Source organism: Xiphophorus maculatus, chromosome 6, assembly GCF_002775205.1.
Source record: "Xiphophorus maculatus strain JP 163 A chromosome 6, X_maculatus-5.0-male, whole genome shotgun sequence".
In the NCBI taxonomy this organism is placed as follows: Eukaryota; Metazoa; Chordata; class Actinopteri; order Cyprinodontiformes; family Poeciliidae; genus Xiphophorus; species Xiphophorus maculatus.
In genome coordinates, this window is record NC_036448.1 from 5850939 (window position 1) to 5907438 (window position 56500).

At 40.6% G+C, this 56500-nt stretch overlaps 2 protein-coding genes across 5 annotated transcripts; one reads left to right on the forward strand and one right to left on the reverse strand.

Moving 5' to 3' along the window:
* Positions 1 to 16343: 16343 nt before the first annotated feature.
* On the reverse strand, positions 16344 to 26330 carry LOC102227990 (WW domain-containing adapter protein with coiled-coil-like). 2 transcript variants are annotated; one of them, XM_005813493.2, is made up of 13 exons: positions 25972 to 26329; positions 25512 to 25545; positions 24890 to 25082; positions 23972 to 24063; positions 22333 to 22442; positions 22104 to 22201; positions 20817 to 21092; positions 19181 to 19297; positions 18898 to 19046; positions 18736 to 18824; positions 17943 to 18072; positions 17730 to 17857; positions 16344 to 17641 (listed from the first exon to the last, which is right to left on the reverse strand). In XM_005813493.2, exons 1-13 carry the CDS (start codon positions 26010 to 26012, stop codon positions 17572 to 17574), a joined length of 1527 nt encoding a protein of 508 aa, XP_005813550.1. In that variant the 5' UTR covers positions 26013 to 26329; the 3' UTR covers positions 16344 to 17571. The 2 variants fall into 2 exon arrangements, with proteins under 2 accessions (XP_005813550.1, XP_023191571.1); XM_023335803.1 differs by having other exon boundaries at positions 17549 to 17641; positions 17943 to 18069; positions 25972 to 26330.
* A 1368-nt stretch (positions 26331 to 27698) lies between these two features.
* LOC102229025 (MAGUK p55 subfamily member 7-like) lies at positions 27699 to 56271 on the forward strand. Of its 3 annotated transcripts, XM_023334920.1 has the most exons (19): positions 27699 to 27799; positions 28228 to 28259; positions 28960 to 29078; positions 29424 to 29501; positions 31680 to 31760; positions 36619 to 36753; positions 39369 to 39450; positions 40994 to 41079; positions 42532 to 42609; positions 43571 to 43767; positions 43862 to 43920; positions 44449 to 44469; positions 44841 to 44894; positions 48130 to 48303; positions 50029 to 50109; positions 50223 to 50316; positions 50422 to 50530; positions 52084 to 52224; positions 55909 to 56271. In XM_023334920.1, exons 2-19 carry the CDS (start codon positions 28232 to 28234, stop codon positions 56137 to 56139), a joined length of 1848 nt encoding a protein of 615 aa, XP_023190688.1. In that variant the 5' UTR covers positions 27699 to 27799; positions 28228 to 28231; the 3' UTR covers positions 56140 to 56271. The 3 variants fall into 3 exon arrangements, with proteins under 3 accessions (XP_023190688.1, XP_023190686.1, XP_023190687.1); XM_023334918.1 differs by lacking the exons at positions 27699 to 27799; positions 28228 to 28259; positions 28960 to 29078; positions 29424 to 29501; positions 31680 to 31760 and adding an exon at positions 34624 to 34719; XM_023334919.1 differs by lacking the exons at positions 27699 to 27799; positions 28228 to 28259; positions 28960 to 29078; ... (1 more) ...; positions 31680 to 31760; positions 44449 to 44469 and adding an exon at positions 34624 to 34719.
* Positions 56272 to 56500: the final 229 nt, after the last annotated feature.

Here is a 56500-nt window from a genome sequence, read left to right on the forward strand (position 1 = left end):
TAAATATGTTTATCTGGTTTCAAAAGCGTATGCAATATGCATCGATGTCAGAAACCTTCCATTCTCTGCCCAAAAACAGGAGGCAGTGATGTAACGTTAGCATTGTTTGCCGTTATCTGTAACCAGTTCACCCAGTGAAAACAAACCTGGAGCCTCTTTCATCTGACCCTGAGAAAGGTGGGGAGCTTAGCCGCCTACGGTGGAGAAATGCTATTAAAATGTCAAGGTATTTCTCTTCAAAGTGAAGTCTTTCTCGCAATACGCTATCCAGCTAGCATGTGATTTTACCTAGTGAAAAAAGTAAACTAAGGTCTTATGAGCCTACATGAAGGCGACTGCATGGTGTTTTTTTAAGTGTTTTTTATATATATTTATCCTCTATTTTTGCTTGAGACTCTTTGAGGTCAAATGTAAAAGAAAAAAAAAAAAGGCGCTTCTGTTGTTTCGACAAAGTGGACCAATATGGCCAACAACGGTCAGTTACTTAAACGTTGAAGGTTTCGTCGCCTTAAAACCTGCCAGGATTTTGGGTCACTCTGTAGCTTCTAGATAAAATGACATGTATGTAACAGGTAGATTGTTGGCCACTATGTTCATCCTATTCATCCAAATTAAAGAGCTACGGCGCCCTCTAGGGGAAATGGGGAATTTTCTTTTCCTTTTGCATTCCCTCGCAAGAATTATGCCGCAGTTCATGCGGCATAATTGAATACTGTAAGCTTTTCTTACGGTGGCCATCGTACTTTTTACTATTATATAAGGTTTTCATGAGGTTTTTCCGTGTATCTTAATACCTTGTTGTGAAATATCTTAAGTTTTAAATATTTTTTCTTTAGGATAGAAAAGCACCACAAACCAGGGATACGAATGGAAACTTTCCGTAAGTAGGAAAGAGAAAAAAAATACATCCAAACTATTTGACTTGTTATCACGCGTTTTCTGAATGGTTTAAAGGGATGTTTCCATGTGCATTTCCATCTCAACCATATGCAGACATAATCATGCAGTGAATAAATCGATCTTCAACTTCCCTGTTTTGCAGAAGGCAATCTACCTATATAAGACTATCGCAGATAAAAAGAAAAAAAAAAAAAAAAAAAAAGAGTAGATTTCCGGCAAAAAAAACTCAGAAATGTTTAGCTTAATCTCAGAAGGTTTGGGGGAACAAAACAGTTTGAAAAGTGTAAAATCAATAAATATTTAAATTACAAAAACGTTTGTAATTTAAATATTTATTTAAATTACAAATAATTTAAATAAAGTCAAAGGTTAAAAAAAAAAAAACTTGAAACGTGTTTTTTGTGACGAAAGTATCGCATCGTTATCTGCCAGGCACTTCGTCTTTCCGGAGGTGTTGCTATTTGCCATGTCTATTACTATTTATATAGAACACATTGCGTTGAATGCATTTCCATTTTAATGCATTAATATCAACCAGCTTGGAAAATGTGGTGGGGCGGAGGGGATTGTTTGTCAATTTCAAGTCAGACAAAGTCTGTGGGGTTTCTCTTGCCAGACAAGTGGAAAACCAAGGTGCTTACCAACCTTTAAGTATCTAACTTTAACAACGAGCAATAAAATCCCACTTCCTCAGTGTTTCAGAGTTTATTAGGAACATCATTGGGAGACACTTTATAACACTCGCTCTTAATGGTTTCAGCCCCCCTCGTAGGGCTGTTAAAGCATTAGTTTTAAAAAAAATAACGACCAGGCAATCTGGCAGCAAGCTGAAGAGCTACTAAAACTGTGAAAGCAAATCATTATCATTTATCATTACTCTTTGATTTTGTGCTTCTCAGTCACTTTTAGTGATGACTTAAATTGCTATATTTTTTTTAAATCCTGGAAATTAAAACCGAATTTTTTTTTTCCCCTCGTGTCCGCATCATGGGTGTCACCATAAATAAACTGTAGAACATAAAGGTTGAAGTATTGCTCACAATTCAGATTTATTGGTGAGGTGTCATTTTGAAACAGATTCCATCCCAAGGTGCTTTACAAAGATAGCAATAGAGCTCAATGGAAAACGGGGTCGTTTGATTAATGCGCTGCAGTTAAATCGAGCCGAGCGCAACGCAGACCGTTTGTCCAGCGGCCTGGATGAAAGCAGCAGCTGACGATACATTGAATATTTGCTGCGATTTAATGCTGAGCATGCGTGAGGCGACATGCATCAGTGAACTGCAAGAGACGTAAGCGGAGTCAAAATTAACGAACCGTTTCCTGTTGGAGGGGGGAGAGGGCCAAAGTCTTTCAAAAAAAAAAAAAAAATCTGCAACAAACCAGAGGAAAATAAAAGGATAAAAGGATAAAATGATTCAAATCATGGCTTAGACAGAGAGGAAGAAAAGCAGAGAGAGGCGTGTACGTTGTTTTATTTCTGTAGCGTCAAAAACTACATTTATTACTTGTGAGGAAAGCTGGAAAAATTCATATGCAGTTCATTCAAACACATCCAATAATATTGGATTGATATTTAATTGGACACATGCAATTCAACACAAAATAATCTCAGATACAGTGAAATTCAATAAAAAATTTAGTGCTAAAATGGTAAAAAGTTACTAGCCATTTGTCCAGCCTGGGCCTTCCTGTGCAATACCGCTCAGAAACGTTCTCTCGTATAGCTCAGGTTGGGCTTTCTACCGTTCACTGTACAATTTCTACCGAGCCAATAAGCGAACAGAAGGAGAAGTTGTGAACCATGACGTCAATTTTCTGCTCTGTTTTAGAACTGCAGTCTGCCTGTAGTTTGTCGCTTGGGTATAGTAGTTGTAGTTTGTGGTAGTGAAGGAAGTGAACGAAGCCGTTGAGTCGGTTTTGGTCACGCCTACAAATACTGAATTGACATTAACAGCCGCCTCGTTTGGATCGGTGCCTCTCGTCTCTCTTCACAGTGGATGATGGTTGTTTACATCACAGGAAATTTCTGGTAAGCTTCATAGCATTGGACTGACGCATTTTACGTCACAGGCAAATGTCAGCGATCGGGTAAGATTGAAAACGTCAGCGTCCGGTCTGTATTGATAATGTGCTGAAATATTATGTGTTTATGCATGACATGCTAACTCTTACTTAGCAGGCTTAGCAAGTGGGACACTCCTCTATATGAAGCTCAGTAAAATGAATATTAGTTTAGAAAATTGATATTCTAGAAAACCGTTAAGTAAAAAAATAAAAATGTGCACCTTTGTTTACACTTTATTTAAAACTGCGTGTCAAATATTAACGATTCTCTTCTCAATAAGCAGTGGGAAAAACCAGAAACCTGGAAGTCTCTCTACAATTCATCCTGGGGGGTAAAAAGAGCCACCAAGCATAAATGAATTGCCAGCTACCATAAATTAAAGGAGAGCGTTGCAGATGAGAGGAAAGGAATTAAGAAGAACATGGAGCCTGGTTCTCCATTATAAAGGTCCCAAGTTTCTCTTAAAACAGTTTCTAGGATGAAAACATATCATCAGCTTCTTGCACATCTCTGCATTTAACCCCCCAATGATTCCCCTTTGCACAATATGGACGCCTCCTGCTGTCCAGGCTATCACTTCTACAGCATTTTAGTTTTCATTTTCTCTGCAGCATGCTACAAAGTTATTAAATGTGGCTTTTAATAACCGATCATTTGAAATGACAAAACCAATATTGAGCTTCATCTCCTGTAATAGTGGGGATGGCATGTTGATGTTAATTTTCCTCCAAGCAAGAGACAAAAAAAATAAAATATTTTTTGGTCTGATTTGTTCAAAGTATCTTTATCCGTTTATGTTAAACTGTCTATCTGGGCTCTGTGGGCGGTTGCCCAGGGTGGCATAAAGGTGAGGGGCGCCCAAGAACTAGAAAGTAAAATATATCTTATGTCAGTTGTGCCCTGAACAAGTTTGTTTTTATTTATACACAGAGTAAGTTTCCTTTACTTGCAGCTGAGTACTTAGTACTTAGAACGACATCTATTGACAAACTAATTTTTGTCAACATTAAAGAATTATTGACTTAAAACAATAAGTCTATATCTTAATGAAAAGTTTCTTTAAAGTTAGTTTTATTATTTAAATTGTGCTTCATGTATGCACAACCTAGAAACTAGATCAAAAATCCTTGGTAAGATTTTGGGGACCAAAAATAGAAAACAATTTTTCTCCTACTTAACCATTTGCGTTGGTTTATTTAAAAAAAAAAACAACATCCCAATTAAATAAGGCTTGAGCTGACAAAATCTAAACAAGGTCAAAGGTCGAATGCATTTGCAAGTCTGCAATACAAGCTGAGCTTTTGTTGCAGTAACTTTAAAAGGACATGGATCTTGCTGCAGGTCCGCCTTAAGTCACAAGCCATTCTGGCTTGTTGCCATGTTTGCCTAACATCCCCAACAATATGGAGGGGAGTCTGGAGAGCTACACAGGCTTTACTCTGGCAACCCTCCAAATACACTCAAGATAATCCTGAAACCACAGCGAGGACCCAAGGCACTATTCATCACTGCCAGGTGGGAAGCCACAAGCCATTAGTTTGAGAAGCTGGCGCCGTCCACACCGACGCTCGCCGCTGAGATCATCACAAGCAAATGAGCGCAGCGGATGAACGGCCGAGTCGGAGGCCGAGCGACCCGCAAACAACTGGGGGGAAAAAAAGAAAACAGGCAGAGGTTACACGCTGCGCTATCACTTATCGCCTCAATTAGAGCGGTTCGTAGGTTCTCATCGTCAAAAAAACCCCCTCAAAACTTTAATCTTTGTTTTCCGGACCTCGCTGTGCAGCCGGCTTCCAAGCTACATCACCACTGGCACGAGAAACAATGGACTATCGATCGAGCAGCGCGCTTTAGTATAATTAAAAACCCAACATAATTAGTAAACAGGGAGGTTAGGGATAAATCTTGGCCGGTGAATCTCTCCCTGCATTTGTACATTTGCTACTGAAGGGATTCTGGCACGCAGCCTCATTTAAGCAGCCAAGTAAATGAGCCCAAGCTGCATCTTTACAGCTTTTTAAAAAATTTTTTTATTTGTTTTGCTGTTGAGGTGGAAAGAAAAATGCTGGAGCAGAAACAATGAAGATGTATGTTGTTGTTAGCCGTTGTGATTGGGAGTAATGCGTCAAGAAAAGTGTGTCGCTTCAAATTAAATCAGGTCAATGGTGGCGTGTTGCAATTACAAGCAATTGGTAAATGAGAGAAGATGGGGGAGTTTTTTCCTCCCTCTAATATTCTTTTTTTTTTATGTCTGATGGCGTATTGTGGCCATTCTAGATCAAAAAAAGGAGAACATTTTGGTCAGAAAACTCAGAAATGTTTTCATAAATGTCAGAAATTTTCTACGAAAATTCCCCAAAACTTTGGAGTTTGAAAAGTTAAACGTTGAAGAGTAAAAAAAAAAAAAAAATGCAAGAAAAAACTCAGGGATTTTCAAGAAGAAGAAAAAAAACGTTTCGGAATTTTTGACTTCCGCTATTTGGAAAAAAAAACAAAACATTTTTTTCTGAAACACTTCTGTATTTTTCAAGCTGTTTTTTTACTTTTCATACTTAAAAAAAAAGTTGACAAATTGCTGGTCAAATCAGTATAGAGGGGGGGGGGGCAAGAGAAACAATAATTTTAAAAATATTTTGAAAAAATGCACATTTTTTTCCAAGCAAATTCTCAACTTCTCAAACTCACAATTCAAAAAGGCATCGAAAGAAGACAAGACGTCGAATGAAGGTAGAGGTAGGTAAGGTGTCAAAAAGAAAATTCTAAATATTTTTGTAGCAAAATGTTTATTTCTCAAACTTGAAATGAACATTTCAAGTTTGTTCACTTGAAATGTTCAAGTGAACAAACTTTGTTTGGACAAAATGTTTTGTCCAAACAAAACATTTTTTTCCAAAAAGGCGTTGATAGAAAGAAGTGGGCGCTTAGGCGTTGAAAGATTGTAAGGGTCGGTGGGGTAAGAGTCAACTTTTTTTCAGTTTTTTTCTAAAAAAAAAATGTCTGCGCTAACAGATATAGCCTAGCAACTGCTGCAGGGTGCAGGGAAGCGTCGCCTGTTTTGTGTCTGTAAAACAAAACCAGTACAGTCTGACTGGTGGTGAGATCCAGCTTCCACTTCCACACCACATTATGACCAGTTGCCTTTTTATTTGACGCTTCACTTTTAAGTGCAAAAGGAAGACCTGCTAAAGCGGCACGCCACTCGGGGTTCACATTAATGGCCGATGACGAAGCGCATCTTCTCCTTCCAACAGATTCATCTTCCATCCAATTCTGCCGTTTCCTCAGCCTGTTGTGTTTCATTTTGTCCGTCCACGCTGGCGCCAGCAGGCAACAAGCAGGCGCTGCTCTCCACTGTGAGAAACTTTTTGCCACGTTGACTAAAATCATCAAGCGGAAAGAACCGGTTTTTTGTTGTTTTTTTTTGCCTTTTGTTTTGTCATTGAATTAAAAACAGAAAACTGATTTTGCAGGTTTCAAAAATGAAACAATTTTTCTTTTGCCTTTTATTTTTTTTGTCTATTCCTAATGATAATCGCAGGATTTCGGTCACTAACTTTAAAAACAAAAAAAAATAATTCAGATCTAATCTCACTGACTTTGTTTCTCCGGATTTTGGTGTAACACGACACACACGCGCACACACACACACATACACCGATCATCTTGTTATGTCTACAAAACCATTGGCCAATTAACTCATCTTCAGAAAAATCAATCTGGAAAAAGCAGGTGCAGAAAACGTGCGCGTTCAGGTTCCATGTGGGACACACCGAGCAGGAAACCTGGAAATTCTGATCGCGGATTCTTTACATCACAGTTTTATGTTTTGAAATATATAGTATATAATATATATATAGTATATATATAGTAATATAAGAGCTGCAATATCTCATAAAATCCAGGCAAAATGCTTTGCCATCCGGATACAATTCAGATATTTCTGCACAAATCAATCAGCTTTGCACTACTTGGGGAGGAAAAAAAGGAAAAAGGAGGAACACATTTAAAGTGCAGCTGCCCCCGAAGCCTCAAAGCGCAGTGAAACTTTAAATCCTGAGCCACAAGCGCAGGTGTTAATGAAATCTCTAGGACGGTCTCTTGTTTCTGGTGGTTCTGCTGAGCCGGATCAAGGGCTTCCATCAAAACACAGGGAGCGTTTGTGGAGGGCTGATGGGATTTCAATCATCCGTGCATATACTTGTAATCACCGGGCGCAAGACGTTCTCTCGTCTGTGTGCAAGTCGCGCAAGCCGGCAGACATTTGTTTACGTGAAGGCATAAAGACTGAGCGGGAAAAAATCATTTTGTGAAACGAGAAAGTTTAAAGAGAAAAATAAGACGACCTTCATGGGGGGAAAAAGGAGAATCTGACTGTCTTTAAACCCGCTGTGGCGTCTTCAAACTTTTATGTACATATTTTTGATAACACACTGTTGTGCCATTTTGTCCCAAATACCCGGTTTAAGTAACGGTCTGCTCATTCACCGTGTCGCTTCTTCCAGATTAAAACCTGAAGGCTTCATTACCTCTACACTTATGCCTGGCTTGCAGGTGAAAAACAATCTGATCCTGCAGTTCTGCAGCCCATGAATACATTTCCTGTTAATTTTTCATCAAGCATTAGCATTTAAAGTGTAGCAGTAGGTTACAGCGCTGTGGCGTTTTCAGCTGTGTACATGTACCTCCCCTTGAAAGTTGTCTGCTTCAGACATCTTAAAATGACCCAGGGCCAATTTATTGGCCAATGGAAAGTATTCACCCGCTTGGACATTTTACCCCTTCTTTTTTTTTTTTTTTAGCGCTTTTCCAAATTAGTCAACAAAATATGGCTTTCTTTGACCAAACAATTACAACAAAATTCTCTAAGGTGAAAGTGAAAACTGATTTTTACAGCATACTTACAAATAAAAACATGTAACAGTGACCTGCCACTAGTCCTAGTCATCTAACAATAGCTGCGTTTCCATCGTAATTGCTGTATTTCGCCAAACTGCAACGAAAACACTTTTTTTCTTTGAGCCACACAGGTCAAGTGATCAACAACCGAATATTACTACTGCCAGAAACGACAAATAAGAAGACAGGAAGTGGCAGGAGGAAGATGGCATTCAGGAATTCAGCTTCTGTGCACCTCAGATCTGGAACAAACTTCCAGAAAACTGCTTAGAGTTGCCTTTGATTTGCCTTCGTAAATGGAACATTGATCAACATACCTGATGTCTATTGATTGATTTTGATGGTGGAATTTGACAAAACGTGACGTTTGTTGCTCGTTTCACACAATTGGTGATGGTATGTTTTTATGACGTGAAGAATTTTTCAACTGCCTTGTTGCAGAAATGTGCTACACCAATAAGCTTGAACTTTCAGGGCAACACACGCGCAAACTGTAAAGGAAAATGATTATTTGTTGGCGTTTAATACAGCTAATATACGACATGTGTAATAGTTATATACAATACTCTTATTTGGAACAGGTCTCGTCTGAGATGCGGTAAGCAGACAGAGCAGGGCCCTTTTTTCCTCCCCCTTTTGACAGACACAGCAATAAAATTTACATTCCGATAGAGCAGAAGAGACTTCTTGGCGCCAGGGATCTTCCGTATCAGGCAGAGATGACCACGGGGTAGTCCGCCCTTTGCTTAGATAAAAAACAGACACCTTTGCTATAAATCAGGGAGTCCCGGCTTTCTTTGGGGGCCTGAGGGAGTTCTAATTGGTCGAAGAGCAGAACGCCTTCTTTGCATATATTAAATAGGGAAACACCCTTTTAGTTTATAATTTCAGGTCCGTACCCGAGAGTTCGAGAGGTTTTTTCCATCTTTTCCTCCACATTTTGGGCGCCTTTGTCTGTCTTATGTGTTTTGTGTTCGTCTGTCTTCCCCCTTGTGTGTTTTTTCATTTTTATGAGAAAATGCATATCTCTGTATCTCTGCAGCTTTGTTGTCGATTGCTCTGTATGAATTAAACTCTGTGATCTGTGACGTCATTCTGCTTCGCCGTAGTTTTGCCGGCCGTGATGACATCCGCTCGCGACCCGGGGTAACAGGAGGAAAGCAGAGCCATGCTTTTTTCCAAAACTTAAGCTAACCAAATAACTTTCTTCCTTAACAATTCACAGACAGTGAGAGTCTTTGGTCTGTTCGTTCATGTTTGGCTAAGATCAGATCTGACTGGCAGTTTGACCCTGCCAGACCGCAATCACTCCGAGCTGATACACAGCGCCGACTCAGCACTGGTGGGACAGATCCCTTTTATTAAACTGATATAACCCGGAGGTCCAGAAGGAGTGCTACCAAGTCACTCAGCAGCAAAACTACGAAGTAAACAAACCATATAATGGAGACGATTAAAAAATGTGGGGAACTGCTTGGGACCCAGTAGGAAGAAAACAAAAATCTTTCCCATCAAACCCTCTGACGGCGCCTTTGGTGACGTCTTTTTATTCTCAACGGCTGCGTTTTTCACGGGAGGCCTGCGCAGTCCGGGGCGCCATTAGACGTAATTCACAACCCCAGAAGCTCCTCCTGGGAACTCCACACTTTATAGTTTCATCTGGTCTGTTCACACATAAGTAAAAATAAAAAAATATATAACATTTGGAAGTTCCTTTGAAATCTACCATAGGGGCTAACTGCACCCTCCTGTGGTGAAAATGTGTAGTTACAACTTTAAGGTAACAGCCGTGTGTCAACCCACTGTTACCTAAGATGACGACTTGTTAGGATAGAAAAACAAAGTATATTCCTGCCAAAGAAAATACTCAAATTTTGAGATTAATCCCAGAAAATTGGACATTTCTGTTTGAAAATTCAAAAATGTCCACCATAAGGTTACTTTTAGGTCACATCTCATTGATATGTGCCTTTAAAGATATTTTTTGCGCAGGATTATGCATCCGGATTGTTGGTTTTGTGGTGAAAAGTCACCTTGCCTTTTCATTGTAAATGAATGTTTGTCTTGCATTCTGAGCGTGAAGTTTTGAACAGATGAGCCTTCGGTGTATGGAGAGCCGGGAAAACACAAATTTGTGTTGAGGGAACAAACAAGAACAAGCCAAAAGATTTTAGATGCTCGTGTGCTCTCTTATGGTGAGAAATTCCAAACCGTGAGTGTGTTCATTGTGATTTTAAGGGACTTTTATTGCCACAGAAACAATGAACAGTGACTTGAATAATTCATGCATGCTTTGATTGCTAGGCGATAAATCACGGCACTGCATGGGATTTTGAAATGGGATTACGGCTTTCCCCCCCCCGTGTTGGAGCAAATTTGACATTAACATTGAAGGCCAGCACAGGAACACATTCTCATGTTGCTTTATGAGTTAATGCAACGTGGTGTTTAATTTGTACTTTGATTTCCTGGTAGGACTCTAGATCGAATCGACAGTCATTAATGTTAAACCCACAGTAAGGAATTTTATATATCCAACTGTGAGTTGAATAACAACTGTACAGCGTGTTCTTCCTTCATGTGGCAACTTTAGCTGATACATCTGCCTCCGTCGCTCCTATTCCTATTCTTCCCAGTCACACAAACCCTCTGCCTATAATCCGTAAACCTCTTGGCTGTTTTTTCTCTTTTCCTCCCCCTTGTTAGCTCTATATTTGACAGCCTTCACACAGTAAATCCACCATCACTCCTCTGCAGGTCTTCTCAGCATCTCCAAACCAGTGTTGTGAAAATGCATTTGCCCATTTTAACCTCAACTTTGACTGTTTAATCAATTAATCTTAGAAATAGAACCCGTCTGACAGCATGAAATACCATGCAACATACCATGCAACATACCATGCCCTGCAACCTTCACTTGCCTCTTTTAAGGTCAGTTTTCATGATACAACGAGAGAGTGTTGTCCAAAGACAGGGTCTTTGTAGCAACAGAGGGGTCAGAAGAGAAAACTACAGTTGACCAAACTAAACACATTTCCGACTCCCCCCACACACACATATATAAATGAGCGACTTCGTGTGCGCTTTATGAGCGCACACGAAGTCAGTGTGACCCTACCAGACCGCGCACAGAGGAGAAAACCTGTTTTCTAGATGAACCCAGAGGGTAAAGGCACAACCAGTTTTTAGGTCTAGGGTTGTAGTGCCAGGTTGCTTTATTGAATGTGTCTCCCTTGGTAAATAATATCATCATTTGAAAACTATGCTTTGTATTTGCTCAGGTTGTTTTTCTCTGTTCTCCTTTGTCTTTCTGCTGATCTCTTTTCAGGGGTCGCCACAACAAGTCATCCTCCTCCACATAACTGTCGTCTACGTCTTCATCTCTCACTCCTACCACCTCCATGTCCTCTCTAACGGCATTCATATGTCTCTTGTATGGCCTTCCTCATTGTCTTTTTTCTGGCAGGTGCATCTCTAACATCCTTCTCCCAATATACCCGCTGTCCCTCCTCTGCATGTCAAATCATCTCGGTCCAGCCTCTCCGACTTTATCAACCAGGCCTTCAACCTGTGCTAAGGTCCTCATCATTCATCCCGTTCATTCTCGTCACTCCCAAGGAGAACTTTCAACATCTTCAGCTCTGCCACTTTCTAGTTCTCTCTCCTGTCTCTCTGTCAGTACCACAGTCTCCAAGCCATATAATATTGCTGCTTTGGAGAAATTTTAGACCGTCTTGTAAAATCTCCTATTGACCTCTGTTGCCACTCTTTAGTCACAAGTTCACTCCTGAACCTTTTCTCCATCCTGGACTCTCTTCTTTACCACACTCCATGTTTTCCTGGGCAGTGGACACCAAGTACTCAAAGTCCTGCACCTTTCCTCTCCTCGTATCCTCACTAGCCACGTTTCCATTAACCATAGCATTGCGCAAATTGAGATTACAAAAATAAAATTGCTAAACGGAAACGCGCCAATTTCGAACAGAAAGTTTTTTTTCGATAAAAAGCTGCTGCACTGGGATGAGGTGGGTTTTCAGCCACATCGAAATGCATGCACTTCACAGAATGCTTTTCTCGCATCACACGGGTCATGTGATCAACAACCACAAAGATGACAGGAAGTAGGATGAGGATGACGGTTCTCATACAGACTTTGTGTCAATCTAGCACATATACAAAAAGAAACAAAACCATAAAAGTCTACGGTTGCAAATTGACAACACCTGAAGAAGTTCGAGGGGTATGAATACTTTCGCAAAGCCCTTTTATCACAGTTCACCAGCCTGTAATTCTGGCACCGCCATCCACAACATCCTTCACCTGCAGCCATGAATTCATTATCACTTCTCCACTAATGCGGGGTCTGCTGCATGTACAGAAAAATCCTCCCGGCACATACAGAGACGACTAAAAGTGATGACAACATGTCCCGTCAGTGACACTCTAAACGACGTGAGCTTTTTAAAAGCCTCTGTGCCACGGGCTCTTCTCGTTCATCAAAAGTTTGTCTTTTTTTTCCAAAGTCAACCGGAGCCAACATGTCGGGCTCAGTGTGAGCGGGGGGTCGGTCACTCCGGGAGCAACTCCTCCTCTGGCTGCGGCAACGGGAGCGGGACGCTGAGGAGTCGGCAAAGTCAGGATTGTAAACGCATCAGGGAGGGGCGTCCGGAGAGTTCGACTCCCGCTAAAGCCGAAAAAAAGAAATACTCATCAAGGAGAGGAATAAATAGAAACAGGTGAAATGGGATGGAAAGTCAAAGTTTTAGATAGCAGGGGGGTAAAGGTAGAGTTGAGAGGGAGAGGGGCTAATGGGAGTCTAGAGAAAGGTGAACGAGAAACGGGGCTAATGGTCGCTCCACCACAGCTGGCTCCCTTATAAATGGGTGACGGCTAAAAATATATTATGACAGGCAATCAGCGCAGTTACCCATGTCCCCCCAAGGATGTTCTGGGTTGAAAGGCCCAGGCTCCCACACATACACACACTCGCGCATCGTGACAGATGATCTGTTGACGAATACTCAGAGTGTGAGAAGATGTCACAAAAATCTAACCTCTAGAGATAAACCTGACTCCTGAGCAGGTGAGAGAGGCTGAGGACCACCTTTAGCCCTGGACACGTGGGGCCAACACAAACCGCGATGGGATCTATAAATCACGGGGGCTAAAAGACGTTCAGAGGACATGAGGACAGACGGTTCAGGCCTGTCACATTTGGGAGGGGGGAGGGAATGATCTTTTTAAATCTGAAAAACTAAGCACAACATTCTGTCAAAAGTTTCTTTGATGGGAGCTTTTATCAAAGTGAGTGGTGTAATGTAAAAAAGAAAATTGAGAAAAAAAACATCACGCCCTTAATCTTCTAAAATAACATTACAATCTTGAACAAAAAAAACAACATTTTTAGCTCTAAAAGGTCAACGTTGTGAACGCTGAGCCGCTCGTTCTGCTAGAAAAAAAAAGAAAGAAAAGAGTTTGGATCGTGCCACACGCCTGAATTGCCTAACAGAATCAAAACAAGGGGGTTGCTCTAAAAATGGTGAGGAAACCTAAGGCAGCTCTGCTCGCAGCTGTAGAAAAACAACCGTTTATTCCTCTGCGGGGTTCTGAGTCCAGCGACCAAGTCCAAGTCGGTGTACCGCCGAGTCCAAGCGGTACACAGGCGTCGGTCTCATTCCTGCAAGTTTACTGAAATATCAAAACACTTGTTCTCCTAAAATGGCGAGGAAAGCCCTGTTGTACGCCACTTACAGCAACAGCTGTACTCACATCAGCAGCACTCTTGTGTTGATTTTTTTAAAATGTATTATTATTTCTGTAAAACGATAGAGATGCTTCACACAGTCGAACTAAACCAAGGGATTCTTATTACTCACGTTCACATGCGTGCTACACAAACGCATTGCTTAACATTTTTAAGCAATCATAGTAAAGCCCCGTTTTCTATGTTCCTTGACAGATGTGTTGTGCACTGCCAATATGCTGTTGAAATTAGATTCAGGTTCGTAAAGATGAACCCTGTCTTGGTTGGCATTCCTTTTGAAAAGTAGAGCACCTGGGTTTTTTTTTGTTTGTTTGTTTGTTTGTTTTTTGTTCAGTAAAAAGACATAAAGCTTTGTGTTTAATGTTGACGACAGAAAGGATAGATTTGACAAAATTAGACAGAAGTAAACGAGAACACTGAGTAAAGTAAACCTCAACACATTACGCTCTGCAACATTGAGATCAGCACCAAGCATATTAGGTAGGAGCTGGAATTGACGTCAGGTAGGCTTACAAAAACTTTGTATTTTCTGTCCTGGAGGGTATACTAAGAAGCTGGTTCAGTTGTAAAGCAGGTTAAGTTAACCTTGTGCTATAGGTAAAGCACATAATTTCCTTAACTAAATGATGCCTGCAGGTATATCTATTAGCAGGTTTAATTTTGCCTGCACTTGGTTGGGTACATTATTTTAAGTGTATTTGACAAGTTTACCAAAATATAAAAAATGTCATTCAAACTGCATTTGCCTTGTTTTACTTTTTACTTGTACTTTTCATTACATTACTTGAGTACATCCATTTTTACAGTACTTTCCATACTTAAGTACAAGAAGTTTCAGATACTTTAAGACTTTTACTCAAGTAACATTTCAGTCAGTGACTTCGACTTTTACCAAAGTCATATTTTGGAGAGGTACTTGTACTTTTACTTGACTCTGAGATTTCAGTACTTTATACAACACTGCTACCAACTGCATTAGAAATGAACTAATTCTATCCAAAATAATAATAATAAATTCCCTCCACTTTTTTTTTTATTCACTGCAAATGGGTTCCTGTGACAAAGTTGTTGTGAGGACGATTTAAAACGGACAGTTTATGATATTATATCAATTGTGGAACAGGAGACACTCTTGAAGCGATTCGACAATGTGGACAAATGTGCAAAATAGACATATTTATGTTAAAGATGGTAATTACAGATACAAGAAGAATATTTGAATTATTATTGTACTCGTTACTCGGTAAATTACTTGAAGTACACCCTGGACGGGTCACCAGTCCACAAAAGGGCAACATGGAGAAACACTCGATTTAGAGAGACCAATCAATCTGTCAGTCATGTTGTTTGGACTGTGAAAGAGAGGACAAAAGCATGCAGGACAACATGCCAACCCTTTGCAAAATGATAATAATAACAAATCCTAGGGCCTTCTTGCTGCAAGGCAACAATGCTGCAAACTTTGATAACTTTTTATACCACGTTGTCATTGTGGTGAAGCACAACTGCATGCTCCAAACCAGCAAATTGCCAGAACTCCTGTTTTTGTAGATGTGTTCACAGTTGCAGAACACTTAAAAACGCTTCATCAGCAGCAACTCATTTCAACTTTTCCTCCTAAATCCCTATGGAAGCAGCAAGGATTATTATTCCCCCCTCCCTTTCTTTCTAGGCACAAGTTGTGTATCGTCATTGATCATTGGCGCTGGTGCAGAATTGCATCAGGCCTCAACTCAGTTTGATTTTATCCAACAGCCTGGCTGCTGTTTCAACCACATTTCACATGTGACATATGAGGTAATGGGTTTTCTAATCTGATGGAAGTCAACTGTGGAATAACCGTGTAGATAAGCATGAGGTTCAAGAAAGAAAGTGCTCGATGCTGCTATCTGGTGGTCTGGGGAAAACATTGCAAGTGGATGATTTCACATCTTTTGCTTATGAAAGGTGAAGAGTCTAGAGCAGCAAACTGGATTATAAAACGAAATACATCAAGAAGCTAATTATTTAGTGATTCAATTCAAAAAGTTAAACATATGTGTGTACATTTGAAGAAATGCATAAAATACTCTAATATTAAACACAAAAAGCTTTCTGACACAGAAATGTTGGCCTAGTGAACTATGTGCCCAGGTGCTGCACAGTATATGTACACACTTGGTTGGAGGTCCTTTTTGCATGATTTACTGCATCAGTGCGGCATGGCATGGAGGCAATCGACCTTTGGCACTGCTGAGGTGTAATGGAAGCCCAGGTTGGCTTTAGCTTGTCTACAATGTTTGCTCCGCTGTCTCATGACATCACCATGAGGTTAGATCAGCCTGGTTTGCCGTTTCCTAAATGTGTCCTTCTCAGTTCTTTCTTCCCAATGTTGAATCTTTTCTACCTCACCTACACCCTTTAATACATCATTGGAAAGGAAATAATTTATTGAACAGCTGCTCTCAATCTTTGTATATTTGTAGTCAATTGTTTTTGATAATTAAATCATGTGAAATGTGTACGCTCAATCATATTTGCTGACACACAGAGAGCTGCTAAAGTGTTTTTCCATTGTTCCTGTGATGACAAAAGATCCGTTCTATCAAAGTAAAGAATTTAAGCACATTAAAATATGTCACAAAATTCAACTTTTTAAAGTGAATCATTGCCATAAATTAAGTTTTCGGTGACTTGCAAAACAATCAAGAAGAAACTGAGAAGTCAAGCATTAGGTGCAGTATAGTATTTATTCACATGTTTTATGGAATACAAATACCCTAAACACCCCAACCTCCCTTTACCCTGCCCCTCCCTCTCATCCCACCCGCAAAAAAATGTGCACATCAGACCTGACGGAATCTATTGAAAGAGAAGAGAGACAAAGAAATATGTTTTATAGGCGATAAAAGGGAATGACTGCAGTTAATTGTGATGTTGGTATAAAAAGTTTTCCCTATTGTAAAGAGTTAATCCTTTAAAAAAAAAAAAAGGAAAAAAAGAAAAAGTAGCCAGATCAGTCTAGTCAGGTAACAAAAAGGGTGTGCAGCAACAACTGCATCACAAAAAAAAAACACTGTCCTTACAGAAACCAAAAAAGTACTTCCCACTTTACCTTTTTCCATTTCACTACAAAGGACGGTAATCATCATGTGCAACAATAATTTAGCTTTGCGTGACTGTAAATCCAATCACTTTTGTAATGCGTCACAAAATCTCTCTCCAAGATAAAGTCGAAAGGAATGCAGAACTTTCCGGGACTGGAAGCGAAACGTCGGCCGATTGAGTCAAAACTACAGACGGAATGAGAGCGCTGGCGGCTGAGAGACGATAATGTACAGAAGCCCAGTTTCACAAGCGGTCACTGCGTGTGTCCTTTAATCAGAATGGTTCCAACTGAGAAAACGGATGTCGTACGATGTTATCCTCTCAAATCACAACAGGATGGCAAAACAATTTCTAAGTATAGTGAGTTTAAAAAAAAAAAAAGAAAAGAAAAGAAACGCTATCAGTGAGAATCTGTAAGTTTTAAATGTATGAGAAGGTCTGTTTTAAAAGTGCGACGAACGACACCGTTCGTCGACCCAAACAGGTGTTGCGGAAATGTTTACGATGTCTATTTTTAAATCTCGTCCTCAACACTACACGTCAAAAAAAAGCACGCCGGAAAACAACTTCACCCAATATGATACACACGATCCGTGGTCCGAGAAGGTGCCGTCTGCCAGTAATCACAGATCCTCTGTGTCCACGTGTCTGAACCAGGAGGCCTGGCCTTTTCAGACCAACCAGTCAATGTGGCGGGACACTGAAAATTTTTTTTTGTTAAAACTAAAAGAGGAAGAAAAAAAAAGGGGGGGGGGGGGGGGGTGCGGGGGGACTCGGCTGTAGCCTTTTGAAAACATTCCGGAGCGGCTTGCTGTCCATATTTCAGCCGTTTCCGCTCGTAGACTCTCTCAGGTCCTCACACCATGTAGGAGTTCTGGTTCTTCAGTTTGTCCAGCTCTTTGCTCTGCTGCCTCAGAAACAGGACTCTACACAAAGGAGAAGACGACACAAATCCTCAGTTGGAGGCTTGAGTTTGTCCAGTTTGTTCATGCAAACCTCACTTCCAGTTCCTACCTCTGTTCCCTCAGCGTAGCCTGGATTTCACACACTCTGACCAGAGAGCGGAGGTTCTTCATCTCCGTGCAGATTTCAGACATGTACAGGCTGCCCATGTTGTGGAAGTCCTCTCGCAACCGAGCCGCCTGTTGAAACGGAACCGCGGCGTCTCGTCACGAAGGCCGCTCGTCAGAAAGATGCTGAGTCATTCGGTGGTCTGACGGCACCTACCTGTTTCTCTGTGTTCTCTGAAGGCCACCCTTGGATGTGTCGGATGAGGGTTTCATCGAAATGAGTCGCCAAGGTGGGAGTGAAGTAGCCGGGGGGGTCCAATTGGGTTTGGCCGCTTCCACTGCTGCTGCTGGAGGATGCACGGGGCAAAACAGACATGATTGGTCCGGTGCACAGAATCTCCTGACTGCTGGAGTGAGACGACTCCACAGCCTCGTCACACTCTCAGCATTTCAAGCTGACAAAGTTAAAGCGCAGTGATTCATCACAGCGGTGGAGAATAATTTTTTTTTTTTTCCTAAATCAATTGACAGTCCATGAATTAAAGACATTTTAAGGCCTTAATTTTAGATTCTGGGATTTGTGCCTTTATAAAGCCTTATTTTTAGATCAGTGGATTTAAGACCTTTTAAAGATGTGCAAATACCCTGTACCATAGAATGGTTCATATCAAAGGTTATTTACATGCTCAAACTACATCCAATAGTTTAATGGCAAGGCTGGAAAAATGATGTTCACCATCTCCATCCAATTTGATGGAGTTTGACTTAGTCAGCGAAAGAAAACGGACGAAAAATTCTGTCTCCAAATGTGGAGCGCTGGTATGTTTTCCCTTTAGTTTCTCTGTAACGTAAGCACCAGGTTTGTGAAGAAGATGGTGTGGATACCACTTTACAGAGAATGGCTCAATCTTCACAAAAAGTGTATTTCTAAAGAATAAGAAGTTGGGTTACAAAACCTTTTCTGGATAACGTAGATCACAAGTAAAGTTTTGAGCAGCTGGGGCTTATACCTTCTCTGAAGAGTCCTCGGGTCCTCTGGACGCTTTTCTGTCGTCTGACACAAAGACGCTGATCCCTGCTTTCCTGACGGCATGCCACCCTGAAGAGGGAAGTGGAGAGAAAATAAGCGGCAGGTGGAACAGGAAGTGGCGGCGACTCCTGAAGCCACGTACTCTAGCTTGTGAGGGTGTGACACTGCCGATATGCATGCCCAGAAGGGGCTTCTGGCTGTTCTGGGGCGTGCCGTTCCGCGGCGAGACGTATGGGTGTGGGGATGACGAATCTGTCGTCACTGAGACCGGGGACTGACTGGAGTGCTGGGCTGAAATCAGAAACGACACAGTAGAAGGGTGTTGAACAGGGGCGATCCTCTCACTTTTACGCAAACTTTTTGTTTCTGAAAGCGTATTCTGAGGCGGCGAGGAGGACGGGAAACGGCGGCAAAAGACGCCATACCTTGATTGGAGTGCTGCGCAGCTGAGAGCAGAGCAGAGACGTTGAAAGCGGGTCCAGCAGCGAGGAGCTTATGAAGCACAGACCGCAAGGAAGCCTGGGTGACAGCAGCCGCCAGGACTGGAGGGAGGAAAGAAGGAATGAACACACACAGGAACACACGTGACAGCACAGACACACAAGACAAGGGAGAACTTTGTTGGGTTTTTTTCTTTTTACTGTGTCACGACAGGCGGCTAATGTACATACGATACTAGGGAAGGAACTGGGTTCATGACATAAATGTGAAAAAGAAATTTATAGTTGTGGGTTGGCAACATAAGTGAGCCGGTACAAATTTATGGGTAAGTAAATTTGTACTTACCCATAACGGGTACAAAAAAGCTAGCTACCTAGCAAGGGTATATTAACAGCTAGTTAGCAGTAGCTGCAACCAACTCAAGTCACAAAATGCAATGAAAACATGTGAGTGACTCAAACGTTTCTGACAAAAAAAAAATCCCACAGGAAAAATAAACTGCATTGTATATATGAGATTAACAAAATTTATGACCTGTGATTAAGGTATTTAAAGCCAACTTACTTTTCCCCGCAATTAATTTAAGACAACAAGGTCTTAATTTACGATACTTTAATTTAAGACTTTAAGGATGTGCGGATACTCTGGCCCTTTGAACATAGCACGTCACAGAAATACACTTTTAAGTAGAGCTTAAGACAAAACAGCACAAATATCTGAACGCATCATTGGATGTGACAAAAATGGCTTAGCAAAGTGCTACGCCCACAAAATTAGGGGACAAAACTCTCCCGTTAGATCCGCCACATACAGAAAGACAGGAAGTTGGAGGTGCTGATGGTCTGTTTCAACCTGACAGTCAAAAGGAACAAAACATGACACGTCACAGCTCAATAGGGTGGCATATTATATATCAGAAATCACTGGGATCAGATCGGGAGGATTCCTTAAAGTTAATAATAAATAGTTAGTCGACATGCAAAGCTTGTGGTTTCAGTCTGCAGCTGTACTGAAGTATAGGAAACCTGCATCGGAAGCATTTCATAAAATAAAGGAAACAATTACTGATACAAAGTTTCCCCCAGAAAACTTGCTAACTGCGGTAGGGCAGTCATTCATCCAGCGGCCCGTCGTCTTTTTGAGTTAAAAGAAAAATGTGAAAATATCATTTGATAATTATGTGCTAGTTTTAAAATATGCAAAATTTAAAAAAAACTTAAATAAATGAGCAATGCTTAGCCTGGCTGGGGCACAATTAAAACCTGGTGGCCCGCCAGGCTTATAATATTCTGGGGTAAACCCTGCGATACGATTAGACACTTAAAGTTTGAACATTTACAATGCTAATTCAGATTCAGGCATGTTGAAGAAGCTGGTTTCTGATTTCACAGAAGCAAAAAGCTTTTTCAGAGTCAACAAAAGATAAGCATTGTGACGTAGTTACTGATTTCATCACCGTAGACAGAGGAGGGCCAGCCACCTGAGGATATAGATATGAATTATCCGTTCTGTTTTAGAGTTGTAACGCTCAGGTAAGTCACTCAGCGACCCCACACATCCAAAACAGCGCTAACTAAACTACGGACAAGCAGTTTTTCTTTTTCTTTTCAAGTCCATCACCTTCGTTGAGCTTGGCCATGTCCATGCTGCCGTTGTTCATCTGCAGAGTCGCCTGCAGAGCCGGTAGGAGCTGATGCAAGAGGGCCGGGTCCTGAAGCAACGCCGACGACTGCGACTGCGCGCTCTGAGCCGCCGGAGGCGCTGCCGACGAGGAAGACGACATGCCGGAGGGGGCGGAGCCTAACGGGCCGGCTGCAGAGTTTGGGTTCTGAGAAGAAGAGAGGGAGGAGGAATGGCCGCTGTTTGATGGCGTGGATTGGTCCGCTGATGTTGCCTCTGCGTGTGACAAACAGAAAAGGAAGCTGAGCAGCCACTTCGGTGAATTTAAGCACTTTTCTAGCACCACAAATTCACCATTACTACTGTTATTAATAATATAGTATTCTACATTGTACAGCAGGAGCAAGGTCAACTAAAATATAGCAAAAATGATTTATTTTTAAAGGTAAAGGTAGTTTTATTTATGTAGCACATTTTCAGCAATAGTTCAATAACTTAGCCATTAGGAATAATAAGCATTCGAAAACTTTACAGAAAAATAATGTTCTTACTAAGCTTTTTGGAGTTTGCAAATAGGATTAAACTACAACAAGAGAAGTTTAGTCTGATGTAACTCAGGATGGTGAAGAAAACAAAAAGCATGAAAATTAAAATGTGGCTTTGACTGTAAATATTGCCAAAAATATTTAGGCTTTCAGTCAAACGTTCCTTTGCTCTTCATTACAAAACTATGCAGTTTGGATATCAAGCACTCTTAAATAGGTCTATTGTTTTTCTCTTTCTACCAACAACTGGGTGATGAAAGTCTTCAGTCTGGTGTTTTGGTCTCAACTAGCTGTGTTTTTTTTTTCTTTTTTTTTGCTGACAGAGACTTCATAATTCATTTCATTTGTCGTTTTGTTTATTTATTTTGCATATTCAAAATATCTCCCAGTTCCAGCGTTAAATGTTCCTTAGAATTGAAAGTTTATTGATCTTTAACAATGTTTTATGTCATTACAATTATATTACCGGAAAAATGATCTCGAAACATCGACGTTATTGGTTATCGCGATAACTTCTGGTGACAATTTATCGCCCAGCAAAATTTGTTCAGGTGGCAGGCCTACGTTCAAGGACCTGGTACAGAAATCGAAACACTTTCTGAACCTTGAAAACACCTGATTGAAATTCAAGATTTTCAAGCAGCCACACAAACCCTGCAAACCGGTGAACAGACGATGCTTCGCAAGAGAGAACATGTAGACAACCAAAGATTGTTAACAGAGTTTCACAGTTGATTCTTACTAGTCGTGGCTTTGTCCTGCAAGGCCTCTTGTCTGTAGTCCATATCCTTGGGGAAACTGTTTGCCGCCATCTTGGCCGAGTCTTTCTGTCGTTGTTCCCTGGAGCAAAAGCAAGCACAATCTATGAATCCACTGCGACCGAGCACATAGCCGCTCTATGTGAAGTGCGTAACACTCCAAGCAGTATAAGGAATATTTCTGGTTGAACATGAAGCGGTACTGGGCCTTGCCTCTCCAGCAGGTCCTTGGGCTTCTCCCACTGGGAGACTTCAGTTCTACAGTTGTAGTAGTACTTCTTGCCGGAGGAGCTAATGTGTTCTGTCCAGTCGTCGGCAGGGTCCTGGAGCAGAGACGGTTGCCATAGGGATAAAGATCAAGACACACGAAGGACAGGACGGCGTTTGTAGGGAAAGGGGGAAATGTAGCACAGTGGGACCTCCTTCCACAAAACCGAAAACATCAAGTTCACGTATAATCGTCTGGAGGGGCTTTCATGCCATCTTTTGGCTGATAGATGACGTTACAATTGATGTCAAATGTTCATAACGTCTTGTAGTTTTAGTTGTGTTTTTTTTTTATATATTTAGAAAGAGCAGCTTTCGGATAAAGCCTAAATGATGTCATAAAATAGGAAATACATTTTTAATCCTTTCAAGTCTTTGCCAGCATTTTATGAACACATACAAAGTTAAATGACCATAAGTTGAAATATATGGCCTTGCAAAAGTATTCAAAGTTTCTCACAAGCTCATATTTATTAGACTTGTATGACCAAAACAAGTAAAGCTTAGTGGTGAAAGTAAAAGCAAAGCAACACCTGATTTAACACTACACAGGTCAAAATCTGAATAGTGTCGACTATCCTGGTGATTAATCAGATTTTTTTTTTTTTTTAAAGCCATATTCTGTAGATTTTTTTGTTTAAGCACTTAAGCGTATTTTATACAATATTTCTAATATTGTATAAAATACGCTAATACGTAAGAAAACAAACAATTCAGTTCCTTCTTTAAATAAGAAAATAAACATTTTCTCACCTAAAATGCAACAAAGATTTTCTCTAGTGAACTTTTGATTATGTGCAGCAAAAGATACATCTAGAGTTGATCTACTGACAATTTGTTTTGATTGATCGTTTTTGTACAGTTTGGCTTCATTATTGCTCTGAGAATGTTGCTCTTTCAGCAGATGTTTTTTTTTTTGAGTCTGTATATTTCAGTCAACGATTAATTGGTTAGTAATTCAGCTGATTCCAATAGTCGATTAATCACAATTAACAGGTTTAGTACCCGAGTTTAATATGGCAGGCTAAGCAATATTACACACCACCAATATGTGCAATATTCTTAATTTTCATATCACAAAGGATTGTTTGGAGCGCAATAGATGCTGGATTACAGATACCAGATGTTGTGAACTCGCATTTTTTCATGCTAATGCAATAATTCACTGCAGCAGATGCTCCTAAATACAGCTTAAAAATCTTCACGTGACAGGCGACGAGACGAGAACAACAGGAAAGAAGACAATAGTAACATGTTGCAAACATATTTAATGTTATCGGCATCGCAAGACTTTCTAAAAATGAGCGAACGAAACTTTTATGGCCTACAAGAAAGACGCGTAAAACCGACAACCGGATGGACAAAAAGACACGATCCTAACAGGCTGACAAGTGATGAAAGTGGAGACGATCAGTTAGCAGTGTGTGCGCGTGAGAATATGTGTGAGCGTTGCTGTGGAGTTTGCTTTGATGAGCACCGGCGCACACGACGGCCCGTGTGTCGCTTCTGAGCGAGGTGAAGAAACTTTTGAGCAGCAAAAAGGGAAAGGAAGGCAGAGAAGCAGACAACAGGAACAGTAACTCACTCGTTCTGCAGGCTTGCTCTGGCTCGCGTGAGTTTCAGCGCCTTGGTGGGAGCTGTTGTTGTGAGAGGCCTCCTGAGGCGAGCCGCTGGTCTCTGGAACAAATTCTTTCTTTAGTCAAACAAACACGACTTGCACCACCAGAGTATTTTTGCGTTCGAGGCATTGTGTTGTGCTGCTATTAAATCGCAAAGAGAGGAAGGATTCAACCACCTCCATCTACAGTTGACATCATGAACAGGTGCATGGATTTGTTCATTGGATTGTCTCTAAACCCACAAAAAAAATCAAACCTTCAGCTCAAACTGCGTGTATTCCTCCACCAATTTGGTGAAATGTCCGTTTAGAAATTCCAACTCAACTACATGCATTTTGGAGATATTAATGACCTTGTTATTCAACCACCGTTAATCTTGGAGTTCGTCTGAATTAATCAATTTCCTTTAACAGACCTGAATCCACTTTTTTTTTCTAATCTTTTTAAAACAGCAAGCAAGCTTAAGGATATGAAGCGTAAGGTTGCAGCCCGTATATTCATATATATAATTTTGATCATGTCAAAATTTCCATTTTAATAAATGCACAATATTCTTGTTTTTGTTTAAACCCTGCAGTCGGATCCCGTTTGCTCTCATTCCACCCTAGAAGAACGACTAAAACCTGATATTAATATGAAATTCCTGCCAGAGATGAGCGTACGTAAACTTTTAACCACAAAATTAAGCACTCGCAACTTGTCAGGTAAACAACAACAACAAAAAATGCTACAGAATAAAATGAAAACAAACATTATTTACTTTATCTACGATAGTTTCAAACTTACATAAAAAGAAGCAACTATTTTTACCTCATTTGAAACATTAGCAGAATTGTTTCAATGTTTCAAATGAAACATCAGCAGGATGCAACACCGACACTTACCGTTTTTCCCTCTAACAGGGAAGGAGGTTTTGGCCTTGCCATGCTGCCCGATAGCATCCCCTTGTCTGCTGACGGGACTCTCGTCGGAGCGTCGCAGCACCTTGTACGGGGGTATGGGATCTGACGAACCGTCGCGCACCTTGGTGTAGCGGTGAAGGCTGCTGGACTGGCTCTTTGGCTGAGATTTATGGGCCTGGAAACAAAAACAGTGGACAGCAGATAAAGCTGGTGAGTTCGAGTTCAATGTACAGTCTTGGATACCTCTAGTCGCCTTCGATCTCTATTCTGAAGAGTTTGTGTAACTAACAGTATATCCAGCTGGTTTTCCTTCAAATCAGTCAACACACCATTGAACGTAAGTATTAGATTCAAGTTGGAAAAGAAGGTCTAATGGACACTTTTGGCTACAGTGGCTTGCTTCAACTTTTTGTACACCGTGTACAAAATACACAGTGTATTTTGTGTTACTAGGAAATACATTGATGTAAAGTGACAAAAATGTGTTTAAATTCACACAATAGGAAGTCATTTGCAAGGCACTGAGCATGAATTACAATAAATTAATAACATTAACACATTAACATTAATAACAATAAAAAAAATAATAACAGTGAAAGTGTACCTGATAGGACTGAGAATCCCTTCTGTCGTTGCACCTGTGGAAACACACGGAACAAAAGTCAGCTCAATTTATTTTCTTCCCAGTCACTTTGTGGACGACTTTAAGTTAGCTAACGTTAGCAAAGTTAGCACAATTTCCATTTGGCTCCCAGTAGTTCGTCATTTTTTTTCCCCCATGAAAAATAAAAAGTAGCATAAATTTCTCAGTGACTTAAAAAGAAGTATATATGTTTTTACTAGTTTTAGATTACTACGTTAGTAGTTAACGTCATGCTAACGTATGTAGCCTAGCTAAAGAAGGGAAAAAAAAAATTAACCGGAACCTCTAGCTAACCAACTGCAGTTAGCTGGTAGCCATGACAGCTAACAGCTAAAAGAAAGCTACCACTCCTGAGGCTAAAGCAGCTACACGTCTGCGCCTTATTTACACATGACAATGCAATGACCCGCGTTTCATTTACCCATCGCTGACTCTTGTTGGTTTCCTTGCATACATCACCATCAAGGCCCCGGTGATGTGTGTGTGTGTTTGAGGGGGAAACCGTGGCCTCCTGTCTGTCTGCTCTCACAGTTCTTTTTTTTTTTTTTCTTCCTTCCTGGAGTCTGATCTCGGGCCTTCCTCACCAGACAAACGGCTACAAGTGGAGCGCCGAGCACCTGCACTGCATAGCGGGTGGTACAATTAAAACCCACCCTCAATGCATCATCTGGCATGTAGTTACGGTATGCGGTGAGACTCGGCCGATGTAGCTCAGCGGAGAGCAGCAGAGGCAGGCAGAAGGAAGCGGAGGAGACCGACTTATGGTTGAACGTCCGGTTGGGGGGGGAAACTGGCTCCGGGACGACCTGTCAAAATAAAAGAGGATGTTGGTGCGAAACTGTAAGACTCGGTTTTCAGTTTAAAAATCAGATGTTGTAATTCCGCTGTACACTAAATGGAATTCAACAGAACAAGACGGAGTTTCTCAAGGACTTTAATTCTTTTTCTGCTTTCCAAACTGAAGTAAAACAGTTCGGTAAAAGGTAATGATATATATATTTTTACTTGCCTGTCTTGTAGCATCTCATACAGACAACTGAAACCAGACATCTTTTTTTTTCTTCTCACTGTCTGACTTTCTCTGTCTTTGCCCAGTTAGATTATCAACATAATATTGTGTATTGACTAAATCAAGAGTAATGAAAGAAAAAACTTTTTTTTTAAAAAAATCAAATGTATATATGTTCATATATCTCTCTTAGTGTTTAATAAAATTGCTTTTAAGCTGTATGAGAGACATTCATCCATAAGTTTCTCATAATACTTTACAGAAATTTTGATTAAGTTCTCCGGAAGGAGATGAAGTTTTTTGTGATGGCCAATCTAACTTCGTTCGTACGTCTGGTGGTGGTTTCTGATATGGGCCACATGGGCAACCGCCCAGGGCAGCATCTCGTGGAGGGAGACGTGCGACATAAAAGGGTTGATCACCTGCTAAATTGGATTAGCAAGTAATCCATCCTTCCGTTGAAGGTTAGAATCATCTTTCAAATCCCTATGAAAGATGATTATTGTTTTCTCGAGAAAACCAAGAGGAAATTAACTCTTCGCCTTGAGAAAACCATTGGGAAAAAGTATAAATGGAAAACAGGAAGTTAACTCATTGCCTCGAGAAAACAGTCGGCGCATTTAACTTGTCTTGAGAAATTCATCAAAAACTCCCTATTTCGCAAAAACCATCGGAAAAAAAGTACATTTCGGAAAACGGGAAATGAACTCACTATCTTGGGAAAACCTTTTGGGAAAAAGTAGAAAGTGCAAGATGAACTTGTTACCTTGAGAAAACCACCCAAAAATGTACTTATTTCGAGAAAACCATTGACAAGAAATATAAGCGGAAAACGGAAAACTAACTCATTATCTTGAGAAAACCGTTGGAGGAAAAAGTATATGAGGAAAAAAGGCCCCTCTCTGCTCCCGTGGGAATGGGGTTCTCAAACAACTGTCCTGGAAATACTGTCTGGATTTAATCTAATTTAAGTCCAGACAGTAGGGAAAGAAAGGGTTGACATGCTTGTATACAATTCATGCTGCAGACGCTGCTCTAATTTTGCCGTATTGATTGACCTGCTCAATGTAGGTCAGACCTGATGGATATCGATGGAATGGGAGTGAGCCTCTTTTCCAGTCCGCCCGGCCAACCACGTCAAACCCTCTGTTTGCGACGTGAATGTTCAAATGTCGCTTGTTCTTTTAAGATATGCAGCAAACGACTCTGCCTAAACCAGGCCTAACGGAGAGAGTCCATGGTGAGTAAAGATTATGTTGTCATTTGCACTGATTTAATGTAAATATACAACGTTGGAGCTTAAAGAAAGAGAAAAAAGCCCTTCTGATTAGACTTAAAGATTTACTTTTCATTTCGTTTGTAGGTCTTTTTTAGGCCTTTTTTCTATTGCTGTTAATTTTCAATGTAATAAAAACAAATACTGTATTCAAACTTACAAAGTAAGAAAATATTGTGCCTTTTATGATAAGACTGCTTCTATTTTATTTTTGTTTTGTTATGAAACTGTGAATGTCTGTTGTGAAGCAAGTTGTTCTTGTTTGAAGAGGTCTGAACTGATGAAATGGAAGTATTTCATGCCACCAATAGGGGGCAGCAATATCTCAAAAGAAAGAATCTGTTCTAAGTAAAAATGAGATTCATATACTATATATATATTTCTGTTCTCAGACTGATGATGCAGAGGAGAACTGAGGACAGAGGTATGTTCAGGTTTGATCTTTTTTCATCTTTAATTGAAATCTTACAGCAGTCTGAGGAGAGCACATTTTATTTCTGTTTAAAGAGCTACTTTTGCTGAACAATATGTTGATCTCTATAGTTGTACCTTAAATTGAAGTTAAAATCTAGTTTAAAATGAAATATCAAGTAAAAAAAAAAAAGAGAAGAAGAAGTTAGAGTTCTTCCCATGTACCTGTTTTCCTTTATTCGGTGAATTTAGCACTCTGTGCTGTAAATAAGATTAAACTCAACTGAATTTTATTCATCTGAGCTGAAATAACTTAAACTCAGTCACATGTAAATGAACCAAAGTGAGTTAAAGTAAACTGGAAATTTTATTCAATCAAACTGATCCGAACTAAATTTTTCCCGAACTGAATCACTTTGTACTGAATTGAAATAAACTGAATGAAATTCAATTTAAACAAACTGATTTTATTTTATTATTTTTTTTGAATAAACTGAACTGAAGTAAACCAAACCGAACTATAATCATGTGAACGGAGCAGCAGCCAAACCGAACCGAACCGAACCGAACTCTACTAAATCATGTTGACATCAACTATTCTGAAGTGAATGACATGAACCGTATCTAAAAATGGAATTGATCCACTACACCGAGCTGAATGAGACCGAACAGAACTGATGTGGACTCCGTTCATGTGAACTGGACTCCTCCAGGCGTGTGTAAGCGGTTGTCCGCGGCGATGTCTGCGACAGAGTTTCACACCGACAGAGAGGAGGACTACAGGTTCCTGCACAGCATGCTGATGGAGAAGAAGGTTCACCTGCTGTTTAAGGTAAACATTCCTCACACACACACACCCTTGGACTGCGCCTTTTCTAAGTCGAAAAATAGATGACACTCTCTCTCTCTCTCTCTCGATCTCTCACTCTCTCGATCTCTCTCTCTCTCGATCTCTCTCTCGATCTCTCTCACTCTCTCGATCTCTCTCTCTCGATTTCTCTCTCGATCTCTCACTCTCTCGATCTCTCGATCTCTCTCTCTCGATTTCTCTCTCGATCTCTCACTCTCTCGATCTCTCTCTCTCTCTCGATCTCTCGCTCGATCTCTCTCTCTCTCTCTCTCGATCTCTCTCTCTCGATTTCTCTCTCGATCTCTCACTCTCTCGATCTCTCGACAGATTCACGAACGGCTGAAGCGCTTTGAGAAGTGGAGGCCCGTTCCCGTCCAGGAGCACGCGACAACTCTGGCCTCGCAAGTGTGTGACTCACCGCTAACATCTTCAGCAGACAGATGCGCCGCTGCGGGGTGACACTTTTGACAGCCGAGGGAAACGAGGCGTCTTTCCTCTCCCCTGTTATAGAAAAGACTTCCCCGTCAGACACACAGCGCGACCGGAATTTGTTTCCCCCGCTTATTTGTCCCGAATTGTTTCCGTAAATCGCAGTTAGATTGACTGGTCGAGAGATAAAGGGGGGAGGGGGAACTTTTACGATCTAGGATGGTAGCTGCATGTGGGACAGGGGAGTGAAGGATGGGCTGCTTGAGCTATGTATAGTCGGAAAATAAGATTTTAAATTCAAGATAAAGTTACAAAACACTTTCCCCCCCAGTGAAAAGCAAAACGGCACGTGGTGGTGATCTTTTTTTAAATTATTTTATTTTCTCTCTCCTTTCAGTCTTTTGTTGTTAATCTCTCTATTGGACTGACGTTTTGGGTCATCATTCATCTCCAGCGTCCAAAAATTCCCCCGTTGGGGAACTTAAACCGCCAGAAACCTGAGGCCCGGGGGCCAAATCCTGCCCACCACAGGCTTTTATGTGGCCCTCCAGACTCTAAAACAACCTTCACAACCCAGAGGGCCAATTTTGTCCACAGTCTGGTGAAATAAAACTTGCTTACAAGCCGTAAAATTTGTGTGGCCTTTTGGAAAAATAAAGATAAAGAGCTGATAGAGGAATGTTATTGTCATTCTTACAGAATCGTCCTTTTTTTTCTTCTATTTTTGGATTTTACAATCAAAGAAAAATTTGAACCTTTGTATAAAAAAAGATGGTAGTTACGTTATTTTCTGTGGAAAATTATGTAACTCCTCCCAACTCACATATTTTAAAACCTAGAGATCAAAAAACTGATTTAACAAATGTCATGTGTTGTTGAAAATCATCCCAGTTATTCAAAACAATCTGAATTTGTGATTACAATTATGTCTTAAAGGCATTTTCCAGGCAAAATACTGCCTGATTATTGGCATTTTAGAGCATAATCAAGTAATGATGTTACCTTCAGTTGTCATAAAAAAAATGTATATAACAAATGTGACTTAAAAGAAATTTGACTTTGTAATTTAACATCTTGAAATTGGCTCTCTGTGTCTTTAAGAAGCTCCTACTCTAACTGAAACCCCGCCTTCAGGAAGTCATCACAACATGGCACCTCTACTAACCCTTTAAAAATTATTTTACCAGTGTAAAACATTGAAGTTGAAAATTTTCGATTTTTTAAACGTGAAGATTTCCTTTCTTTTTCTAAAAAAAACCCGATTGATCTCAAACTTTCAGAGTTTTTTTGATGGAAATTTGCTCCTTTTCCCCTCCATCTACGGCGGCTTCTAACACGTCGTCACAACAGAGACATTTTGTCGTGAAACTCAGAAAATTTCCACGTTTTTTCTAGGAAATGTTCAACTTTTCAGACTCTGAAACTTCCACGTTTTTTTGTTTTGGTTTTTTTTAGTTTAATGTCAAAGTTTCCCAGATTGGTGCCGGAGATTTACTCTTCCTTTTTCATTCTGTCTACTATGGCTCTGATACGCCGCCTCGCTTTTTTGAAATCCAATTCACAATCACAGTGCGTGATTGTGACGTCACGAAAAAGTTAAAAACCTCTGGAGGTATGAATCTTTTTTTCTTCTTCTTTTTTCGGCAACTCTCCGCACTATCTTCGGCTAACCCCCCCCTATTTAGTTTCATATTAGCTCTCCGCTCTCTTCACTATTGGACTGCATGCGCCGCCTTTTCTGCCATCTTTCCATTTCATCTCCCCTGCATTTGTCTCTTTTCCTTTTCGTCACGTTGCTGTCGATTCGGTTCGACGAAGGCCGTTTCGGAGGGGCCAAGCTGTGGCTCTGCTTCCTCTCACACAGACGTCTGTTTGCTCTCGGTGGAAACTAATGACCTCCGTGCGCGTCGCGTCTCCGGAGAACGCCGAGAAGGCATCCCAGCAACGAGCTTCACGAGATCAGCACGACGTGTTTGCTCAAAAACTACAGCAGCTCATCGGAAAGAGCCGGAGAACTCGCCGAGCGTGATTCATCCGACAGACTCTTTTAACAGCGTCTCGTTCCTATACCTCTCTATGCTGGCTTGAAGTAAATCTTAACATGTTTATGCCACTTTTTTTTTCTTCTTCTTCTTCTTCCTTTTTTTGTTTCAGTTGGCAGAAGAGCTGCTGTACCACGGATGGAGAGATGAAGTCAAAGAACTGCTTACACTTATTTCCAAACCTCACTTTAAGGTGAAAAACTGTTTCTTTCCATGCCGATGCAGTTGGCTTTTAAAAGTCTGTGTGGTCTCGAACGCTCACTAGTCCTTCAGCCCAGTCAAATCACACATTGTCCGCCGAAGGAAAAGACGCGTAAAAGATGTGATGTCATGGAAATACATAAAAGAAATTGTTTCGCATAGTTAAGGTTCCAAGAGTTGCCAAAAAATATAAAAGTTATAATGAAGGAATATTTGGACCCAGCTAAATATGTCTTAATACTGACCAACCCGATCAATCAATCCTGGTTTCCTGGTTTTACGTCTTAAACATACTCCTTCATTTTTGATGTCAGACGAGGACGATCTTAAGGACGGGTTAGGCTACCGTTTAACTCATTTCGTTCAGAGAATACTTTCTATAAATTACTTGGAAATGTATTTAAAAATTGTGTTTTGTCGAGGCCTTTACTCCACAAAAGCAGATAGATGAGTGTGTTTTTCAAGTCAAACTCCGCAAACACGGAGAACTTTGGACCCAGAGCAGTAGACGCAACGACAAAGTTTCTTCTATCCAAGACATTTGTATGGTAAAATTTCGTGTAAATACTGGGTTGTACCCCAATTTTTATGGTCAAATTTTGGCAATCTTAGCTGCCGGTATTTCACTGTAAATTAGAGACATTAATTACATTTTTTTTTGACAGTGCACAAGCCAGGACTGGAAGAAGCCCCATGATGTCGTTTCGTTCTTTCAGCCCCAAACAGGCTTCCTCCATTTTGTACCTGTAAAAAAAAAACGTCACACCCTCCTGCCTCGGCTTTTCTGCATTAGTTTATCTGGTGTTTTGGTTGCTTGTTTTCATGGATTGTGTTCATATGGGTAAAAGACGACCAGGTTGCAAGTAGAATTATTTATTTATTTTTTGCATCGTATGATTTGAAAATATTGTATAATTCTCTATTCTGAGTCATTTTCTGGGTCATTCTCTGTTGCCAGTTTGAGCCACCGGACTCTTGTCAAATCTGACAGATTTTCACCGGAAATGAAGCCAAAAATAAAACAGTGAGAGACTTTCTGGTTGATATATCAGACGATTTCCATGTTGTGGACGATGAGTTGAATATGGCAAAGTAAATGAAAATGTTTCTTGTCTGCCTGGTGGGTATGATAAACGCACAGTAGGTCAGAAACATCCAGCGTTTGATGATACCATTTCAAAGATCCGGTGACACATTTTTACATTAACACCTTGATTCCACGAATGTAATTTTTAATGTTTTAATTCAGACACATTGGAGTTTGGTTTTCAAGCATGGAAAGCCTGCTTAGCACCATCTCAATTGATCATACTTTGACTAGGCTGATCCAAAACATTTTTTTCCCCCCATTGTGAAAAAAGAGGTGGATTTGCTGATGTGGTTTGGATAATTTTTCTGCTTTTCAATCTTCTTAGTTCCTTTTGGGCCTCCTTGTTTTAAGTGTCAATGCACTCTTGGAGTAATTTTGGTAGACCAGCCACTCCTGGGAGGGTTCACCTCTTTTCCATTTGTGGATAACGGTACTCAATGGAGTCCCAAAGTCTACAAAGTGGCTGTGTAACCCGTTCCAGACGAACAGACAAAAGTGTTTCCCGTCTGTTTTTGAAATTCTGTAGTTTGGAGGCAGGATGTGCTGCTTTTAGCCCACATCATGTTGTTAGAAAGTGATTTTTCTTTCTTTCTTCTCTTGTTCTTTCTTTCTTTCTTTTTTAGAAAAAATCTTCAGGTTTAGCAATAATTAGGTCTGTAATCAGCTTCTTTACTTAAATCACCATTGAAAAATGACCACAAACATTAAAGTGCAATTTAAAAAAAAAAACCAGAAATATCAGTGTCAATGGTATTGACCCAATGTTTCCAGAGTAGCATGGCTTCGTGACACAAAGTTCATTTTTACTCATCATCTGCTTGATATTTTAATGGCTTGTCTAATCAGACTCAAATGACAGTTTACGGCAAACCTAGTAATTACTAAAGCACAAACTGTCACGGACATTTCACATTTAAAGGGATGGCAGTGAAATAAGCATGTTCACAACTAACGCTGCTAGAAGCGGAGTTATTTTCATTGAACTCCACCTTGACAATGTACCTATAAATTAAAAAAAGAAGAAAAAAAGTTACATTTTCATGCTAACACGCTTCATTTGAGTCATTCCGCTACAGTGACTGAACACAGGAGCTATAATGGCCGACAGCATTCTGTTTCCTACAATAAACTCAAACATGAGTCACACGCAGCGACAAATGAATCCAGCAGTAAGTAAAAACGTATTCAAATTGATTTTCACCACATCCCCGCCCCCCCGGGAGGTGCTGACATATATTAACCACACTGGCACCGGAGCTAATGTTCTCCCAAACTATGTTCATTACAGCGGACCCGGAGATGCCCAGACTGCTCCGGTGAATGTTTTCCTATGTCAAATCTGCTGACAGCCGCGTCTCAGATGCACTCATACGTTCATAAATGCACACAGGACGTATTTTCGTTTAGAATGTGTTGCCAAAGATTGTCCGTGTGTGTGTGTGTGTGTGTGTGTGTGTGTGTGTGTGTGTGTGTGTGTGTGTGTGTGTGTGTGTGTGTGTGTGTGTGTGTTTTCATCTTCGTAATTTACGAGGAGTCAAAGCCAGCCGGTAAGCTAAAGTTTGTTTAAACAGCCCTAATGTTCTTGGCCGAGGCGCTGGAGCTCACACGTACTTATGAGCAATGCTGGATATAATATGCTGTAAATGAATGTTTGTTTCCTTAAAAAGAAAAAAAAGAAAAAAAAAAACACCTTATGAAAGTAGCCAGAGCCGAATTGCTCACGCGCTGGCAGCTTCTGAACAGAGCAAGTGCTGATGGACTTTGGTGTATCCAGTCGAGTTACTGACAGATGGATTGTCTGACTGGTTAAAATGAAGTTGACGAGCAGATGTTTCCCGTATTCACGTTCCTCCTCGTTACGGTAAATCTCCACTTTTTAATCCACGCTCGCAGGGAAAGATTAACGGCTTTTGTGAATAACGTCTTTCCGCAAAGCAAGCAATACAGCGGCTGTTGCCGCCTCGCAAAAGCAATTGTTTATTGGGATTTGGTCTGACAGACTCGTACAAAGTAGTGCATATTGTAAATGCGTGGCCCCATTGACTGAACGTGTTTTGCTACAATTACAGATGGACAGGGTGTCTGCGCATCCTTAAAAAGTCTTAAATTCACGTAGGTTAAATTAAGGTCTTAATATGTCTTAAATTCATTAGAAATGGAAGTTGCACTTAAATAGGTTAATCACAGGTCTTAAAATTGGTCATGGCAGAACTATTTAATCTAATATATTCTATGTTTTATTTTATTTATTTATTTTAGGCGCATCCAGATATCTTCATTGCGTTCTGGGACTCTTGGCAAACAAGGCTCAAATTTATCTACAATTGTCTGGCGATGTTGGTCTTGGCCTCTGCCAACCCTGCATGATGCTACACCCATTTTGGGGGGGGGGAGGCAGGTTCAAGAGGCCCAGGTCCCTCTTGAAATGAGATCCAGATCTAGATCTCAACGGGGTTTACCTGGTTAAATAAAGGAATATATATAGGAATATATAATTATCTGCTAATATACCCTTTCGAGCTAGCTAGCTAGCTTCTTTAGATTGGTCATGGATTAGAGAACTTTAAAATTTATTGACAATGGGCTGGACGACATTCGTCTTTGACACTGGATCACTCCTGTTGCCAACCCTTACGGTACTATATGCATTTTGAGAAGAAAAAATCTAGCTGCTAATATACCCTTTCTAGCTAGCTAGCTAGTCATCTTAAATTTTAAAAGTTAAAGTTTTCTAACCCGTGACAGATAGGTTAGGAAACTTTAACATTTATTGGCAGATGACTGGATTACGTTGGTCTTCGCCACTAACTCATTCCTGTATCCAACCTGTACAATGCTATGTGCATTTTGTGCTAGCTGCTAATATCCCTCTTCTAGTTAGCTAGCTAGCTAGCTTTTTTGCATCTGTCATAGATTGGAGAACTTCAAGTTTTATCTCCAGTTGACTGGACGACATACATCTTTGCCACTGGCTCACTCCTGTTCCTTATGATGCTACGTGCATTTTGCACTTACGGGCTTGGAAGTACAAAGCTGCTGCCAAAAGCCTCAACAGACCCCATAAATGTTACAGTTTGGACATAAAACGGTCACTGCCACTGCGAGCACTGATCTCAGAGCAGCATCTGATGCAACACAAACTCTGAAGTCAGAAGTTTAGATCATTTTAAATGAGGAGATAAATCGCTGGTCTTACTAGGTCTAAATCACGTTCATAATGGTCTGAAAAAGTCTTAAATTTGAGTCGGTGAAACCTGCAGAAACCCTGGATGCAGGTCTTTTGGGTCTTATCTGCACCCACTTTGCAAGGAACAAGTTTCTTAGCGATTCTTTATTGCAAAGCACCTCCAGATTCAACATGTAAACATTGTTATTCAAGTCTCGCAACACGTTCTTCACTGGATTTTAGTCTGCACTTTGACGGGGTTATTCTAATGTATGAACATTAGAATAATGTTCATAAACTTTTCCATTGTAAACCTGGCTGTGATGTTTAGGGTCTCTCTCCTACTGGAAGGTGCCATCTGATGTGTGAATTGTTTTTTTCTGACTCACACACTGTGCCATTTTTGGCCACTAAACCTAACAAGTTTGACTTCTGTCTTGTTTTGCCAGAGTACCATCTTGGTGTTTGGAGTTTCAGGCGACAAATGAGACAGCCCATGGCAATTAGTGACAAAAAACAACAGAAAGGACAAACGTCAGAGTGAAGGGGGTCTTGAACACATTTACAATCTTTTTATTGTGTGTCCTTTTCCAGAGTCTTCTGCGTACCCATGACTCTGTAGCCAAGAGAGACTTTGAACCTGCTCTGCCGCCCCTACCTGATGATGCAATGGAGGAAGATGAAGAGTCAGTCAAAATTGTGAGCCTGGTGAAAACCAAAGAGCCACTGGTCAGTATCTGTGTGGCAGTCAATCCGCAATCAGACCATCAACAAAAGCTCTCGGACTTCTCACTTCATTTTATCGTTTTACAGTGCAAATTTTTTACATAAAGAGTTTTCATTTATTTCTAAACCTATTGCTAAAAAAACCATACAGAAGTGCAAATATATATATATATAATTTATTCAGAATATATTTTTTAATTGCTCAAATTTCTGTTTAATCGTAAGTCACTTGAATTGTATTGTTTTTCTTGCATGGCTGTAAGATGAGAGATTCGGTTCGGGAGGACGATAAAGTGGATTGGTTGCAGTTGCCGACGTCACCGCTAGGTGTCACAAAAATGCAGATGGAATAATCATAAATAAACCAGCAGAAACACTGTAGGCTTTGGAGGTCCAAAAGAGTCATTAGCAGGGAAATTAAGTATTAAAAAAAAAAATCAAATACATAGCTAATATAATCAAGATTTATAATTAATTAACATATTGTTAGAGAAACGTTAACTGTAAATATTCAATGAGCTTCCCCCCCCCCCCCCCACCGCTATGCAGCACAGGAGCCACAAAATAAATAAATAAAAACGTACATAATTCCACATAGTTTTAAGATATATAAAAAAAATCTCATTTTAATTAATTTCACATGAAACATTTCAATCTGGAGAGACTCAGACGGAGATAAGAAGACAATTAGAAGAGTTAATTGACAAACAGAATTTAAAGTCTTTGGCGCTCGGGCCCCGGCTGGGGATAACGGTTATCGCAGCGTTAGCGATAGGCTTCAGATGAGCATCCCTGATGCTGTTAGGAACGTCATCCCCCAGGGCCCGGCACCGGTGGTGGAGGTTGAAGAAGGGTGCGGGCCTCAGGACCGGGCGAATGGAGGAGAAGGGGTGGTGGTGGGTTGAGCTCGGCTGGAGAGCGAAGGACGCCATGAATGAAGGTCCTTATCAGCTGGGACTTGGTCGATGATTGGACGTGACGTGGCTTGGTCCGGCGTTGATAGGTCGACGATTGTGGGCAGGTCGCTTCAATTAACGGGTCCCGGTGGGGATAAAAGAGTCTTCCAGTTTGAATTTGCGTCTAGGCTTCATCTTAATAAATAATGTTACTTACTGTAACATTATTACTTACTGTAATGTTAAAAATGTAATAACTATTCATTTATTACATTATGGCTGTTCTGGCATTTAATGCAGCTGCACCGAAAAGCTTCAGCTTCTTAAAGTTACCCAGCCACATTGCAGAATTTGAGACATATTGAGCTTAGGGGTAGATGTAGTTGATATTAAATTTTTTTTTTAGATATATATGTATAGGCTATATATATATATTTCAAAAATGCATTCATAGCAAGACAAAATGTCTGCTAAGGATAATTTAAAAGGAACCTAAGAGATGACTCCCGCAGCAGCCTGTTCTGCTTTTGTGTTTAAACTTTTAACTTCGTTCTCAATCCAAGTTTTTTATTTTATTTCTTTCCACAGCTCTTTTCGCTACATATCACTGTGACACACGACACGCCGCGGCTCCAGCTGTTCTGTTTATCTAAAGTGAAATAATGCAAACACTGACATCATAATTGAGTCATTAAAGCAGCACTGCAGATTTAGAAGGCCTGGGTTAATTTATGTTTCTGTTTCTAGTGCGCATTGATTAGCTTCGAGGCCTTTAATCACGGGCCATTTTCCTGATGAGGCTCAAATGTTCTGCTTTATTACTTATTCCATGTCATTGTCTCTTAATTAAAAAAAAAAAAAGTTTCCTGGATCGAGTAAAGGAGAAAAGGGGAAAAGAAAAAAAAAAACATCCTGCGAGGATTCAAGAGCGGCAGATGTTCAGCAATGCCACAAAACCTCGAAATTTGTTGTTTTAGTGAAAATTAAAAAAAAAAAAAAGCCCTCTGGATTCTTTTTTTTTTTTAGTTTGCAAGTTTTTCCATCCAATACACATAAACGTATTTCAGTTTTGACTCAACAGAAAAAATATTCAGAAACACATTTAACATGTAAAGAATCAATAAAAGATTTAGCGAATATGCAAATATGCAGGTTGCCAGGTTATGTAGACATATTGCAAATCAGAAGATAAAGTTCCATTAACATCTCTGGAATAGAAACACACACAAAAAAAAGAAAAGAAAAAAGCTCCCTGTGACTCATCTATCAAACATGCATTTTTTTTCTGGCGTTGCTGCGTTCGAGAGACACTTTTGGACGGATAACTGTGAACATTTTTGCGATGGTTCCGACGCTAGCCTGGAAGAGAGGGCTGACCCTCCTCTGACTTTGTCCCGCTGATCGATCCAACATGTTCCCATTTTCCAGACAACAGGGCTTCACCCGAGCGAGAGCCGATCGCAGCCCGCCCGCCCGCCCGCCCGCCCATTGCATCAGATGCTGTTTCCATTCTTGCTTCGCCGCATCAATAACATCTGTTGTAAATAACGCCGCTTTTGTGCGGCTCGTTGCTTGGAACACGAAGGAGTCTAAATAATTTAAAAAAATAAATTTATGAAACAAAACATATGAGTGGAGCTCAAAGCGTTTCTGCTATAGAGTCAGTATGTCATCTTCACGCTGTATCTGTTTGTCGGTTCTTCTTTTTGTGTGCGAGTGAAGGGAGCGACAATTAAGAAAGACAACTCCACGGGGGCCATCGTCGTCGCCAGGATCATGAGAGGAGGCTCAGCCGATAAGAGCGGTAAGCAGACCGCTGGAGTCTTAAGAATTCAAATTCAAAAACACTTCACCGATCCCAAAGGGGACATCAAGTGTTTCCTGAAACTCATATTAATTCAAGATTCTTCAAGGGTCTCCTGTAGCAGTCCGTGCCGCGTCGAATTTGAAGAAGCCTCTGACTGAAGACGGTGAGGACAGTTTCACGAGGAAGTGGCTTACGCAAAGAGAACACATAGGATGGTCTAATTAATCCTGATTGTGTGTTATTTAGTATAGCTTTGATAGCAATTAAAAATATAGAACGCAGATCTGCAAAATTTAATAGTAGCGTTATAGCAAATACTGTACAAAATGTGGGGCGCTTTTTTCGCGTAATCCTATTGACTAGTCATCTTAAAGAACCAACGGATGTTTTTAAATGCAGATATGATAACAAACGTGGATTTTTAGTGTGAATTCCTCCTCTGTCATTGAATAACTGCATCGAATTGACACAACAGAAGAACTGGCATTTTGTCTTTAGGTTGGAAACACGGATTTTAAAAAACATGTTTCCACAAATATCAACGTCACACAGAAGAAAACATTTGTATCCTTTTTTTTAATCTATATTACAAAGTTTCATGTTTTTCTACATTTCAAAACCTAAAAATAGAAAGAAAACAGTGACAACAACATTCCTATAGTAAATATATAACTTTCCCCCCCTTCCAAAAGGTCATGTGACGTTTGAGTAATAAATGAGTTTAATGTTATTGTGCAGAGGGTGAAAATGGCTCTTTGGACGGTGAAGGTTGCAGACCTTCTGTTTCTGTTATGGAGAAACAAACCTGCACCAAGCTGAGATTAACTCCTGACTCAGCTGATCAGCTAGCCTGCATTCTGCTGCTGAACAGATATCCCACTCCCACATTGACAGCTGCCGCTTTAAAAATAAATGATTTATTGAGTAAATAAATAAAAAATAAATAGCGATGTATAGATTGTCTAGGTCGTTTCTCCAGAGCCAAAGTACATCGATTCCAAGCAAACAAAGTACACATTTGGGACATAGGTGATAACTTTTATTTCATTATTGATTATAATTCGGTTACATCACAACAAATAGAATTATCAATCAAGCTGCAAACGTAGCCATCAAACTACAGATATTTATGATTACCACTCTTAAACAACTAAAAATTTGTGTGGAATTTGAAGCTGTTCTATAAATTGCGGGTTTAGAAATGTTGAATTAACGTAATTTGGCGACTACAAATTTGACTGCAGGTCTGGCACTTTTGGAGCCAAAGCAATTTTTCAGCAATGTCGCCTTTCTTGTAAGCGAGCGATACGTGCATGAGCCTTCTTTGAGCCAGCTGACCGGCAGCCCGCAGCACCACGCGTGATAGGGAAAGCTTGGTGTTACTCTGCACCGCATACGAATTCAGGAACTCCGGAAGACTGCAGCTCTTCTTCTGAACAGCTGACGGAAAATCTGAGCATTTTGCTGGAAAATGTTTGTGTTCAGTAATTAGCCATATTCCAAACGTGTAATAGTAACAATGACGCGATGTGTCTTTAAGGCCTGATTCATGAAGGTGACGAGTTGAAGGAGGTGAATGGAGTTTCACTGGAGCACAGGAAGCCAAAAGAAATCCTTCCTCTCCTGGTGAGTCACATCACTTCTTTGTCTCATTTTTCTGCTGATCCTTGTTCCTCCTCTTACTGTTGACTTATTTAACTGTTCATTTAAAGACGACATATTGCTTTAACTTGTATTTTTATGACTGCTAGTGTGGTACAAAAACAGCAAAGCATAAGTTTGTGAGTGATAAAGCTGAAACTGGGTGAGGTTCGCTGACTTGCTACTACAAGTCGTCAATGAAATAATGTCCTACACAGGCTCCCGTAGCCTTTTAACGGATGTTAGAGCTCATTATGTCTTCCGCTTAACCGTGTTCCAGTTGTAAGCCGGATACTTGTTACGATTTTCCTCAGTTTTAAGAAAGAATGTTTGCAAAGTGACGCTGCGGCACTATTTTTGTGACTAACGTGGACAGATACAAGCAGTCCGAAGGCGCGAATAAAAAGTATATTACTGTAACTTCCATTGCAATGTGTGCATGTGGCAGCCATGTTGGACAGGGAGAGTGGGTCGGTGAGGAAACTTCTGGATTTCCAACTGAATTCTGAGTTTAAAATCAACTCACATGTCTCCTTTAGTCTGAACGGCAACATCAAGGCCTTAAAATATTCTGCGAGTTTCTAAAATGAACTAGGTTTTTGGTGAGTTTGCTCAACATGGTTTTAAGTTTAGTGTTTTTATAAATTCCTCCTTAGACGATATACATAAACCTCAAGAGCTTCCTCATCTACCATACTTGATTGGTTGCTGTCACTTTAAGTTTTTTATTCTTAGTAATGTCTATTTCTTATCCTTGATTTTGTCATTTTCACCATATGTTTTTATTGTGTGTCTTGTGGTTAATGCATAACTAAGTTTTTTGCAAATATTTTTGCAAAAATGGCCCCAAATATTTTGTTTACGTGAATGCTAACTCCCACCTGCAGGTGGCGGTGTTTCGTACACCTATCACAGACCAAAACTTGATGCCAAGTTTTGGTCTGTGATAGATATCCTGCAAATAATTCAAAATGCCCTGCAAATATTTCTAAATTAGCATCAGAAATTCTTTTGATCTTTATTGAAAAAAAAAAACCAACAGAAAAAACAAAATCCTGAAGGGATTAACCAATGGAAAAAAGAAAAAAAAAAAGAAATACTTAAATTTAAGAAGTACTTATCGAAGGCAAAGACAATTATTTATTAATATTTTAATAGTTAATTAATGGGTTTTATCAATACAATTTGCTTCTGCCGCCGTGGAGGAAATTTATGGCATTAATATGATCCAAAATATAAAGTGAAGATTGACTAGAAAGCTATCAGACAAGTTTAAACCGTTCATTTCACTTTACGTTTCCAACCAACTTTCTATTTGAATATTATTAATTGGCTGGTAAAAAAAATATATATATATATATAATGGTTTTCAGTTTTGAGTCTTTATGTTTGAATGTCCTGAACATGAAATAGATTTCTGTGTTTCTTTCTATGTAGGCTTGTTCTGAGGGTGCAGTTAAATTCAAAATCATTCCTGGATCCACCAAAGAGGAAATGACATCACGTGTGACAAAGGTAGAGCAAACAATGAAGCCACTTCTCATGCTGCGTGTCTTGTTTTTAATTTTCATTTAGCGTTTGGCGTTTCGCATTCAAGCGCGGCTACATGAATTTATGGAGAGTCTACTGGAATCTGCATCCCTTTAACTTTTACACTCTGTTATGTTAGAACCAGAAACTTAAATGTGTTTTATTAGGATTTTATGTGACAAAGAAACACAAAGTAGCACATAAATTATGGAGTGGAAAGAATTAGGCCCTACTTTGTTTGTATTGGATTCATTTGGTTAATTTTGTTGTTGTTTTTTTATCATCCGGTTTGCTGTCATTGCACTGCAAAAACACAACATTTCTAGGTTGGAAAAGTGTAATAATCTGACGGTTTTTAGCAATTTTAGGAAAATTATTTAATTAAAACGTGCTGAAAAGTTACGTACTTATGAGTTAGTTTTGTCTTATTTCTAGTGAACTAAGATATCTGCACAAAAAAAGACCAAAAATACTCGTTTGTTTGAGTTTGTGTTTTTGCAGTGTATACCACAGCCTCCTCCTCAACATCTGCTGAGATAGTCAGAATCCCTTGGCACCGTCTACCGTTTGGGCTCCATTTATTTAAATAACAATAATTAATTGTTATGCCGTGCAGAAAATATTTGCAGGTCTACAATCTTTGTGTTCAGAAAGAGTTAAGGACCACAGCCGTGTTGTGCGCTGCGCACGTTGGACAGAGGAGCTGGAAACAGACTTGAGAGCAGGCAGCGTTTGCAAATTATTTTCAATAATTGGAGTCGTTTCTCAAAAATGACAGATTAGCATGAAGTAAAAAATGCTGTGTTTGTTGTCAGCATACAGATGTTCAAACAGCAGCCAGAGGACAGACATATGAGAGAGAAAAAAGAAGTCGTTTTCCATTTTTCTCACCATTTTGAGTTTTTAAAGCCTAAAAAATGTTTTTTTTAAAATTGTCATTCCTCAGGTGTTTGTGCGGGCGCTGTTCGACTATGATCCCACGGAGGATCCGACCGTCCCGTGTAAAGACGCGGCCGTGGCCTTCAAACGAGGCGACGTCCTCCAGATCGTAGGCACAGATGACGACACCTGGTGGCAGGCCCGTCGCCTTGGAGACGGCAGCGGTCGGGCGGGCCTCGTCCCGTCAAAGCAGCTGCACGAAAAGTGATCTTTTCACACCGCCAGTCGCTCAAATGTTGGGAAAGAAAAACGCAGAAAATCGAACAAATATTCGTTCTGTTTTTTTAATCTCTTGCAGAAGAGTTGCGTTGCAGCGACCCAGAGCCCTGTTCAAGCTTCAGAACATCAAGCCAGCAGGTGATCACATTTGTTCAGGGGTGTCCAAACTGTGGCTATGGGGCCATTTTTGACACGTGAAAGAATTTTTTTTGGTCCCTGACCACAAGTCGAGAATGGTACAAATTTGGCCAACAGAACAGAAAACAATTGCTGACCCAAAAAATTGGGAAATTGTCTGCCGTTCTTTTGATAAAGCAACTGTCTGAAGCCCTTTTCATGTTTTGGATTTTTAATGATACACAGATTTTATTAAAAAAAAAAAAAAAAAGTTTTATCGTTGGTAGGAAAAAAAAATCACAGCAAACAAATTTTTTGCATTTTTAATTTGATTAATTTTGTGCCACGCCATTAGTTTAAATTTGCCAATTTTGGCCTCCAGCGCAAAAAGTTTGGGAACCACTGCTTCAGTTCATAAAGCCACACCATCCGAAGAGCATAAAACACTTTGTAAAGAACATCGTCCAGGATGAGAAGTGGAAACCACCTCCTCCCCCCCTACAGGAGAATAACTTTTTTGTGTGTTTTTTTTCTCCACATGCTCGGCAGATGACATGGAAGGCACTGTCGGTACGCATTTTGGTTTTTTTGAAAGCTTTCCTTCGGCACAACTCATAAAATAAGCACGCATGCGATGAATCGCTTCACAAGTTTAACATTTTAAAACGTTGACTTTTCCAAGATCGGTGTGTATTTTTCAAGGTTGCCTGCCCCCCCCGCCCCCAAAATATAAAATTTTTACGAGCCGTATCTTTGCTGTAAGTAAGATTGTTAAAAGTATCCATGAACTGAACGGGCTCCCTCACATGGTACTCACAGTTACTTAAATTTTACAAGCCTAACGTATTTCAGAACGTTTGTAATGAGCATGAAGTTCATGTTTCTAGATTTAAAAAAAAATTTAATGACGGTTTTTCACATTTGCTGTTTCTCTCCTTCAGTTTTTCCAGTCCCAGAGGATGTAGACTACGGAGCCATAACAGGAATCCACATTGGTGAGACACTCAAAGCACACTCACTCCTACCTGAAGACAGTTTTTTTTTTTCTTTTAATTTTCACTTGCAGCATAGAATAAAGGTGTTCTTGAAGTGATTCAGCTGTGGAATGGCAGAAGACGCTGCTTTAAAGTGTATATTTGCAACTTTTAATCCAAACCACAAAGAAGACCGCTAATCTTTTGGATTACCTTCAGCCCTGTTAGAAGGTGTCACATTCACAAGCATTAGCGTCTGAAATCCACAAATACTTCAAATTGTCTCTGAATATACTGTAGAGATACTGCCTATTTTAATAATCCAGACACCAAATATGCCACTAATACACCCAATGACAGCTGTTTTGCCACCAACACAGAAGTCAAGGTCCACAGTTTTTGCTATTTCCGCTCTTGAGAGTACAGCCAATCAGCTCCAAGGAAAATGAACGGAGGTCCCGGATTGGCTGCTTTGGAAATGCCAGCCGATAAGAGAGTTAAGTGGTATTATTTGAAGCTATTTGCTGGATGAAAAAAAGGGGAAAAAATCTGCAAACAGGTGAATTTTTCACAAATAATTTGTTGGAGTTGTGATCCACAGAAAAAATCTGTGAATAGATGAAATCCACGAATACTGAGCCGCAAATTTGTCTTCAAGTTCGATTTGTATGACTAATTCTTTTTGATTCAATCAAATCAGATTTATTTAAGTTCTAATTACAGTACAGTGTATTTTATTCAAAACAGTCTTGGTGAAAGGTTAAACGTCATTTTTTGGGGGGCTTAAAAATATGTTTTCCTTCATCTTCTATATTTAAGGACCAACAATTTCCCAGACATTGGCTTTGTACTTGGGTACTTAAAGGCGTTTACACCCCATGAAATATGTTCTGCAGTTATTGATCAGTGCTATTAATAAACCAAAACTGTGTGGGTTTCTTGTTTGCAAAGTTATATTTACGAGGGTGATGAACGTATTTATCAAAGTAATGTCAGCTGGAACAGATCCATTATTGTTACCTGAGTGCAAATTGACAAACATGTTGGTAGACAGAGGGATAAAGGTCAAATATGAACCTAATATCAAACTCACATCGCAGATGCTGTGGAAAGTACGTTGCCATAGCTACAGTTCTGTCTGTAAAAGTGCCGCAAGACGCCAGATAGAAGAGAACAAGAGTGAAACTGAAACGACCGTAGGGACTGAAATCTCTTTCACACCTCGTCTGGTAGTTCTGGGTTTCAGACGTAAAAACGGTGTTGATGAAAGGAGTCGGGGCGCGGGGGAAATCCAGTACACATCACTGAATGTTTCAATTCTTTTTCGAGAACCGTTAACATTCTGATGTTAACCTGTTTCACTTGAGCAGGGAAATTAATTTTGTTTTACTCGTCAAGCAAAAGACCGAAACAAAAACGCATTTTCTAGACGAGGGCAAAGTTAGGACGCCCTCCTCTCCTTGTGTGGCTAAAACGGCATGAGTGAGAAAACGTCTCCGTCTGAAGGTTTTACACTCATCTGTCCGGTCAACAACATTTCATTTAGTCTCTCTTCAGCAGTCCGGAGCGCCGAACTCAATATCAAACGATTTAAACACCTCAAACCATCAAAGTGCTACAAAATGTCCAATAATGTCTGATGTGAGGGTCGTACGCGCTGACACATTTTCTAAATAGGCACATAGTGCCATTTTACAGTGCAATCAAGTTACTATGTTAACTTCAGTTGTTATAAAATTGTTACATACTGTATGTCAAACTTGACTCCATAATTTAACGCCTTGAAATTGGGCCTCTGTCACTTTAAAAACTCTTCTGAAACTCCGCCTTCAGGAAGTCGTCACAACGTGGCTCCTCTGTTAACCCTTTAACGTTTTTACCGGCGTTGCACTGAGAAGTAGCTCGTATGATGAGTTCAACAGATGTGCAGCTCCACCAGGTGCTTGCTAATTGCTGCTGGCTAGTCTGAAGGAGCTGAGGGGGGGAGTCACGAGGGAGTGCTGCTCTGTGACGCGGAAGCTCATAGCCTTGGAAACTGCCACTTCTAGGGTGAGCTGCGCCTCAAAGGCGGGGCTAGGTCCACCCGGGTGTTTTGCACAGCTGATTGGTTGCCACGGGAGATTAAAGGATTTCCCAAACATGCATGAAAGAATCAATCCAAGCAACAATTCAAGTGTGTTTTTGATGTGGAAATGACATTATGACATGACATAAAACTAAGAAAACAATCCATTTTACATATTACTGCCCCTTTAACTTTTTCTTTTTTCCACAGAGGAACATTCTTCTTTATGTGACCGAAAAGGAACACATTTAAACATGCTAGAGGAGTTAAAATTAGTAGGGAAAAAAAGGACAATCTGGCTATGCCACCAGAGTGGTGGTTCTGATCGTGAGCCGATCCCGGAGGAGCCAGACCACAGATGCGCTGCAGCAGCTGGAAGTCAGACAGAACACCAGCAAAGCGTGACGGACCGAGTTGTGTCTTCACTGAGACATGCTCCCGCGTTGCACACAGCTCCTGAAGCAGGGCCCCCTCGCAGTCTGCCACTCAGTAATTCTCCGCTCTGTGTTTAGCGCTGAGCTTTATAATCTGTCCCGTTAAACAAGCCGGTCCCAACTGGCCCGCCGCCAGGGGCAACGCTGAACGACTTGAGCAGGCCCTGAAACGATGCAACACGTCAAAACAAATAACCGTAATTTTGCTTCAGGATTTATGAAAATTTGACCTGATCTGAAACGTTGAGCTTTAAGTCGGCGGGGTTTGCATTTCTGCTTCAGGAGGAAAAGATGGCGGGTTCATAAGCAGAAGGTTCTGACGCTAAATCACACACAGCACAACGTTACACCTGTCAACGTTTTGAATTACCATCTGGACGCTGGATTAACTTAGTACTTTTTATAATAATTGTGTTGTAGTTTCCTTATTTTGTTTTTTACTGTTTGTATTGATTGTATTTATTGACAAAACTTAAATTTGTGTAACCTTTGTTTTTAGCGAGACACATTACTCGTTATCCAAGAACAACAGATTGAAAATCACCTTTTGGCTAATTCTGGCACATTTACACAAATGTTCAGCAATGTAACTGTTACATATGTGACATAATGTAACTCTTACAAAGAAATTATTAGCTAGCTATGGGTAACTAATAGCTTTATTAGTTAGCCACAACTGGCTAATTAATAGTTAGATTTTAGATTTCGGCAGTTTCAGACACTTCTTTAAAGACTATTGTCGGTTTTATTTCTCCAGCCGGTCTGAGAAGGAGCTTCCGACTCGGACGGAAAAGCAGCAGAGCCAGGAAATCTGCTCAGTTACGGAGGTGGAGCTCTGAGATTCATGGTGCAATCTGTCCCTGCACTTACATCGAGGTGGTACCCTACCATAAGGAGCCAAAGGACAGACACCGCCTCATTGTCCTGGTCGGTACGTGAAAAAAAAGACAAAAAAGCATCTGTATTCAAAGGCTGGATTTCTACCTGATATGTATCAGCTTTGGGATATACTACACTGATGTACTGTACATAGTGAAAGTTGGTGGGGGGAAGAAAAAAAAAACAACAACCCGTGGTGCTGTGGTCCGTTGAATTCTGCTTTATATCTGCTGCTTTTATGGCTAAGCAGAGAACACAAAACACCTTCATCCTATTTATTTAAATAAAACATGTCGAGCCTGTTGTTGATCAAAAGAAAAAAGTAACGCCTTGATGAAGATTTATGTCTCCACTTTTGATCGGAAAAATGATCCCTTCCCATCAGACCCACGTAAACAGTGTCAGAAATCTGCGAGTCAAAATATATTGCGTTCACTTAAGTAACGCAGCGGTCCAACCCCGCATTCACTCCTCCTGCCAATCCTGCAGGTCTGCTCTGTGTATTTCTGAGCTCTATCTCCCCACAGGGAATTCCACTGCGAGCGCCGCCAAAGGTCTTGTTAATGTCATAATAGGATACAACTGAAGGTCACAGAAAAACCGAGGGGGAATAAAGCAAGGGAGGAAATGTGGGGAGTCGGAGGAAGAAAAAGTACATTTTGAGAGGTGAAAGACGGGACGGCGAGAAGCATCAATAGCTGAAGAGATGTAAAAGCAAGGTCAGATAGGGAAGAGATAAAAGATAGCTGACTGGGAGGACAGAGACGAATGCTTATGAATCAGATCCCTCATGATGTCCGCCAGAAGGTGTATCATCAATCTGGAGCACTTGAGACGGCTTGGATTTACATTTAGACTCCTTTAATTGAGTTGGGACTAACCTCGACTCCAGGTCCCGTTTTACTGTCGACTGTCGCTGGGGAGAGTCGACATCGTTAGGTCATCATTAGGAATATATCGCTCACTTGCAATGAAAAGTTACAGAAGGGAAAAACCCAAAACCGAGTCTCCCCTTTGTGAGACAATGAAGGCCGTTTCTAATCCAGGACCAGACGGAGGATGTTAAAGCAAATTGGAGGAACATTGGTACCGTTTGCATCGCTTACACGTTTCGTCTTAAGCTAAAGACCTGTTTACCGCCAAACGGCGTGGTACGTATACCCTGTAGCTCTTACAAAGAAATTACGATTGGAGAGTGTCCAACGAGCCTGATGATAGTCCTCTGCGAGATCTGCATAACAGCTGTGGAGCACATCAGCGCCGAAAAAGTAGCAAGTCCATAAACTGGATATTTGGTTATGCATCAAACTCATGGAACCCAGTGATGGAAAAGGCAGGTATGACAGGAATCCTGCTTTTAGACTGCGCCCCAACAGAAACTGATACAATCTGGCTGTGCATCAATCCCGGCTGCTACAGTACTGAACATGTGGACGAATGCCTGTGTGTGTATGTGTGTGTGTGCAGATTCCGTCCTGTGTATCCTACATTATAACGACACTGATACTGCACGGCTTTGCAGATGGTACATTTAGATACGACGCTATGGCTTTCCCAGAGAGTGTAAGACCGATCAGACGGAAGGCTGTTTGAGCATCATTGTTCGAATGAAATCAGAGCTCCGTCTGTCTGACTTTCATTTGCTCTCTAATTCTCTGATGATAAAGACAGCTGTGTCATTTACCGTTGGGCTTCGCTCAAGGAAAGCATTACTGCGCGGTGATATTGAGAATTAAAACCCACATTCAGAATACCGTGTTCTGATCCGTGTCTCCAGGGCCCAGCGGGGTTGGCGTGAACGAGCTGAAGAGGAGGCTGGTGATCTCCGAACCGGACCGCTATGGCGTCAGTGTGCCGTGTAAGTTGCACATCTTGAGGTTTCATTACTTTCGGCTTTTACATCCGGCGCGGAGCGTAAATTCTCTCCCCGCGAACACAAAGCAGTGTCCCGTCTCTTTTCCCGTTTTGCAGACACGACGCGCGAGAAGAGGAGGCAGGAGAGCGAAGGCCTGGATTATCATTTTGTTTCAGTTCAGACGTTTGAGGAGCTCATCCTCAACCACAGGTGAAGGATAAGTGGCACTACTTGAGCTGTTTGCCCATTTTGGGTCTTATTCAACCATTCAAAGCCTTCTTACCCGGTTTTCTGCTTGCCTCACCGTGTCTGTAGGTTTGTGGAGTATGGACAGTACAGAGGTAACTACTACGGGTCGAATCTGGACTCGGTGCAGAGAGTGATGGCTGAAGGCAAAGTCTGCCTCCTTGATGTTCACCCAAGCGTAAGCATAACCCCAGCAAAAAGACGTTCACGTTCACTCAGTTTTGATGAACCCTAGCCGCGTTTCCGTTACAAATGTGCACAAATCTTTGGCGATGTTCCGCCAACGTCGAGAAATACAATTTCTCAATTGCTGTGTTTCCATTAAATAACAAATGAAATTAAAGTCAAATGTGGTGAACGAGCTTGTTCACGCGAGAAGTCATTAAAAATTGTGGTAGTGACAGATGTAAACGGCTACATGAGATGTATTCATATTTCAGCCATGGAGCTAGTGATCATCATCTATCAGCCAATCAGAGGAGAGGTTGGCGTCTTATTCAGGCGTTGGAGCAACAAGCCCCTTATACTTAGGAGAGGCTACGTATTCTGCATTTTGGGGAAATTGTAGTTGGCAATTTTACAGAAGAGTTATGGATTCAATACGTTCAAATAACAAAACCTTTTAACTGTGCAAAGCTGTGAGTGCTCAGGTGGAGCCAGTTGCACTTTGTCCAACAAAACACAAACCATCACCCTCCTGTACTTCCTGTCATCGTTTTCTCCAGTAGCAACATCCGGCTGTTGATCACGTAACTCATGTGATGGTTAAAAAAGTGAAAAACCAAATAAAAAAACATGAATTATTTTCGAAATTTCAAAATGGCATGTTTTTATTAAGCAAATTTATTTTCATAATTGCAATTTTTGGCAATTTTATGGTTAATGGAAACACAGCTACTGCCTTGCAAAACTAGTCATATGGCATTTTGTCACAGTTCTATCAGATTAGTTTGTTTATTTTTTGAATAAGTACATTATGCTTTATGTACTGCATGAATCATAATGTCAAAACTTTTGTTTTACATATTCCAGGAAGTGGAGTGGAAGTATAAACTTATCAAAATTCCCACTCCTTACAAATCTACTTACTCTCACATTAAACATGTATCATCCATACATATAACAACTAAACCAGTATACTACAGCTACCCCATTAATATAGTATATATTTAATTTTAAAGTTCAGTTTGAAAGTTTTATTAAAAATATTTCTCCGGAAAATATTTTAAAAAACACTTGTATTTTGAAAAAATATATTCTTTTAAACATTCTTTATATGCACTGTTTACTGCAAATAAATTCATGTAATTTCAGTAAATGTTAAATCTGAGGGTCCTCTTAAAAATATGAGAACATTCAAGGATTATGAATTTTTTTGCAAGGCACTGTATTATTTAACACTGAGCTGCATAAATCACAGTTTTAGTTTCTCTGGTATTTTTCAACTGGAATAGTTACTGGCATTTTCATGGCTTTTCTCCAATCTCATGAGGATGTTTTTGATTTTGACTGGTTATGAAAGAGTTGCCTGAATCAAAAGTGGACCATGAAAGCGTACAAAATAAAATAAATAAATTAACAAAACTTTTCCCTATGAATTGCAATTTCTTCCACAACGTAGCAGTTAAAGTACATCGACAGACAAGAGATGCTCACAAACCATTAATCCTCAGTTTTTTATGCGTTCATCTGACCTTATCGTTTCTCTGTTATTTTTTCCCCCCTCTGCAGAAAATAAAGCATGTTTACACTTCTGAATTCAAACCATACGTAGTGTTCGTGAAACCGCCAAGGATTGAGGAGCTTCGCCTCACCAGGCGGAGAGCTAAATTTGTCTGTGATGAAAACAGTACGCAAGTCAGGATGTTTTCAGTAAGTACATGTGGATACTTTTAGCCTAAGCTCCAAAGTGAGCCTGTCAGTTCACATAACAACTTCACACGTTTAATTCTAGCTATTATTGTCACAAAGACAGTTTTCTTCTTATCTGGAGAGTTGAAGAGTATCTAAAATGGTATGTAAGTAGTGGTACTCGGTGCAGTTAATACTTGGGTGGGCTTTATTTTGGCACTAGTAGGTAACTTCAAATCCAGCACTGCTAGCATCGTTAGCACCTGGAAGTGCATAAAGGTTTTTGACCGCTGTGGCAGAGTCATTGTTAACACTGTTTCCGTGTATCGTGGAATAAATGGATTTTGTTCACAAATGGTTCATCTAACTGGAACAAATTTGGAATTTGGACTAAAAGAAGGTCTCTGGGATTGACTTTACAAGCGATCAACAGGTAAAACGTTAGCCGCTCAGCGCGTCATAACTACGCAGCAATGGATCAACGCATAACTAGTGCAGTATTAAACTGGCTAGTACACAAACCATTGGTTTTTTTATGTCATTGTAATTCCATTTCTGTTTTATACAAGTTACCCAAAATTTTGCTACATAAGCTATTTAAAAGGCAGTCAAACATGGATGCAACTAGCCACCAGCACATACCTTTATATCTGGGGCCGAAAATAACATCGTAAGCTAACTTTACCAAACAATGATAGAAACTAGATAGCACTTTGTGAGACAGAGTATATTATTGATGATTAATGTCATAGACCAAAATAATGTGCCTAGAGTTTTAATACCTTTTTCTTTTTTGCAAAAAAAGAAAAATGTCTGCAAGGTGTGGTGTGCATTTGTATTCAGCCCCCATGAGTCTACAGTTTGTAAAACCACCTTTTGGTGTAAACGTAGCACCGTTTTACACCAAATGTAGCACCCTACATTTGGTGTAAATGTAGGGTGCCCATCCGTACCCATCCTAGGGTCACAGATGGGATTGTACCCATCCGTGACCTACCAAGGTTTTCCGACCAACATCGAAACAGCACTGAAACTGGATATATGAAGTCAGGTGCTTATTGCATGCCTTGAGACTTGCAGGCCGGTGTGGGGGTTATAAACCAGGCACACACCTTGCGTTGACCGTGTAATTTGCTTCTTAGACACTTTCAAGAGACAGGAGACATTATGGGTAGTATGCGGGTGGTTTTCTTGGTCTTGGCTGTTTGCCCAGAAAAACGTTTGCATTTTTGTAGATGTGCAATGTTTCTAGGCAATGACTGAAAGCAGGTGGTGGTTCAGTTTATCTTGTAGGATTTTTTTCCCCTCAAACAGAAGCATATGGATTTCAAAGTGCACATACATTTACTAAGAAAGACAAGTAAGCTTTTTCCTAATTGATATATGGCTTTACATTCACTGTCGGACTCTGTTTGTCCGTGTAGCCCTTATTAGAACCGCGATGCAGCAAGGCTTTGGTGATTTGCCCGACACCAACAACCCAAACCTTCAAAGAGTCCGAGCCAATCCAAAAAGTCTGCTTTCAACTCGAACCACATCTCTTCTGAAAAGGTCTCATAGCCATTACGCGGAGCATGTAACTACTGTGGCATGCCTCCCCAGTGCAGCTCTGCGGTCATGGTTTTGTATCCTGTTGTGTTTGAGTACTTCAGGTTAAACTAAAACAACCATCAGCAACAGCGAGGGCCTCTGTGAAAGCAGGTGTTTTAGCGGATTGCTGGTTTGGAGAATACAGGTGTGTTTTAGCAAATGAAAATACATTAGCAATGACATCAAAGAAGCAATTGTTTGTTGCCCGTCAGTCTAGGATGGGTTACAAGGCCACTCTCATACACTAAGGAGATTTTTTTCCCCCACACATTTAAGATAGTTGCCAGTCTTCACATGGATGTCCAGGAGAATTTACCCCAAGGATGGTCTGGGAAATGCAAAACACCAAAGAAACCAAAACTTCAGTTGAACTTCATGACATGACAATCAGAAACAGGGGGAGTGAGTATTGCTTGTTTGGAGGGATTGCCAGAAGACGACTTCATCCCTTCAAAAGCAAATTAAGTTTTGGCAACAGCAAAAGACAGAACATTGGCACAAACATGTCACAATATCTGTCGAGTATGGTGGTGGAGGAGTGATGATTTGGGCTTTTTCTACAGCCACAAGACCACCAAATGAATCATGGAATTAAGGGCCATTTGGGTCACCAGAGAACGCTCTGTCCAAACTGGTTTACAATCAATAAACCAGTTTGGAGCCAGTTGAGGTGGCTCGGGCATCTGGTCAGGATGCCTCCTGGACGCCTCCCTGGTGAGGTGTTCCGGGCACGTCCCACCGGGAGGAGGCCCCGGGGAAGACCCAGGACACGCTGGAGGGACTATGTCTCTCGGCTGGCCTGGGAACGCCTCGGGATTCCCCCGGAGGAGCTAGAAGAAGTGGCTGGGGAGAGGGAAGTCTGGGCCTCCCTTCTGAAGCTGCTACCCCCGCGACCCGACCTCGGATAAGCGGAAGAAGATGGATGGATGGATGAAACCAGTTTGCACTATCTACTGGGGTCAAACAACACAGTCCATTGACTGATTGGAGAGTTGGTTATAATACACAATACACTTAAAAATGTATTACTAATTCAAATTATTGCCATTGAAATTTGTTCTGTTAAATAACAAATCTTGATACGGCAATTTTTGTTTACTTGAGGTAAGATTTAATCTTTTCCAATATATCTTTTGTTATTTAAATGTGTATTGAATTTTTAGCAGAGCACTAAAACAAATAAAACAAATAATAGGAAAGACTAAACCAAGCTGCATATACACATCACACATTCACAACAAAATTTAAGATTGTAAACACCACAAAACACTATTTGTCTTTCATTTAAAAAAAAAGCAAAAGTTATAGGACTCCTGTCAGTCCTGTAATTTGGCTATCAATAAGTCAAAATAATTAGGTTAATCCATTTTTATCCATTCCCTAAACTAAGGTCTATCTTGACGTTTCTTGAAACTATTCAGTACCAAAGCAAATGCATATTTGGTCGTTTTTAAGCAAACATGACCTGCCTCTAGAAAGCAAAGCTGAACCGGTTCAGGCAAAGTTATACCAAGCCATTTTCCCATTGTTCTGATTATTTTTTTTGCCAAATAGGGCTGAACTAAAGGACCAGGCCCACATTGTATGAATAAAAGCACCTTCAAGACTCTTCCATTTTTCCAGCACAAGCTGTTCTCCAGTACACCCACTTTAAAAAGATGATTAGGTGTGAAATAATTACGGTTAAGTATCTTATTGTGTGTCAACTTTCCTTGTGCCTCTCTTATGAACCATCTAATATATTCTTAGAAGTAAACCTTAGAATAAGGGTTAACTTTTTTTTTATACCCGTTTTCCATTTTTCTATCTACTGGCGTCAAACAACAAAGTCCGCTTATTGGGGCACAGAAAAACATGGCGGCTAGCGACAAGCTGGAGACGTACCAGCACACCAACGTTTGTCGTCAAACCAGTACGACGTTTGCTCAGTGAGAGTCCAACTGGCAGTGGAAACGCTGTCCGTCAATAGTGCGGAATACGCCGGAGATAAAAAAACAAATATGGCGTCCCAAACAAATATGGTGTCCGACCGCTTAGTGGAAACAAAGCATTCGTAACCTTCCTTTTTTTTTCAGGGAGCTCAATTTGTCGGGGCTGTTTTTTCTGGGTTCACAGGAGGAGGATTTTGAGGACATGCTCGACCAGGCTGAGACGCTGGACAGCCAGTACGGCCACCTGTTTGACAAAGTGATCGTCAACGGAGACGTCGCCGCGGCATTCAGAGAGCTGAAAGCCGACGTCGAGAAGCTGGACAAGCCAGAGGTCCAGTGGGTTCCTGCGGCGTGGATGCGCTCGGTGCCACCAAAAGCGTGGAGGAGCTGCAGCAGCTTGACTGGCTGGATTTGAGCGGGGATTGCATCAAATATTCCTTAAGGCCCTTTTTAAAATCTTATTTAATATAGTCTCCTTAAAAGTGATGCACACTATGTTCCTCTGTGCATAAGTACCGCGTTTGAGTTGAATAAATTTGGATAATAATCTCTGTCATTTTTATTAGTTTTTCATGATTCCCAGCTTCCCTAAATTTTTACGTTGGTGATCTAGTTTAATCAAATTCATCTCTCTCTCTCTCTGTCTAATGCTTTTTCCAGTCGTCTCGGACTCGGCTTCTCTTTAAGCATTTAGTTGACATAACTTTAATTTGTAGAGCGAAGAAGAGGCGGGGGGAGGGGGGGGGGGGACTTGATCTTGTGAAGAATTTGCGGCC

Coding starts and splice junctions, on each gene's coding strand:
- LOC102227990 (XM_005813493.2), bottom strand. CDS start 26,012: ATGGTGATGTATGCAAGGAAACCAACAAGAGTCAGCGATGG. Junction 19,298..20,816: donor CATGGCCAAGCTCAACGAAG/GTGATGGACTTG, acceptor TCCTCCCTCCAG/TCCTGGCGGCTGCTGTCACC. Junction 17,858..17,942: donor CAGAGAACACAGAGAAACAG/GTAGGTGCCGTC, acceptor CCGTTTCAACAG/GCGGCTCGGTTGCGAGAGGA.
- LOC102229025 (XM_023334920.1), top strand. CDS start 28,232: ATGATGCAGAGGAGAACTGAGGACAGAG. Junction 41,080..42,531: donor AAGAAATCCTTCCTCTCCTG/GTGAGTCACATC, acceptor CTTTCTATGTAG/GCTTGTTCTGAGGGTGCAGT. Junction 42,610..43,570: donor TGACATCACGTGTGACAAAG/GTAGAGCAAACA, acceptor GTCATTCCTCAG/GTGTTTGTGCGGGCGCTGTT.